The following is a 71,555-nucleotide window of genomic DNA, read 5'->3' on the forward strand; positions in this document are numbered from 1 at the left end:
TCAACAATCTTATTGATAAAGTATATAAATCATCCGAATTGATTATTACCATATATAAAACACTTTAAAACCCAATTGTTTGTTATTGATTGCTATTGATTCGAAAAGATTTCCGAATTGTTCTTTAAGACTATAGATTAATCAATAATAAAATTTTCTATTACGACTACTTCTTTATTCCCTCTCCGTTGAACTTTGCACTCAGATCATATACTGAATGCATTCCATTGGTCCGGTAGGATATCCCGGTCGAGTTAAAACTATTGATCTTGTTTCTTATACATACTGATAGCTCAATATATCAAGAGAAATCGAAACTTATGTACAAGCCTATCAACTCTACTTCCGAACCAAAGCCTCCTATTTTGCTACACCCGGATTCCTAGAATCCCTACCAGTACTATTCTGCCCCTAATCCAATATCTCCATTGATTATATTATATTATTATCAATCAGCGAATGCTATAGCAAAAAGTATCAATATATTGTTACAGTTATCTACTGTTTAACGAAAATATATCATTTCATTCTGGTTATAGAATTATCCGTAGAGGAGCTTACCGATTGATTTATCGAAAAAGTCTACTGTTTATACAATACATTTGATAATATAGTATCCAATAGAGATTCACAATTTATATCAGAATTCTGGAAGCATTTATTCGAATATTTATCGATCATTTTGAAACGATTCTTTTCATTCCACCCCAAATCTGATGGACAAACAGAGAGAATCAATGCCATGGTAAAACAATATCTTTAGGCTTTTATAAACTTCCACTAAGATAACTAATACAATTGGTTTTTACTTATAAAATTTGTGTTTAATAATATTACCTTAAAGACTATCAGCATATCCCTATTCTTTACTAATTACAGTTTTCATCTATACCTCGATATTGAACCCTCTTCATTTGTTCCCTCAAACCTATTATATCAATACAAACACAAATTCCTAAAGGCCAATGAGATTGCGGACCGATTTGATATTATCCTAACAAAATTGAAAGCTCTAACCACTCAATCCATTCAGAAATATAAAGATTACATTAATAAGATTTATATCGACACCCCTTTATACAAAAAAAGTAACAAAATATAGATTAATATTAAAAATATAAAAACCAATCATTTGATAAAGAAAAATAATAATAAATAGAATAGTCTTTATAAAATTCTAAAAGTTTATAAACAAGTCTATCTACTCCAGCTCCCTATTAGTTTTAAGATCTTTTTAGTATTTCATAATTTATTACTCCGATTACTCTATTGCTCATTTAAACTAACTGATTAAAAAGTGATCAATAAAATCGAATCCTATTGAAATCAAGGCTATATTCTAGAAAGAGATAACAAAACAAACGAGAAAACCAAATAATAGAAATTCAATAAATTACTTGATTATTATAATAAAGACAGATTTCATTACTAAATTAAATAAAAATATCATCTAGTATCTTAGCAATCTGTTGAAAACCTTTACAATCAGGAAGATACAATCATTACTTTCTACTTAGTAAATCCAGATAAGCTAGAACCATTTGTTTGGGTAGACTTCAAAAAATCTATTATTCCTAATCCCCTATTAATACTTATATCAAATACATTCCCAAATCGAGGCTGAAGTAAATCTAAAAAGCTTCAGTAATTGATTATTACTTCTAAGAAAGTTTATTTTAATCTAATAATAGAAATTAGAGTATTTTAATATTATTTTGTTTTTTAAAAGATTAATTGGTATTGCAATTGTAGACCGATTGTCTTAAACAAAGAATACTATTACAATGTTAATTACATAATCTATAGTTGTTTTGTGCTTTAGGTATAACGTGGTTTAACAGTGGCTCGGCCATATCAGTGGGTCGGCCACTTTAAAATACATATAAAATCAGCCTTTTTCAATATTCATATTTTAATTATCAATCATTATTTTGAAAAAGAAAAGAATATTAAATAATAATAAAAAATCAGTTATTCAAAGTAATATTTTTTTTTTCAAATAATTCTTTTCGATTTCAAAAAAAATCAAAATTGTCATGATTTTCGTTACAAAAAAGCTTTTTTTTATAATAACTATTTTAAAAATTCTAATTTATTGAAACTAATTAGATTTTTATAATCTATATATAATCAAATATTTAATATTAGATTTTTAGAAATTATATCAATAAATAAAGAAAGTGCACGGTTGTGCACAGACGTATTTGTATGTAAAAATGGTGGCCGACTTACTGATATGGCCGAGCCACTGTTAAACCACGTTAGTATATTAATATGTTTTATTTTCTATAAGTAGGGCTTTATTCTTCCATAGCTCTTCTACTCTTATGGTATAATATAAGTCTTTACCTGTACCTTGACAAGTAGATAGGTATTAATAGTTAATACATACCTATTAGGTACCTACCTACTATTCATCTCCCTCCCTCCTTACCAAAACCCAACCCCAACCCCAACCCAAATTTTTCAATTCCAGTCCGGTCCAGTCCAGTCCAGTCCAGGAAACCCCACTCCCCCTCCCATCCAGATCCAGGTATAGATAAATAGATAAATCGCTCCAAAACACTCAATACTCAATACGAAATCTCAAACCCAATCGATCTATTCATCTCTAGCTGCTCATCTAGCTGCTCATCCTAATTTCCGGGCGGGCGGGAGATAGAGTTCCGCGATGGGGATGTTTTTCTGTTGTGGATGTGGAGTATTTAAGTTAATAAGTCGAGTAAAAGAAAGTAGAGTAGAGTAGAGTAGCTAAGTTTATTCTCCGTGTGATCTGATCTAATCTGATGAATGGATGGATGGATTGATGTGTATTGATAATTTTGGGATAGGGATGGAGATGGGATAGGGATGGAGATGGATAGGGATGGAGAAAGTTTATATGTGATGATCTTGATTTTGGACGATGATGAAATTTAATTAGGATTTGGTTTTGATTTTGATTTTGATTTTTGGATTTGATTTGATTTGATTTGGAATGAGGAATGAAATGAGATATCTAGGAGATACCTACGCTATGATACACATACCGAGAAATATCGAATTTATCGGATAGCTAATAATACCTACGAGGTAAGATTACCTAGTATCAAGAAGCCCAAGCAACACTACCTAGGTACTGGTAATTGAATCCCATATGAAGTTTCTATTTTATTCCTTAACGTTACTCTATCGCTGTTAGCTAGGTAACCTTATGGATATCTAGGTAGTTGAGTGAGTATCCCACAAATAGAATTGAAACTAAAAATAAGGAAGAGAGAGGAAGAGGAAGAGGATTTGTTCCTTCCTGATACTAGCTAGGGATGGTGGATATTTTGGCGCGCTCTTGGAGATGGATGAGTGGGTGTTTTGATGGATTGGGTTGTTTGTTTGTTTGTTTTGTCGTCTGATCGGATCGGATTGGATTGGATCTTTAAGTATGAATGTGATGGGATGGGATGGGATGGGATGGGATGGATTAATTGAATTAAATGTACGAGTATTGAATGACCATCTTTAAGCCATCATGTTCTTGGCATGTTTGGGTGTTAGGGTGTTAGTGTTGCAGGTGTGTTACTATATTGACTGGATGATGCAATTTGAGGGTGATGGTACATCATTGTACATCAGTGAGATGTTGTTATGAGATGTGTGAAATGGAGTGACGGGTACTAGGTATACGGTACAGTAGTACGATACTATATTAGATAGGTGGGTAGAGAGACGAGACAGACAGGCAGACAGGTATCTTAGCTAGTTTTCCGATCTTCCTACTTGCTGGAATTTGCTTTTGTTTGGATATCGAATATGTTCTTGATGGAGAGGCTTTTAATTAGCACGCGAGACATTTGCGAGGAATTTGGTCGGCGCACCAGGTGAAATTAGATGGGATTGGAGGTCGCGCGATGATGAACTCTCGTGCGCATGGGGCATTTGTTTATTGATAATTAGGTATCTATCGACATCTCTCTACGGGCGATGGAAGGTTTACTTCTTTTCTGGAGAGGACACTATTGATGGATACCGGTAGGAGAGATGGAAATGACTTGGGCATCCTGACCAGCATGTTTTATGCCTTGAAGGTGTGTAATCTCTGTCGGATATATGGCATGTCTGGCACTGAAATAGCTCTGTGATTAATATACTCGAGTGCGATATGGATAGGTAGGTATGGATGGTCGTTTGAGTCGATACCCCATTTTCCCGAATGTTGGTTTCATCATGTAATAGAGTGGGCGAGTGGATGTACTAGGTACCTACTGGTCATCCTATGATTCCTGCTGGTAGAGAGAAATTGGAGGGAGGCGGATATGATTGGTTCCATCAGCCTTGTCAACGACTTGTCAAGCAGGATTGAGTATGAATGTATGTGAATATATATAAATGTGTGTGAATATATATAAATGTGTGTGAATGTATATAAATGTATATAAATGTATATAAATGTATATAAATGTATATAAATGTATATAAATGTATATGTATAATATAAAAAACAAAACTGCGACTGTGACTGCGACTACAACTCCGATTCCGAGACTCCCAAGACTGCCTCCAAGACTGCCTCCAAGACTGCCTCCCCTGCTGCCTCCCCTGCTGCCTCCCCTGCCCTGTTTGCCTTAGCTCCAAGGGAAATTCCCCCACATTATTCGGGAGATCATCTAACTTTTGCGTAGGGGGCACGGGGGAAAGGGATGTGTAAAATCATCAGATGGGCCAAGTCTTGAGTTGAGGAACACCGTCCACGCAAGTCCACCGTCCAAGCCCAACATTCCATTCCTCTCCCTTCCCATTCCAAGGGCAAATTAACGTTGAGTGGAAAAGCAAAAGAAAAGGTACTTTTTTGGATTTCTCGGAATGCCTAGTAAGGTTGCAGGATGGTCGTGGGCATGATCTGGTGATGGTCGGGTGTTTATTGATTTAATATTATCATGTCCTTCACCATGGAGGAGAGGAGGGAAGGAAAGGAAATGAGATGGAGAGGTACAAAGTATGAGGAGAAGTACAAGTAGAAGGAGAGGCGGGAGGAGAGAGAGAAAAGAAGGAATATATATATGATATTTATTACTTGCTATCTATTTTACTATTCATTGACTATATACATCTCTATTATATTCATCTCTATTACATCCATCTCTATTATATTCATCTCTATTACATCCATCTCTATTATATCCATCTCTATTATATCCATCTCTATTATATTCATCTCTATTACATCCATCTCTATTATATCCCAAATACTTGTTATTATATTTACCAAATTTATTAAAATTACGCTCATTCATCATTCATCATCCATCCATTCGTTCAAACCACGACCCATTTCACCCACCCACCCACCCACCAACCCACCAACCCACCAACCCACCAACCCACCAACCCACCAACCCACCATCCATCCACCATCCATCCACCATCCACTCATCCTCACCCACAGCCCGGTCTAGCACTGCTTTTACCATCTGCAGGTACATGATTTATTAAGTGGGCGGTCATACATTTCAAATCTGGGGGTAAATTCGATTCATTCAATCAATCATTCAACCAATCACTTCATTCACTCACTCACTCTCTCACCCATACAATTCAATTCTTCTTACATCATAATAATACCTGGGTACTTCTTACTCACTCAAACATACCTACCTAACCTAACCTCCTGACTTACTACCCATTCTACATTATCAATTTCTCCCCTCCTTTTCCCCTCTGCTCTACTCTACTCTTCTCTCCTCCCTCTCCCCTCACTTAATTCTTCTTCACTCTTTCTATCAATTCAACGGGGAAAATAATGCCCATAAGAGTAATTACTAAGTCTTCAATACATCATAGAACTACCCTTTATTACTTATGATTCGCAACTTTTGCATTTTACTCCTTTTTCCTCACTGATTATCCTCTTTGTTTCGTTTCACATCATTCCATTCATCATGTCGGAAGAAAAGATTCAATCCCCTCAACCTTCACAACCCACACAACAAAAATATTCGAGATACAGATCAGTAAGAGCCTTGCCAGCAAAACCCGATCCCGCACCTCCAAAACAAGATGTGCAACAAAATCAAAATACTTCCTTGTCGAGGACAAAAAGTATGTCCAGATATCGACGTCCAAAGGTGGCCCCCCAAAACGATCATTCGCCCCCAGTACCCTCGTTACCAGTCTCGCATGTCCAATCGACATCTCCAAATCCCGCCGCGAGAATTCCAATGACAAGGCGAACAACGGATCCAGTTGATTCTGCCATGGGCCTTCCATCAAACTATGCGCAAACGAGACGCCCCATTCCCAAGCGATCGCAAACCCACTTGGGAGCGACGGGGGAATCCCAAAATTACGATGAGCGACAGCAGAGTTATGAACCAAATTACAATAGTGACAATGGCATAAATCAACAAATCCTCCTCTCGCCATCGCATTCCCCTCCACCGGTTTCTCTCCCGGTTCAATTGAGTGATGAGGAGACGGAGAGGATCTTGGCAGAACAGAAGCGCAAGGATTTGGAGCGATTGGAAGCAACGTTGGATGCTGCTGCAAATGACTCGGTCAAGAGCCCCCCTCAGAAGTTCGCTTTTTTCAGCAGTAAAAGACGTGCTACTACAACCACCAAACCGCCCCTACCTTCTGTCCTGGATAATATTGCATCAATACAGCGTACGATAGGTGATGGTCCTCCTAGAAATGATGCCCCTGTCATCAATCCTGTTGGTATACAACAGGGTGGAGGAGGAATAGTACCGCAAACCGATGCTCCAATTTCAGCATCAAATGCGCCGGAGAGAGTAAGTCTACTATGTCTAATTTAAAAACAGAACTGACATTTTTTTTTAGAGAGTTTTAATTCGCTGTAAACAGTCATCAATCAACCTACCAGTCGACGGAGACACTACTCCCATGGATATTATAAATTCTGCTGCGAATATCATGTCGACCCATATCGATCCACACACTGCTGTATTATTGGAATCGTACACAACTCTTGGTCTAGAGCGCAAAATTCGTCGTTATGAACATATTAGAGATATTATGAATTCTTGGGATAGAGATACACAAAATTCTTTAATTGTGGAAGGTTGCGATTCTTATGATCACGAAGAAGACCTTGACGCATCATCGGTACCCACAGATGCGCCTCAAGATGTGACGGTGCAGCTTTATCATTCTCAGAAACCCGGCAAGTGGAACAAACGTTATATTACACTTCTTTCTTCGGGTCAAGTATTTGTCTCGAAAAAGTCGGGGGTGGGTATCAACGACAAAGATTCAATGAATATTTGTCATTTATCTGATTTTGATATCTATACTCCAACCGCACAACAAATTAGGAAAACACTCAAACCACCAAGGAAGAATTGTTATGCTATCAAGAGCCAACAGAAAACTGCCATGTTTTTGAGTGCAGAAAATTTCGTACACTTCTTTTGTACTGATGATCACATTGCGGCAAATGCGTGGTATTCAGCCGTTCAGAGATGGAGAAGTTGGTATTTGGTAAACAAAAAGGGTGAAGGTCAGAAGAAAGCTACCAAAACTGTCAAGACGATGAAAACAAAAATTGCGTCAGGGCCAGGAACGGGAGTTAAGGGTGTTCACACACATAGGGTAAATGTTTCGGTGGATGAAGATCCATATATGATCGGATCATTTAAACCATTACTTGACATGGACCGTTTCGATAAATCAGAAGCAGATGATTCAACCGAGGATGAAAGGCCGATGCAAATTCCTTTTCATCTACGAAATACATCTACAATAGCACCTCTTCCTCGCCTCGTACAAGAGAGACCGCCGGTAGCATACCGAGCACCACCTCAAGAAGATCAATTCGCATCGGGTGGATTATTGGGAAGAACATATTCGGTCCGTCAAAAAGCACTACAGGATCGAGAAAATAGTCTCAAAAATGGATCTTTCACAGATGGTCCAACTCTCATAAATGGCAGCGCTCAATCTCGAGCAATGTCGATGCCTACGAAAGCCAGACGTTTAGAAGTAGCTAATACAGGTCTTCAACGTAGTCCCAGTAGTAAAAAAACAAAACCATTATTGGATTTCACGCCTCAATTTGAAGAGGCACCACAGTGGAATAAAAAGGGCAAGGGTCATGGTGTAGCGGCTCCTTCAGGGTTATTATTGGTCGAGGCGGCGAATACGCCGGAGAGTGGGTTGAATGATATTCCAAAGGCAAATACAGTGTTTAGGAGAGAAACGACAACTCAAAGATCGAGAACAAGTACGAATGGAAGGGATAGGGGACATTCGGGGACTAGGGAACCATTTATTAAGGGTGGATTGGTCGAGGGTTCATTGACGGGTAGTGGAAGAGATAGGGGAAGGGTGGGGTATGAATAAGATATTGGAGACTGGAGCATGGAGAATGTAGAATGCAGAGATGGTCGAGGGATTGAATTTCTTTTGTCTGCGATGGATTTCTGGACCTTTGAGGCAGGTATGGAGGAATATGGCAATCAAAACTGGATGGAATTTCTGGCCGAATTGAGAAATTGGTTTGGGGGATATGTTTTGGCACTTTTTGCGGGTGTTTATGAATGATTAGATACCAGTGAGATGGGGGAGATACCTAGGTAGCACTTTTTGCAACTTTTTCGGCTCTGGATATTTACTCGTTGTAGGTAGTTATACCAATTTGATACGTTTGTTTGGGGTTTGAATGTTTGGGGTTTGGTGTGAAGTGTTGTGTTGTGTTGTGTGTGATTTTGTGATTGTGTTTGTATTCTCTCTCTCTCTCTGAGTGTGTTGTAATGTGTGTATGTGTGTGTGGAGATTTTTGTATGGATAATTCTTCAGGGAGAGGGGATATGAGGATATTGTAGGCGTGGGCGTGGGCGTGGGTGTGTATACAGGTATGTGAATAGGTAAGATACTTAGCTCTCTTTGTAGTTTTGCTCTTCTCTTCTCTTTCTCGTTTTAGTCTTTTCTTTTCCTTATTCTCTGTCTCTTGGTCTCTTGGGTTTTGGGTTTTGAGATGGGGGAGGAGGGAGGGGGAAAGGAGGGGGTTTATTGTATTCTTTTTAAAAGGGTTTTGGGGGGGATGGGGATGGGATTGGGAGAGGGTGAGGAGGTGAAGAATTGAGTGAAGAGGGTGGAGGATGGATAAGGATGAGGAGGGGATGGGAGAAAAGAGGGGAGAAGAAGATAAGCGGGGATTGAGGATTGCTTGTTGTTGTTGATGTTATGATGTTATGGTGAGTTGATATGATGTGATAGGATATAAAATAATATGGTACAGTATTGTTGTTGTGTGTTGAGTATAGATGAATGGATGAAGGATCTAGTGAAGTGGAAATGGAAATGGATGTTGTTGGTTTTTGTATGCGAGATTTTATATGTGGAGAGGGGAGGAGTGAGAGGGCTTGAGGGAGAAGTAGAAGAGGGGGAGAAGAGGGGAGAAGAGGGGAGAAGAGGGGGAGAGAGAGGGAGGGAAGAGAAGAGGGGAGAAGAGGGAGAAGAGGGGAGAAGAGGGAGAAGAGGGGAGAAGAGGGGAGAAGAGGGGAGAGAGAAGAGAGAGAGGAAGGGATATATATTAGATATATGTACCAACCAAATATTAAATGGGAATTATAAGATAGATAGATGATAGAGTTTTCTTTAATGGAAAAGAGAAAAGGAAATAGGAATAGTATCTATCTGATCGATAGCTATCTTTCTAGTATTCTTTTCTTTTCTTTTCTTTTTGTTTGGGGATTGGGAGGGATTGTGGGGGAAGGGAGGAAGGAAGAAAGGATGGGAGGGGGAAGGAGGAAGGGAGGAAAGATGAGAAGATACGAATCTACATTCATTTATCTATCTTATTTTTAATCTTGGATTTTTGGTTTATATATATCGTTTAGAGATAGTAGTAGTGAGAGATTATAATATCAGAAATTGAGGATTTTGTTGTATATTTGAATATTTAGTCTCTTTTACTTATTATATCTATTTTTATTATCTAGTATAGTTTGATAGAGATGTTAAGTAGTTAAGTGGCTAGTTAATTAGCTAATTGATTAGTTATAATCATATTAATTATATCAGTTATAAAATAGATTGAGCTCTAGTTATGATTTCATTTTCTTTAGGAATCTTAGTAGTATAAATTTATTTTAAGTATTTATATTAAGATTGCTAGTTACTAGGAATAGCTATGATGAGAATTATGAATTGACTTATCTACTATTCTATACCGTATAAGGAGGAGTATAGGAGGAAGTGAGAGGTTGAAAGGTGTGTATATGTTATAGCTTGTGATTATATGATATAGGTATATGTAGTAGGTCTTTTTGATGGAATAATAAGTGTTTGTTGTTGTGAGGGTTATTTTCGATTGATTGATTAATTAATCCATTTAAATCATGATATCTAATTTTTCAAATCTAATTATTTTTCCATACCTACTAATTATTATTCTCATTCCGCAAAAGCGGATATGATCATTAGTTTAAGAAAACACACCTCCCATAAAGAAAAATCCAACACACACTCGCACTCAACAATCCATCACACAATCTAAACTCCTCCCTTCTATCTAAATCCGAATACAAATCCAACCCATCAAACCCCTATCTATACAATCCCCTGTCTAGTATACTCAATCCCTCCATTCCCATTCCCATTCCCATCATCATTGACACCAACCCAAAAAATCAAATTGTTGCATATCTACAATTTAGCTCAAGAGACTAATCATCCTTTTCCTCGCTTCATTACCTAGATACCTATGCACTACCGCTTTGTTGCGTATCTGATTTTTAGCTTGTATGTACTATTACGATATGAATATGTTAATTTAGATTAGATAGAAGAACTAGAGGTTCAAAGATTCTTTGTTGCGTATCTGGGTTTTTAGTTCGAGGGACTAGAGAGGGTTTCGTCGTGGTGTGGAGGAAGGAAGGGGTGAGGGTTTGGGGATTTGATATTTAGCTTGTGTGTACTATTACATTATAAAGATAGGTATCTTTCTTATAGGGAAACGAGGGTTTGAAAATTCTTTGTTGCACATCTAGTTTTTAGTTCGGGGGACTAGAGATCTCTTTGTGGGAATGTGAAAGGGTCATGAATGTTTGTTGCTCGTCTACTTTTTTAGCCTCGATATACTTTGGATGCGGATGCATGTTCATGGTTCTTCTGATCATGTCCCCACGCGCAGATGGATGGCGAGTAACCTACTGACAATTGTTGTATATTTATGATTTTAGTTGGGAAGGCTAGAGATACTTTGAGATTGGTGCTATTGAGAAATGATCGAGATGGAGAGTTATGGGAGGCGTTGGAGGAGGAATGTGATGAGAAGTGGGATATTGTTGGTTAGTTGCTTGGTTGGTGGTTGGTGGTTGGTTATCTACCAATTGGTGCTAAATCGCTTGCGGCGGCATCGCTTTGTTTATTTGGTGTTGGATTCGGGGGCGTGGATTTTGAATCCTGAGGATGATCGCTCGTGTTGAGATGCGAATTTGATTCGAGTGGTTTGCTTTTGGGTTGATGTTGGTTGGTATTGTTGCTGGTTTGGCGTTGGTGTGGTCTTGACTCAATCATTTCCGTTGAGTTTTGCCGTTATGGTTTTGGTATTGGAGGCTATGGTGTTGTGTAACATGATTATTTTAGCTAATAATGATTCTGAAATTTGCTCAATTGGTCATACTTTTGCTCATCCGGGATCGCATTAGTAGGTAGCTTATAATAGCATAAGAACTATAAGCCCTAAAACCACCAACACGTCCCTCGGCCTCACCAATATCACTTTAGGGACATTAGGTACATTAGTTCAGGCCTCTAAGTTCAGGCACTTTAGGCATTCGAGTTAGACGAATTCAAGGCATGATGACCTAGTCTAGTACTGGATCTCGCTTACCATTAGGGTCAGTGATGCTTGCTAGGCGTGCGAGGTTAGGGGTTAGGCGGTAAGAGACGGTAGCTAGGCGGTAACAATAGGCAGGATTGGTACATGGCAACGACGCGCAATGAAGGTAACTAATTTTCCTAGTCGACAACTAAGCTGCAAATATTTTCAAAGCATGAAAATCTCATTTTAATTTATAATTAATTCACCATGGCTCGAGGACTTAAGTCATTGACTATTTGATCCACCTACGTATAATAAAAAAAGTTACAACTTATCAGTAACAGTATCATTTTTGCACATTGAGCTATCAACAAACAATGATGTGTGGTAAAACTATCATCATCAAGGCTAACGATCCCTAATAATACACCTGATTAGATGCATACGATACCTATGTACGTACAACTCTAACATAGTCATTTGATATAACTTTATTATCCTTCTATCGTATATGTGTGCGCTCCTTACCTCGACACGTTATTGATTCATTCCCCTTCCTATTCCCCTTTATCGTCTGCATGACCGTAAACATCCCAGCTGGCAGCGGCATCATCGTTAAGCCTTAACGTTTTGCCCGGCCCCATGTCCCCACTCCAGCCGTCCTGACCACACATCCCAGTGTTTTGTTTGTTTCGCATCCAATTAGCCCCCGTTAGCTTCAGCCTTAGCTTCAGCCTTAGCTTCAGCCTTAGCCTCAGCCTTCACTCTTTTAGCCTTGCTTCATGGGCTTACTAGCGAGTATATTTAGGGGCCTCGGATTTTTGTCCCTGCCAGCGTCAAGTGACCTCTAGTCAGGATTATAGATTAGATATGATCATACTAAAATTCCTGACATGCAACAAACGGCTGGTAATAAATTAACAACTGCAACTAATTTTCTAGGTGTGCAACAAAAACATCTTGATTGCGGATTTTTTGCTTGTGATTCCTGCAGGACTACAACTAATGCAAAAGCTAAGTTTTGAGGTGTGCAACAATACAATAATGCCATCTCGATGAGTGGATATTATTGGCGCCAGTATTGAATACTGTTACCATGTCTGCAGAGCTAATGGAAGAGCTAAATTTCCAGGTCCGCAACAAAATGCTCATTCTGAGAGCTAATACAAAAGCTAAGTCTTTAGATGTGCAACAGACGACTGATTCTGAGCATGGGGGTATGATTAAGTGAATTATAACTACGGCAAAATTGCAATGTGATCATTCCGGATAGCTCCGAGCTTTATTATGGATTTAGATTCATTTGATATGACAGATACGATATGAACGATTCCATGAATATGCACAAAAACATCACCACCGTATCATGAAATTAGAGCGAGTGTGTAGTCTGGTTTCATCTTTCCTGCGATACCCAAGTCTGCTTCTCCTCCTACGACGGCAGGGCCTCTTACCGTGATCTATTGTTGAAGGTTAGTTGATATGTACCCGCAAAAGAGGAGAGGAAGATAGTAAGGAGTTTTTGAAAAGGAGGAAGCATACCTGTCCAACGGAAAATGTGTCAGATGTTTGATACTCCTTGGTATCCTTCAAAAAGATCTCGACGGATGGAGGAGGCGCTCCAAAGTGCGAGTATTTCTCTGAACCATCGTCTACTCTGTAATCATATATACCAGTTTGAGAGACAGCGCCTGCCACCTTTGATGCTGTAAGGGCGTACACAATTCTTGAGCCTGTGTAAATACGGAGATCTGAGAGCATTTCGGCGCTCAAAGGTGTTGACGGTGCACCAACAGGTTCGGAAACGTAAATTAAGCGAAGTTTCCCAGGCGTTGTGCCAATGATTGGGCGAAGATGATCGTACATGCGGGAAAAGACGGTGGCAAGGGGCATAACACCATTCTGTACCAAGGATCGAGTTTGAAACCAGTGGATGACTTGATAGAGTGGGGAAGTTAAGTTATCCTTGGTTTCTGAGTGGAGTTTCGCGAGAGTGGTGGAAGAAGCAACCACAATCGTTGGGGATGTACCCTTCGTTGCTAGAACGAGATCGGGGTCTTTGATGGCAACAGATGTTAATGCGACGGAAGAATTTGAGTAAAGTGCCGAAAGAGTTAGGATCAAAGGATAGATCTTTGATAGTGGTTCCGCTGAGAGGAAAAGATCTTTAGATGTGATACGTTGAATAGTGGGTATGGAGGAGAGTTGACCGGAAACACCGGCCACCAGCACTGATTGAGTGTATTCCACGAGTTCTCCATTAGGCCAGAATGCAACGACTTTGTTAGGCTCCTTATCATTCTTGTCAACGACGGGAAGTTCGGAACCTGCATGAGCCTCCTGATCTTGAAGAATCTCTTGCCAGGTAGAAACATTCACAGCTCCGCCAGTACCCTTTGGAATTTCATTCCAGTCCATATGCTTGCTGCCATCATCCACCACCCATATCATTTGCTGCAAAGCGGGGTATGACTTTGTCACTACATCAAATGGGAAAGAACCAACAGCTGCAATGACCGTATCCGCTTTGGACTTTTGTATCAATTCTATTAAGCTTTCGGGAGATTCGTCATATGGCAGAAGTATCGCACTGAGATCGTAGAAGGCACAAGCGAACAACGTTGCTATGTATTCGATAGAGTTTGGTAAATATATGGCAACGTTAGTTCCGCCATTTTGCTTGATATGTTGACCAATCAAGTTGATCTGACGAGTAACATCGGCTGTATCAAAGTTAGTAAAGCGAAGGTATTAATTCACAATGCTGTACAAACCAAGCTTGTGAGTGATTAGTTTATCGGAACCATATATTGTAATGAGGCTGCCAATATCTCCAGTTTCTTTCCCTTCCCTATCGACAGCCCCAGTGACTGCTTTACGCCAGATGTCTCTCAAGTCACCATTGCGCCCCGGGGTCCATTTCGAATCACCAGGGTCTTTGACGTTGAGTCCTGAGTTGAGAGGTATGCCATGGGGGGAAGTGTGATTTCTGAAGACGGCAGATTGTCCTTCTTGTCTGACTGGAGATGCCTGTGATTGACGGGCTAAGAGCATAGGATGTGAATCCGGATCGCGAGATGTTATAACTGTGTACACAAAGAAGCCGATGAGAACAGTAACAATTAAGGTTGAATAAAGATCCCAATCGCTGAGAACACCTGTAATGCTCTCATCGAGATAGAGCATGAGATTATCGAACCCCATCCTGAAAGATGTTTCTAAAAAACGTATTTGTAGCTACAATAAGTTGAAGGTGTCTTCATGAGTGTGAGTATTAACAATTTATAATACTCGTTTCAAGAGAAACTCCGCGGGCGGGTATTTGGGGTTGCTTGGTGATACGACAGCTTTCTACGGGGCGGGGTGATGATATCCGGCACTAATCAATAGGACCAATCAATGGACAGGGGTTTAAAGTCGCGCTAATACCAAAGTAGAAGCGCGCCTTGAGCTTTAGCAGAATTCACGATTTCTTGATCAAAACAACTCAGGAAGAACTACCAGGAAAGGTTTTATTCCTTCGATAACCTTCTCGACAAACAACAATGCGAACGTAGATTTAATCGTCAAGTCAATTGAAATAATACTAACCATAAAAAACAGGCAAAGTTGGCTTTTTATCAGCATCAAAAGTGAGTAGCATGATCTAAACCCTCTATTTACGTTTGAATTTGACATGGTTGCTAACGGGTACACCTAGGGGCTTACCAACCTCCCAACAAAGCTTAAAGGCTTTGTATAATCCCAACGATGTCTACAATGATACGCACCCCTACTACACCAGCAACCCAACGATCATCACCAGCGTCGGCGAGAAAGTCGGGGTTTGGAGAACCACAACCATCTACACCGCAGACTGGAACTTGGAAACACCCCAAATTCGATGAGATCGCAAGACGACAGAATGTGGCCACTTTTACAGATCAAAACATGAGGCGACTTGTATGGAATGGTGTGGGATTTGTTGTGTTATGGTACTTTGGACAAACACTTTGGAGAACGTAGGTACACCAGATCCAGAATGCAATAATATGTGCTAACTGTGATCTCAGCTTCCCTGGTTATTTCTTCGGCGAAGCATTATTTCCAATCTTTGCGTCCTGGGGCTTTCGAATAATACAATTCTGCCTCGTTTTCAATATTGTTGTTGCACTTCGCCCATTCTACACGAAACGAGACAACATGGAAGATATACCTTTGACACCTGCTCAACGAAAACTTCTTGGGTTGAAACCTAGTTCAAGACCACCTACTCCAGGGTCGGAGTATGTTACTCCACCGAGATATAGGAGGACGTCAACACCCCTGAGCAGCTCGCCTGCGAATCGAAGAGGAAGCCCAGCTTCTGGAAGTCCTTCCGGGAAACGATCCGAAAGTCCACACACTCAAGACGGCCTGGAAAGCTTGATTAATCCACTGGGGCCAGTCTATTCGCCAGGTGCAAGTCCCTTGTTACAGAAGACTCTCATGAGTGGAAGTGGTAACCGAAGGTCTTCATATGGCTCAAATCCTCTTGGTCGATCTATTGGGGATCCTGGTACACCAAGTCCATTAGGTGCTGCGAAACCGTCAAGTGTTGGGTTAAATAACAAATGGCTTTACGAGAAGGGAAGGAGAAATTCAGGCAATGCCCGATTGTATACATAGATTTTAGACTTGATGGATTGTGGATATAGTTAGATACCCTTGTGGCCCGCATTACTTTGACATGAACCTGCATTATTGAAATTTTGTATTAAACATTGTCCTGATGATTGTTGGGTTGTCTCAAGACACTATTCAATTGAGTATGTGATTCAGAAAATTTCATGTTTTGTACGTGGTATCTGTGATACCTATAAATCTTCGCTAGCACGTGAAGATTGGCTCCAGTGAAGGCTATCTTATCGTCCAGTACAAAGAAGCTTCGTCAACAATCTAGAACATTTATTACATACATATCAAACAACGGCCACAATTCCAGCTCCAGATGCAAAACACAATTAAGGATGGGAGCTTCCGACTCGAAACTAGTATTTAAGAAGGGCATCTTCCGACTTTCAGAGGACAAGATCATTCCTGCCGATGACCCATATTGGGCTTCTGTGAGTTGATCGCACATCTTCAGCTGAAGTTATTACTAATTGAGCCTTGTATAGTTTTGGGAGTTGCCAGAATCCACAGAAGACATTTTCAGTCTCTTCTCCCCTGCGGATATTCGAAGAACTCGCGATACGGCGTTAGAAAACCTAGAGACTCTAATATTAGCAATAACCAGCCGACTTTTTGTTCTCCGCCATCACCCCTCATTCCCTCATCCAGAGTTTGCTCCGGAAAGAGATGCATTGAATTGTATTCGAATCCTCACACGCATTCTGCCATACGTATACGAAGCTGAAAAACTACAATCATGGGAGGAGACATTCTTTTGGGGCGTGAGGAGGAAGCGGACACGGTACACAGTCGCAGATTAATGTTGGTTGATTCAGTCACTGACTATGTTGTAGCAAGGCAGCCCTCGCCCGAGACGTAATATTTGATGAATCCCAGGAAGAACTACAGAAGCTCGAAGCTGCGGCGCAAGAATTTGAAGAGGTAAAGCCCTTGGCAGAAGAATTGATCGACACTTTGATCGATTTGTTGTTCTTTGCAGATTTCACCCTCCCCAAACCGCAGAACAGTAAGAACAAAGTATCGTATGCCATTTGGCAAAGCGGAGTAGGATGTAATACACCAGTGGGTACTAGTAAAGAATTTGAGAACAACCGCACCGAGATATTAAGATTGCTCTTGACTTTAACCAGTCAGAGTATGTACATGTCGGCAAACTTACTTCCTGTACAAGGCGTGAAAGCCATCACATATATCGCTACTTGTCCGGACAAACAGGTTGTGTTATCTGTATTGTGCTCTCTACTGAACACGGTAAGGTCACACTATCCTCATTTATAACCAAATACTAACATGTATGAAGACTTTGAAATACAACCCAGCAAAATGGCAAGTGCCATATAATGTACAAGTTTTCAAAGACCCAAAACAGATTCTAGTCACATACGCATTGCAGGTCAGTCAGCATACTATCCATTGATTTCAGAATCTGATGTTCGAACCTCGTAGTTTTTGCTTGCCATTCTCCTATATCCGATACCCGAATCCGGCCCTGCTCAAACCAAGAAAAGTAAGATATTGATATAGTTCTGCTTGTAGATTTCAATTGACATTGTTAGATTATTTCCGACACTTTCTTGGCCGTTTACATAGGCCACAAGATTTTCAATTCATTGTAGATGGTATGACAAGAATCTTGAACCAGCCTATGAATACCACGAGCTCCTATATTCCAGGAAATCAATCATACGCAAAATGTGCTTCGGAGATGATCATGTTATTCTGGGAAATCACCCAATGCAACAAACGATTCAGGTCGTTTTTGATTGATACTGATCGATCACACGATTTCGTTATTTTAATCATATTCTATTCCCTCGAATACAGACTAGATGCCTCCAAACAAGGAGTTGTACGGATGTGTATTTTCATCTTACAGACCTTAAGTGTAGAACCAAACTTTGGCAAGAATCTTAACAAGAGATTTGAGGCTCAGGATACTTTACCGCCCAGTATCAGGCTTCAGTCATTCAATGGGACATATGCCGATTTCCTCATACAAGTAGGTTTTCTTCGGAAGTTAATACTGCAACACTGACGAAGAACAGTCAATTTACAACATAATAACAACAAGTCAAGGAAAACTCACAGCCATATACCCTGCCTTGTTAGCAGTGATAAATAACATCGCTGCTTATCTGGAGAATATCAGCGCTCCCACGTCTTCAAAACTTCTGCAATTGTTTGCGTCGATGTCATCACCAGGGTTCCTTTTATCGAACGACAGTAATCATGATCTCCTTCAGTCTCTTTTGGAGAGTATGAATGCTATCATCGAGCACCAGTATCCTAGTGAGTTACCCCAGTATCATTATTTATTCTGCAAAGATAAGATACTGACTATCCATCTAGACAACCCTAATTTTGTGTATGCTATTTTGAGAAATAAGAAGAAATTTGAAGGTATAGATTCACTCCTCATATCTTGAGTGTCAACTAAATCTGGATTAGCCTTACGTCATTTTACTTTGAAAAGTGGCCAAGAAGAGATAGAAAGGAGAAACAGGCGAAAGAAAGAACGTCTAGCAGAATCAGGGGACGTAGACAGTAGGAGAGGCTCCGCTGATAGTATACGAAGCCCATCTATAAGTCATGCACGAGGGGCATCAGCGCTTAGTAATGTGCCAGAGGAGGATACGTTTGCTATTGGAGACGATGACGATGAAGATAGCGACGTTGAAGAACGTCCCACTCCAGCAGCATCACCTCCCACAGACCACCCTTCAAGGGCCTCATCGATATCCTCAAGCATTGATGACACAGTCCCTACGCAACTACGAGGAATGTCAGAAAAAGCCAGGGGGAAAATGCCTGGTATGTATTTCTGCATCTGGTCGCCGAACAGGTTACTAACTAGTAACAGCTGGCATGCCCACCTTCTCTAGGCACAATAGCACAACGAGCTTAAGTAGCTACGCAGCATTTTCATCGAGCGGTGCATTTGAACCTACGCCTCAGTGGATAGAAACATGGCTTCCAGAACTTCCACTTCATACAATCTTAACACTCATTGATCAAATCGATTCTCTCCTCTCAAATCCTAATAATCCTTCCGACACACCTTCAAATAATATCCTCCGCACCATCCAAAAGGCCGAGATAAGAGGAATCGAGACTACAGCCATTCGTATTCATTCTTTTGAGTGGACGCCATTATCGCTTGGTTGGTACGAATCCCTGCTATGGGCATTTGTATTCACATCTGAAATGCAGGTTGCGAAGGGTACAATAGGTGTTTGGAATGGCACAGCAATAAAGCTGTTTAGAGTTCAAGAAGTAGCAGCACATGGACCTACATTTAGTTCCCCGAGGGGTGCAGTTGACGCTGTGGGTAGCAATATTGTGAGTAGGCTTGGTAGCATGAATTTGAGGGGTGTGGCACAAGGTGGCACGACTTCAACCCAGTCTGGTAGCAGTGGCGGCGTTGGAGGGGGCATTGTGAGGACTGGCACCGGAGGATCTTCTAGAAACGAATCACCGTTAGGGGGTAGGAGTGCGATTATTTGATTGATCGGCGATAGATTAGCATGTTAGGTATCGTATACGGCAGAGTTTGTTGGCATACATGCATGCAATTTGGCAAATCACATGCGAGAATCTCTTCATCGTTGGCGTATAGGAAGAGGAAAAGAGACTAGGCGAGTCACATAAGATACACTGATAGCAATAAGGAACCCTTGTGCCCTTTTTTAGACATACTAGATCCTACTAAAAAGGCTGTTTCTCTTTTCTTTCTGTGGAAAAAGCGCCACATATAATGTAATACAACCTATGAATTATCTTTTAATTGACCAAAATATCAGGTTGGACCTAGTGCACATGGGTTTCTAGTGCAGATCTTGATGATCCTCAACACTCAAGATAAGCCAGAAGATCCATCTGAAGTCCACGGGTATTGTAGAAGTGTGGCTGTGCATTCTATCGGTTAGTGAACATTTCTTACTTGATTTTTCCGTGATTTAAACTTGTATTTCCTGTCCAGTCACTTCTGCTTGATCTTCACGATCGACAAATTCTAGAATATGCGTAACGGATAGAAGTGTGGCTGTGCTTGAAGATCATTTCCGAGGTCGGTACTCTAATGCATCTGATAGGCTGCACGTGGATGCCGGAAGCTTACGCCACATCTGTGGCTCAAGCTTTCCATAAGCTGAGCTCCCGAGGGTCCTTTCTGATAATGTGTGATTATTCAATTCTTGGGATATTAAAGAAAGATAACATTATCGCTTCAAGTTCGAAGGTGAGATTTGGTCACTTTTTATTCTGTGTTTCAATTTTGATGCTGGAGAAGAGTCGCTTAGAACTTCAGTTTTCTGTCTAAACAGAGAAGGAAATTGTGATTTTGTTTCTCATCTGCACGCGCGCGCAAATAAAATACACTACACACTGTACATACATCACTTGGAAGCCCGAGGAAAGTATTGGGCTAAGTAGAGGATCATGGAAACTGAGAGGAACGCGGCACTTCCTAGTGTTGCGGAGCATGCGCATGAAAGAGAAGCTACAGGGACGGGGGGAGCGGAAGAGGTGATAAAGAAATATAGAGTTCATGTGAGTACGCTTTGAATCATTTTCACCCCTTTTTATGGGAACTAGAATGGCGCATCATGTTTGAGTTGGAGATCAGCAATGGCATGTGATGAACATGGGATGGAGGGAGCTAATGTAATGAGGACTAATGGCAAAATAATAGGTTAGTTCGAAATATCTTGATCTAACAAAGAAGAAATTGGAATTGACGCGATTGCCGCACGAAAGGCGAGGGGAAGAGGAGGGGAAAAGTGGAGGGGATGCTGAGAGTGAGCAATTGAATGAAGAGGGTGTGGTAACCAAGAGGGAGATTGAGAGCTTGGTTGATTATTGGTATGCACACTCCAGATTATTGTCCATTATATATCACAGGACTGGAAACTGTGATAAAGAATGAGGAAAAGCAAAAGCTAACATATGATCATGAGCACAGGCTAGAAAACTATTCCTGGCGTACAAGGGAGAATTATTATAATTCCACATACCCGCAATATCGCACTACATTCACAATTCCGAAGTCTAACACCAGTGCTCAAGAAGGATCGAGTCAATCGCTACGCATTCATTTCATACACATACGCAGTTCTCGCGCGGATGCAGTTCCGCTGTTGTTGGTTCCAAGTTTTCCAAATAGCAATTTGAGTTTGGATGTAGAAGGGTTGAGTAAGGAGTTATGTGAGCCAGAGGTTTTGGGGGAGGATGTTCCAGGATACGGAAACGGACAGAGACGGGGACACAAACAGGCTTTTGACATTGTAATACCATCAATACCAGGTACGGGATTTAGCGATGAGATACCTGGATCTAGAGCAGATGTTATGGGGGAGACAGCTAGATTATTTGGGCAATTGATGAAAAGGTTAGGTTATGAAAATTATATTGCTTCAATGATGGGGTCTGGGCGAGAGAAGGGTGGGGAAGTGGATTATCATTTAGGCAGGGGGATTGGTGATCTGGAAGGCTGTAGAGGTGTACATTTGATTGAACCGAGATGGGGAGTTCCGACTGTGAAAGAAGGAGTTTGGGATTGGGTAAGATGGAAGGTGGCATTTTTTTTTCACGCGGGAGTTTGGGGGTATGAAGAAGGAGATTGGAAGAACTTGAGTTTGCAGATGAGGAAAAAGGAACACAAAATTCCGACGAGAATGTCGTTGTTGAGTGGGAAGAAGAGGAGAATGGGATATGGAGCCGTTACGAGTATTGGTTTGAGAGAGCCAAATGCAATAGCTTATGCGCTTTGCGATTCTCCAGTTGGCCTGTTGAGTTTTGTTGCGACAGCACTCAAGAAGAAGAATCCGATGCATCAATTGAGCAAAGAGAAAATTATTGATCTTTGTCAATTATGTTGGCTACCTGGACCTGAAGCCGCGTTACGATATCATGCGAATGCAATACAAGAAAGTGAGCAGTTAGAAGGAGAAAAGAGGAACGGCAAAAGACAAAGGGTAGCAATAACGGTATTTGATGGAGATGAAGGTTCTGTTGGATATAGTCCTCCTGCTTGGGGAATGGGCATACACGAAGTTGTCTTCGTTCAAAGAGCTAGCGGAAAGGCCGGACTTTTGGAATGGGAGAGATCGAATGTTATCTTTGAGGGTATTCGTGGCTTGGCAAAAGAAGTAATAAGATTGGATGACAAAATCCAGCTGAGAAGATTGGAAAGAGTAGTTGTTGATGGGGGATTGGAACATCTCGAATCCAGTCATGGTATGCAACTAGATGTTGAGAGTCCGGATACAATTGTTGCAGGTTAAGGTCATGATGGTGTAAACCAAACGCGAAAATCAGAAAATAGGAACACACCGACGTTGAATAGACAAGATTGCGACGATACGGTGGATATAATAGAAGACGAAAAGGACATATGGGTTGGAGTGCTAATGAGGAACGATCTGTTTTTGAGATACCAAGGGCATGTTTACTTACGCATATACAAATTTCTTTGATAAATTGATGTTCATATACGACTCGCTATCAAGCGCTGAATGCATGTGAAACCACCTATTTGAAAAGCACATTGAATGCCAAGACATTGGGCTGACCCCGAATAAATTGACGCCCGCGTTTGTTGGTAAACGGGAGAAGTGTGATCGACACGGCCTTGGGCTGACAAGGGCATTGCAGATAAATCGAAGCTTTTTTCTCCACTGTGCAGTGAAACGTGCTCGGGAAAGTATCTTGGTTGGAGGCCTTTCCTTACTGATCCTTCTCATTGTTGGAGATGTGATATCAACCAGATTGTCCAATGTGATCTGTCATGTATGGAAGGCTTGGTTTTGCTGCTCCCCCGGGACCAGCAGGGCGCCAAGAAATATTGGAGGCCTTGCGGTGCAAGTTTGTGCACCCCAAGATTGGCATAGGCGATGGCCATGGGGTGTCCTGGTGTAACTCTTGGGCGGTTTGTACCGAGGAGCGTAGGTTGTTTCATGGTTACAATATCGAGATTACCAGCAAACTCGCGTTGCTTTGTGCTAGGACGACCTTGACGTGCAAAAGTGCAGCTTTGACTGGCCCGGTCGTGTCAATATGTAGCAATTTATAACGGTGGAAGGGAAACCAATAGGGGAAAGCCAAATTCCATAAATCAATCGATAGTAAAAATACAAGAATCAATGATATTTAATAAATCCTTAAATAATCTTCAACCATAAAAGTAATTAAACATTTAATTCTCTGAATTGGGATGGAATAATGAGATTATTCGAGGGTTTGCCAGTGGTCAAGTCAATTCCGGCCTGTTTTTCCTCCTACGAAGAGGCTGGCTGGCTGATTCTTACTTCCATCTCTCAAATTTCTTGAGGAAAGGGGTAGAATGCTTCAGAGCAATCGAATGGAACATCCTCAAACAATAATGTATGACATCTTGGCCACGGTAATGCAGGCTCACATGCTAAATGATGCATGCTTCAAGATTCGATGATTTCTTATCTGATGTTTGAACTACCGGTGTACGATCTGCAACTGCGCAATAAGAAATTTACTCCGAATGTGGTACTCTTCCCGAGGGAAACGAACAGAATGGCTAGGGTAGTGAGTACGTACGTCAAGCGTACATACCAGCTTTAATGTTATCTAGAGGTCAGAGAGAAGCAAGGGATTTAACTGGTAAAATGGCTATCTACAGCGAATCTCCATCAAGAATATGGTTATAATCATCGAGGAAACCATAATTATTGGACATCACATCATCTCACCATGGCCATTAGCGAATAAAAGATGTCCAAGTTTTGGACCTCCATTTATCCTGTCAACCATAGAATAGCTGTAGTAAACGAATGTGTCAGAATTTCAATGCATCGCGGTAAATAGCCGCCATCATCTAATCGTTGATTCGAAGGTTGAAGATCTTCCAAGGACTAGAACATGTAAGAATGATTTATTTTTTACGTTCTACGATCCATCAACCGTTTTCTACAAGGAAGTGAAAACAATTTTATTTCTTTGCCTACCTAGTAGGTACCTAGTCCCGTACTTATCATGAGGCTAGAGAAAAGGTTAGTACAGCTACCACACACCACACAAACCAACAATCTTTCTAGCTGGCCCATAGGAAAACTTTAACTATTTGTTATTCCATTTCTTTTCCAATCCTTTTCCAATTCTCTTCCAATTGTACATAATATAACATACAGACTATTCACCCCCGGCTGCTCGTGTCATATCAATTTCCACTTCGTCATCCTAGTCTCCTCGTCTTCTTCGTCTTTCTCGTCCACTTTCTCTTCGCTTTCTCCTACCCCTTCTCCTTCTCCTTGTGCTCTTTCTGTTTCTTATCTTATCACACACACAGCACTTAATATTCCATATTCCATATTCCATATTGACCTGTCGAATTGTACCAACTTCTCAAGGGATTTGGTCCAACAATTATCCAATTGAGGTGTTGTGATCTGGGTTGACGGACAAAGCTAAAGATTCATCACGACCATTGTGCGTTGCTGCCAAGTGTTGATAAGACTAACAAAGACCAATCTCAAACCTCGTCATTTTTAATCTTCGAAAGCTTCTTTCCCCTTTTGCTTCGCCACATTAAACATTATACAACAAACCGTCCGAGGAGTCTATCGCAGACTTCCTTCGCGACTTCCTCGGGTCTGCGACCCTCATACAATGCATTCCGTGCAAACGGAGATTTCCAACTATTCATCAAACTCGAGTAGCTGATAATTTTAATATCTTCTGCGGAGCGCTGCCAACACTCCTTGGTTGAACTTTTCTTTCAGAACCGCAAAGATGTTCACTCTTCTGCTAGAATTATGGCAACATATTGCGGCTCTCAAGCCATCTTTTATTTCCAAAAGCCCCCATTTCAATTTCATCACTGTACATTGTAAGTTCACAGAGACACAAATAATGGAAAACTCCGCATTGTGTAACGACACTAACTTAACGTCTTGAAAAGATTTCTGGATCATTGGAATGACTCTGCTCGGTTCTCTCTGTTTATATATTCGAGGAGGAATACCTTACATAGATGCGCTATTCTTCGCAAGTGGTTGTGCAACCCAAAGTGGATTGAACACTATCAACATTAACACCCTCAACACATGGCAGCAAATTGTCCTATATTTAATACCGATATTCACGAACCCGATCACGATCAATTCCTTTGTCGTTTTCCTTCGATTATACTGGTTCGAAAAACGATTCCAGCACATTGCTGCCCAAAACAAGAGAAACCGAAGGAGCATCGCCAAATCATTCTCGAGATCGAGAACCACTGGTGCGGATACTGCAGATGCGGAGAAAGGTGTCAATGGCAGAAACATTGTTGTAATGCATGGCACGACAAGAGCAAATGTTCTGCGCGACAATCGGGATGCTATTGATGACATCCAAGCGGCAATCGAGAAAGAAAAGGCGTTAAACAAGGCAGATGCTGTCAATGGTTCTGGAAGTAGTAACATATCAAGTACGGAGACCGCGAACGATCCCAGTCCTACTTCACACCACACGCAAATTAAATTCGCCGATCAAGTAAAGAGGAGTAATGGTCTGGCCGACGAAGAGCTGCGATTACCAGTTCGTCGTAGGGATGAAGACCATATTGCCTTTTTAGAACGTCAGAGAAATCCAGAAGACAGAACTATTCTTCGAATTCCTGGACCAAGAGATGCGGACGCTGGTGTTGCTCCACAAACCGTTGAAGAGGAGGAGGAAGATCCAGTCGTAAGGACGTTATCTCGCAGAGGTTCTATGTATTCTCGACCGGAAAGCCATGGTCGTGGCACTTTGAATGGAGAGTCGCAATGGCAAGATCATTATCCCTCAAGGAAGCGTAACGTTACAATCGAAGTTCCAACACACCCTAAAGTTGAGCGGGCGGTGGATGATGTGAAAGCTGCAGGCGCTACCATGAAGGGTGTGATGAGATTCCGCAACAACAGAAACACTGAGGGCCCCGAAGCCACAGATGCTCAGGGAAATGGAAATGGCGCAGTCATGTCGAAATTGAAGTCAAGAGCTCCAACATTTCAAAGCATCAAAACAGCTCTTACTGGCGAAAAGGAGGATCCCACTCCTTATCTGAGTTGGGCACCAACCATCGGTCGTAACTCAGCCTTCGTTGATCTCACCGAGCAACAAAGAGAAGAACTCGGTGGAATCGAATACAGATCACTGAAATCTTTGGCTTTAATTTTGTCTTGCTATTTTCTAGGGTTTAGTATATTCGCCGTTGTTTGTCTATTACCTTGGATTCTTAATAGTCGTACCTACGGCTCAATAGTCGAGCAAGATGGTCAGGGCAGAGTTTGGTGGAGTATATTCACAGCTAGTTCTGCTTTCACGGATCTGGGATTTACCCTCACCCCTGACAGCATGATCTCTTTCAATACTGCTATTTGGCCACTCTTGCTGATGTCATTTCTCATTATCATCGGCAACACGGGATTTCCGATCATGCTCAGATTCATCATTTGGGTCACCACATTGTGGGTGCCCAGAAACAGTGCGGTTTGGGAGGAATTGAGATTTTTACTAGACCATCCTCGTCGATGTTTTACGCTACTTTTTCCAAGTAAGGCGACTTGGTGGCTGTTCTGGATTCTTGTAATATTGAACGGGCTCGATTTACTGTTCTTCATTATTCTTGATGTAAGTTTTCCCATCCCTCGTTGTATTGTACTTTGCTGATGGCCTATCTTAGCTTGGCAATTCTGTTGTGACTGATCTGCCAGTCAATATTCGTGTTCTCGATGGTTGGTTCCAAGCTGCTTCCACAAGAACAGCTGGGTTTGGAGTTGTCAATCTTGCGGAACTTCATCCTGCCATCCAGGTTTCTTATCTAATCATGATGTATATTTCTGTTCTCCCTATTGCCATTTCCGTTCGTCGTACGAACGTTTATGAGGAAAAGTCACTGGGTATTTACGGATCGCCAACAGAGGAAAATGAGGACGAGGGGGAGCCATCTTACGTCGGTGCCCATCTTCGAAGACAATTGTCTTTCGATTTGTGGTATATTTTCTTGGGCCTTTTCATCATTTCAATCGCTGAAGGCAGCCGCCTCCAAGGTACTGATCCGTCTATTAATATGTTTTCTGTCTTGTTTGAGATTGTTAGTGCCTACGGTACAGTTGGTCTGAGTCTAGGATATCCGGGAATCGATGCCTCTTTATCTGCCGAATTCAATGTTGTCTCGAAACTTGTCATTATTGCGATGCAAATTCGTGGGCGTCATCGTGGTCTTCCGTACGAGCTCGATCGGGCCATCTTGTTGCCAAGCGAGCATTTAGCAGAGAAGGAAGCTCTGGATGCAGCACAACGAGTTCACCGTCGGAATTCCAATGCAACAGCTGTTAGCAATGGAACAGATCTCGCAACTGTCAACACTGGCGTTCAAAGAGTCAATACGGAGCGTCCAGCTCCATCATCGAACTTCCTTAGTAGTCTTCTTCACCCAGGCCCGACTATTCCAAACAGCCACCGGAATCAAGGTACGACCCATGTTAGGCGGCACAGCATAGCAACACCAGAAAGAGGACGAAGTGCCAGTCCAAAAGCTAGTGGCGGCATCTTCTCCAAATGGAACAGCTCCGATAAACATCAGAATAATGTGGATAAGAGAATATCCGAATAATTGAGATAACTTTGGAACGGAGATGTGAATCAATTGTACAAAAAAACAGTTGTGGGATGAAAGCACTGGACTTTGTTTCTTTTTTAAAAGGAGGAGGCTCCGAAAATATGGGATACTACTACGATATCATGATACCTTAGATCGAATTTGTTTTTTGGGGCGTATGTTTTGATGATTATGGAGTTGGTATGTTGATGGGTTTATAGATACGTAGGCACGGGTAGCGTTGTCGTTATTGTGTTTGGGCATGTTGGGAAACTCAATGGAGTGTAGCGGAGCGTGGGTAAATGAACCCTTAAATTGGAGGTTCGGGATTTGGGTTAAATCATATTACATGTAACGGCATGCATAGGTGTTTCGGGAGTTTTCATGGCATATGATACATGTTAGCCTGGGCTTGTGTAGATATGAAGATGGCTTGGCTTTGAATATTATTTACAGATGATTTTGCACTTCCTTGACTTTTATTAGGCGCTTGACTGTGGGTGCGAGTCGGTGATGAAGTAGCGATGTTTTGATTGTTAGTCAACGCACTTCCCAATTTCGATCTCAATTAACACTGAGATACTTTCAGTGGTCTTTTCCTACTTTACGACTCGGCTATCATCTCGGGGCGGCTGAGTGAAGATGACACGAATAATCTTCTAGTCTCGATCGAGACATGTTCCGATCGACTAGTTCACTTCTCAAGTGCAACATTTGGCAATATAGAAGATGTCGATAACGAATTGATGTCATCTTACATTCTTCATTCCTTTACCAAGCAGCAATCGTACAATATCGATTGTGGAAACGGGAGTCCAAGAAAGATTTGTCTGGAACTCCATTGATTTACGAAGCGAATTTGAATTCCTTGAAAAGTATCTGAGGGCACTTCAAAAGGAGGTGGTTTTCGACTGGTACAATGTTTTCATGGATACTGATTGGTTGCAGGAAACTATATCGATGCTTTGGAAAGTATTAGTGAGAATGGACCGGTGACCATGCTTCCGCTGAGGGGTAGTTATGTTAGTCCTAGGGGACATCGAGCGGTGGGGTTAGAACAAGATCAGTTAGAAATCAAACGCGTAAAAGATTTGAAGCCATCGAATCAAGAGTTCTCATTTTAGAGCACGAATTGAAGATCCAACCAATCTTCAGTGATAAGCTACTGTCCCGATTAGATATATGCTTTTCACTTTGGTTACTGTGATTCGCATAGTATTGGTCAGAACTCTCGAGAGCATCACTCTAAATATCCATGTCAAAACTGACAATCAAAATTCCCATCACATTGGCTCTCTTGGAGTGGAAATCATATCCGAGAATCTTCATCAAAGCTGCTTGTGTATGGCGTTCTTTGCAATTTCTACCCAGAAACACGAGGACTTGGCCTGATTCTACACAGCAAGATCGTGCCACAAAGCGAAGCTTTTTCAAGCGACAGAGCTTTTCAGCAGCTCTTGGGCAAGCCCAGCGACACTCCTAGTCCATCGGCAGATGTAGATAGATTATAATTACATATAGTACGCAAAAAGACTAAGTCTACCCAGTCTGTCCGTGGTCATTCATGTGGTGCCAAACAAGCTTTTCACACAACCTGTTCGATCTCCACCCCCATCCTTACTATCATTTTCTATTAAGAGATTGCGTGGCTGACATTCACACGTGGTCGGGGGTGGGAGACGATTGATTTTTCTGAGGAGCAGCAGCTAGGAAGAGATTGGGAATCAATCTTCGGTTTTGAGTTTCATCGTCTTTGAATGGAGATTTGTGCACTTTTTAGTGGGTATCTAGGAGTCTGTCATAAGCAGAGGAAACGAACACATCCACCTCCTTTATTTCTATGAAATTTCAGGTGGAAAAATATATGTGGGATATACCTCTGATGACGGTTTTCTTTTCGTTATCTTTCGCAGGGTCATGGTCACCACTGCTTGCTAGTTGTGTTGAAAGGCGGAACGAACGATCTGCTCGTGACCTGCTCGTGACCTTATGGACACAGCTGGGCTGGTTTCCTATGTTTGTATATCTAGTTGTATCTGATGAGCTTCTGGCCTATATATCGAGTCACCTGCAAGATTATCATGGACTAATTTGCATAACAGGTGATAGGGGGGTGATGCGAGATGTTTGGTGGAGTAGGAGTATCAAGCGGCTATCTGGTTCAAATTTGGGAATGGGGTAGTTCCTCAAGATGGGGTACCGGTAATGATGTCGCCACAATAAGGGAATTGTGGAGGGAGATTGGTTTAACAATATAATGTTGTATCTGAATTAGATGTCCGCTGAAATGATTTCTCCAGATCGAGTGAAGAAAGCGAACAATTTCAACATTCATTCATCTTCACCCTACAAGATAAAGCATATATTAAATACGAACCATGTGATTCGTACCTAGGTCTTCATGCCAGCTCCTCGATTATACAATGAGTAATGTGATCTAGTCAACCGACGAACAAGCGAATGCATAGGGATCTCCAACCCTATTGCCATAAAGCTTTGACGAGATCCTTAGGTTATGTTAATCGATATCCCTACATCGTGCACGTCCCTGTATCGTGCACGTTTTTAAACTCACTTTATGACAACTTCAATATTTAATAATAAATATATTCAATAAGATATAAAGCTATAAGTTGTCTAAGAGTATAATAAGATATAATAAATTAGAAAAGAAGATTTAAAACTTCCTTATTTAAATCTTATAGGAATCTTGATCTGTTGGCCTCGTTTTGATTGTATAACCCCCTCCCCTTCTTTTATTATTGATTTATCTACTATTATTATATTAGAGGGCTCTATAGCTTTCTTAGATATTAGATCTATAGTATATAAACCTTTTTGAAGCTTTAAATCTCTTTTAATAGAAGATCCTATTGATTTACAAGTTCTTTTAATCTTTTTTTTAGTATCTTTTGTAAGTTGATGATCCACTTCTTTTTATACTACCTTCTCTTTAGCTTTAATCACTTTCTTTTTCTTTTTAGCTTTCTTATTAGCCTTTTTCTGTATTTTAGCTTCCTTTTCCTACTTTATAGTAAGCGTTTTCTCTAATTAAAAGATCTTAGCTTTTTCAATCTAAAAAGAGGAATATAAAAAAATACCACCAGCTTTCTTTCCTACAAGGTTTAAATACTTGAAACAAGTCCTTTTCTTTTTTTTCCATCTTTAAAGCCTTTTCTACAGCGAGCGGTATCCGCTCTATAGCAAAAACCGCTATGGAATCGGTAGCACAAGCGTGGTGGATCAAATAGATACTAATGCTCTCCAAACAGTACCAGAAATGGGACTCAAAGAGTATAAACAAATGCCTTAAGGAATTAGAACTTTTACAAGCAACTCTTCATTGTATACTAGTGATCCGCTCAGTATATAGCAATTTCGAAAGTTATTATTAATAATTTAAATACAAAAAAGCAACAATCTATTATTTATACAAAGTATTTAAATCCCTTAAGCATATTATATATTACTACAAAATCCTCACAATCTATAAAACCTAGCCTCTAGATATCAAGCTCAAATACTCACTTTATAATTAAGCAGCTCAAAAACAACTATTGAAATAACTAATAACGTGGTTTATCAGTGGGTCGGCCATATCAGTGGATCGGCCACTTTTACCTCGAATTATTATTCTATTTTCGACATGTGTTTTCTTCATAACTAAACATGGAAAGTTATTCTAAAGAAGCACATATAATCTTAGCTATTCAAGTTATCGAATCAAATAAAAAATTGACAATTCGAAAAGCAGCTCAGCTCTATAGTATACCTCGATCTACATTGGATAATAGAATTCGAGGTAAACCTAATATAGCTGAAAGTCGACCAAAAAGTTATAATTTGATTGAATTGGAAGAAGAAGTATTTATTCAATATATACTTAATATGGATAGCAGAGGATTTTCACCTAAATTAAGTATTATTGAAGATATGGCAAATTATATACTCGAAACACAAGAGACAAGGAAAATTGGAAAGCTTTGGGCTCATCGATTCGTAAAGCGTTATATAGAATTAAAAACGCGTTTTAATTGCATTTATAATTTTCAAAGAGCTCTTTGCAAAGATCCCAAGCTTATTGAAGACTGATTTCACCTAGTTTCGAATATACGGGCAAAATATGGTATTCTCGACTGCGATTTCTACAACTTCAACGAAACTGGCTTTATAATGGGTATAATATATCCCGGAATGGTAGTAACTAGTGCTAAACGAAATAGCAAAAGCAAGGCAATACAACCAGGCAATAAAGAATGGGCTACAGCGATTATATGTGGTAATGGAGAGAGGGAAACTATACCACCATTCTTAGTTGTACAAGGATAATATCATCTTTCTAATTGGTATATAGAAAGCGGTTTTCCTGCAGATTAGGCTATCAAAACTACTTCTAATGAATAAACAAATAATGAAACGGGACTAGAATGACTAAAGCATTTTGATAAGTATACAATTCATCAAATAAAGAATAAATATCGAATATTAGTATTAAATGGATACGAAAGTTACAAATCAATACCTTTTCAATTATACTGCAAGTCAAATAACATTATAACAATCAAGCTACCACTACATTCAAGTTATTTAACTCAATCATTTGATATTGGTTATTTTGATATATTGAAACAGGCATATGGTTATCAAATTGATAGATTTATTAAAGCTCACATCAATTATATCACTAAGATTGAATTCCTTATAGCTTTTAAAACTGCATATCAACAATCAATTACAGCTCAGAATATAAAAGCTGATTTTCGAAAAGCAAGTTTAATACCATTCGATCCTCAAGCTATATTCTCGAAATTGGATATTCGGATTCATACACCTACCCCTTCATCCATTAATTCAAACACTTGGATCTCTCAAATACCTTACAATCCAACTAAAGCTCTTTCACAATCAACTCTAGTGAAATCTCAAATAGCTTGCTATCAATCAAGCTCTCCTACACCTATATTTGAAACTATATTAACTCTAACTAAAGGTACAAAGAGATTAGCTCATAAGAATACACTTTTAAATACAAAGAATCGTATACTTCAAAAGACAAATAAAGCATTAAGCAAACATTAACACATTAAAAAAATTCAATTACACAATAAAGGAATACTTATTGAACAAGAGGCTGAAGATATATTATCTCAGTAAAAGGTTGATATTCAGATTCAATACAACAAGCATCAAAAAAGGGAGAATTCTAATAGAGAAGTATCTTCTAATCAATACTATAGTAAATACGAAAAGACTAAGCATAATACAAGGACTTATCAAAATAATATAATAAATCCTAGATTATTAGATTCTTCATAGTTTCAATCAATTGATTTAATCGTTGTTGAATAATATAGCTTTAGGATAATAATTCGAGGTAAAAGTGGCCGATCCACTGATATGGCCGACCCACTGATAAACCACGTTATATATATCAATCAAATTCACTAAATTTATTATTATAATAAACTTCTATAAAAACATATACCCTAGAACACTATCAGAAAAATAAAAGAAAAAAAGAAAAGGAATTGATTGATTCAGGCAAATATAAATAGAGAATAAAAGGGAATAGATTTAGAAAAGCTATATGAAAGAAAATTGAAGCACGCGGTATATTATGTTATAATAGAATGTATACAAAAGCTACCCTTACAGAATAAAACAGCTTTCAAATAAATATTATATAGAAAATCGGAAAGCGTATACAGAGGCACTTAGAGGATCGAAAATAAAGGTACATATCACGCTAAAAGTGATATCACCGATAGCATTAAGCTAATTGGGTTTATATAGGCTAATTCTATCGTGACACACCCCCGAGATTGCTGACTAGCTGGGTATAGGCAGTAATCTCCGTACTAGCCTCATTGAGTCATAAATGCGCAAATCTCTTCCTATCTCCATGTGATGCCAAATCTAGGTTCTCTTTTGATTGGATACAACTAGTATTAGGTTCTCTCTGGATACATCTAATAGGCTGAGCGGAGATAGTGGGGCAACAGAGCAGGGTCCTCACATTAGCTTCAATAGGCCAAGATCAGATGACTAATGTGGGTCTGTTGAAATACCCTCTTATAAGTGGGCCCACGGAAAACCACTACAAGAGAGTACGGTAAAGTGAAGAATTATGCCACTGCGCTATAAACGCATACCGGGCTCATAACTATCACGGAGGTAATAGCTATGTCTAATAGTCACTTTGATCAGGAGATAGGTATATAGAGTGATAATAAACTAGATTGACTTGAGGTGTGATCATAAGGATCGTACCTGCTTTATATACCCTGATCAGACGATGGAGTCGCCTAATTAGGTATATAGGGTATACAAATGAACTAAGTGAAATAGTTTTAGTAATTATGGGAATGAGTACTCCGGAGGAGTACTAGGATTAATACTGTAGGGTTATACTATACAGTGAATTCCGTAACACACCCCCCAGATCGCTCAATGCTTTGATGATTACACTGAGGGATCTGTATAACAAACAAAGGAAAATTTTTTCTGGCCGTGAGCGGTGTAAGCGTTGGTGAGCGCCTTGTTCGGGTAGTTGCTGTGATTTTATCTGCTGGGCAGGCTTATTCATCAGATAAAGGAGTGTGAGGTGTATAAAGTGTATGATTTTTTAAGAAAAGAAAAGAGTGAGTTGTATTGTTAATCAGAAAAGCTTATGAGAAAGTAACGATATTCGAGTAAGGGAATTAATCCTTCGGATTGTTGTATATCAGGAGGCTTGAGTCATTTTGATTATTATGCAATTGAGTATTTATATCAATTGATTCGATCGATCTATATATACAATGCTTTATAATGGAAATGGAATTGAATGAAATTCGATGGATTTTGAGAGAACTTAGTAGATCGATATGATTATAAAAGGAAGACAATTTCCTTTCCTTAAATTTATATTCGATAATTCCAATACATTCTTTTATTATATCTTCTTTTATTAGAGAGTCCCCGACCTCTATTGATCTTGTTGATCAATATACAACCACCTTTTTGTATACCTTACCAAAAGGTGATATTCAATTTGGTGAATCTAATATTTAGTGTTTTTCTGATTAGTTATTACCTGCAGCTAAGGTTCGATTGCTTTCCAATAAACAGTTTTCACAGACAAAACCATTTTTTGATGAATATCACCAAAATCTCGATAATAGCTTTCTGAAGAAGATTGAAGCTGTTCAAGATCGCCGGGTTGATATAAATAAAGATTGTATAATAATAATTCCTATAGATTATAGTAATCCTTTTATTGATAATAAAAAAGAATATCATTTTCCTGACCTTCCTTCTGATAACAAGAGTTCCTTATTAGAATCACCTTTCTCTTTTTCCATTAATTCCATCCTCACTTCTAGATCAAATAAAAGCCGGATATCTATTTACAAAGCTCGTAATAAGCACAAACGGAAGGGCTCAAAGCGTAATCTTAGGAATAAGAGTATGCAAAACGCTGTTCCCTGTATAAAATGTGTTCGTTCTTTTTTCTCTGATCGTTATAAGAAATATGATAAGTATTTCAAATAGAGAAATACATTTTCTTTTTAGTATTGGAAGTGCACTACACACACTTATACACCTTTCCCAGTGTATTTAAGACCTTTGGGTGTTCGACTATTGAAGCTTTGCGATCCTGAGTTTGTAGTATTTCCTGAAAAGGTATATTCTAATCTTTTTTATCTCGTTGTAATCTGCTGATATATTCTTTAGAAAATTATCCCGAATCAGAAATCGGCCTGTATTGTAATGACGATTATGTTGGCAATAACTAAAGAGAATAGCGAGTTCATCAATCTTGACTCTCTCTTATTACCAATACAGGTTATATCTCCTCCCCCTACTCGATCGTTGTGATCATCCGTTTATCCTTTCCTCGCTACAAGATCATTACTTCTCTTTTCGATTAGGAAACGAAGATCCTCTCTTGCTTCTCAATCTCCTGTGGTAAAGTGTTGGAAGGTTGATACGAGAGTTCCTGTAGCGAGTCCTAAGATTTGGTTATAGTCTGTTCGTGCTGCTTCGAAGGGTAAAGAAAGGAGGGTTGAATTTGATAGTGATCTTGATGATGAGTATAATGCTATTGGTGAAGGGGATATGGTTGACTCTGGTGACGAGCTTGCTAAGAAGAAGTGGAAGCTTGAATTGATGCAGTTCGAGATTGAATTCGCTATAAAGAAGTGTGCTTTTGAAGGAAAATATGTTATTTGATCTTATTGATTTTAATGCTTACATTTTATAGGTTTAGGAAAGATATAAAATAATTGAACTTTTGTTATAATAAATTCTTAGTTAATCCATTTACTATTATTTCTACTATAGGCAAATATGTAAAATAAAAACTCCTTTTTAAATATTCCTGATGTAGTCATATATTCTATATATCGATATATTGTAACACTTTGCCTTAGAAGAACTGCGAGAGCAGGGTATAATTTATCCTTAGAATTTATAATTACAGAATCGGGAGTAAAGCGTTTGTAGAGCACTTCTATATATTAGCTATGTATATGTAATTGTGCATATGTGTAAGCGCGTATGTGAGCGATCGCAGCTGCGATTGAATGCGATCCGTAATATTATCCTTCCTTTTGAAAAAGCTTGCCTTCAAGTTTTATAATTATCTAATCCATAGATATATCAACAATCCCAATAAGGTGTTGTTGTTTATATTGTAGTATAATATAGTAAACGGGTGTATATACAAATTTTGCTTTTTTCGCGATGGGAAGGTGCATGGGAAGTGGAGGAAATCGTTTTGTAGCCTAGCAATAGTGCAAAGCCTTTAAAGTATATAGATCGCTCGAATTTCCTTTTCTTTTTTAAATCTTTTCCGATTACTTATCTTCTTTATATCCCTTAATTAATAATCAACATGCCTTTTATACTATCAAGAAAACGCAATAGCAAAAGCAAGTTGTCGCTAGTGTAGTTGAAGTAGCAAAAGGATGTGTATATAGTGGTGAATTGGTTATTTTTCTTTTGCGTTTGCTTTGTTGATATGCTTCTTTATAGTTTGCAGTGAAGAGAGTGTTTATCTTTTTTGTTATGCGAGGTAAGCATTCTGTTGAGGAAAAGGAGGAATCGAGCTGTAGTGGGAATAGTAGTGATTCTATCGGTGAGGAGGAGGATGATGAGGAAGATAGGTTGGATAATAAAGATGTATGTAAGTGAGGCTTTCTTTTAATATCTCCAGTTTGCAATCGGCTTGTTTAATAAATGCGATTATAGATACTAAAGGCAATATATTTGAGGATAGAATCAATCTTCAATATACTCATTGGATATATCCGTTCCATCGTTTTTCGAGACAGAATTCGGAGGAAGAATATAATCCCTTGATCGATTGTATTAACAATTACAAAAAGAAGTTTACTGATAAGTTAATTGTAGTAATATATCATTTTTATAATCTCGAAAATGATAGCGAAATAGTTAAGAAAGATATTCTAGAGGCCTTATATCAAAGTCAACCTGATCGCAAATTTGATATGCCTTATTATAGAAGCGTTGGCTTTGTTAATATTGATAAATAGGGATCTCCAAGTAAGAGATCACCAAAAAAGATGGTATTACAATGGGAACAATGTATTCGGGAGGATGGTTAGGTTTGTGCTGGCTGTGTATACAGTTGTGTTTCCAGTAAGGGAAATAGTGTTTACTATCGACTTCCTGGATAATTGTTTGATCAATCTCGCTGTCTGCTTTGTTTGACTAATAAGTATAAGTGTAAGCGTTTGTTTGATAAGGATATACATAAGATGTTTCTTTAATATCGATCGGTTATTATTAAATATAATAACATAATAAAGGTAAGTTATAACTTTGCTAGCTTTTAGTAAAGTTAATTCTTGAGATAGTTTGATATGTGGGAGGAGTTAAAGAATTGTGTTTCGAAAGAAATGCTTCCTTTTACCCTTACTCGAAAAGCCGCGGAGCGTTATATAGCGGAGGTTGCAATGCAAGGAAACGAATTGGAGTAGCAGTACCAGCTTATCCTAACTCAGATGGAAGCAAAGCTTTCGGCAGTTTGTGAATAGTTGAGTGCAACTGAACATCAGCTCGATCTTGTTGTCGTGTATACTGCAACTAAGGGTCGTTTTGTCTTTCGGCTTGTGGTTGTCCTGTGTGTGCTTATCGTCGCTGTTGGCTGGGGACTTGGCTGGTATTTCGGTTTAAATTATCTAGTCTTTGTTGTTGTACTTTGCCTAACCATAACCGTTGATGCCTGTAGGGGCTTTCTTTCTAGCTTGATTTAAACCTGCCGGGCAGGGGAAAAGACTTTCTTTATTGATATTTCATCTTTGTCCAATCGCTTTCAGCCTTTTGTACGATTAGGATTTTCTTTATTATAATAATAAATTAAAGAAATTCTTTCTGTCTTTTTCATTTATACATTAATTGTTGTTTGTGAAATCATAATCATCCTTTCCATTCTTGTAGAAACGAATCCACTCCGGTAGGTGTGCAGGGGGTCCTGGCAGAGTGGGATTTCGTAGATGGAAGTCACGAAGGTGGTGCAGGGCAGTTTTTAAGTCAGAAGCGGGGTACCAGGTGAGATTGTCATCGGTGTTCAGCCACGATACTCTGTACTTAAACTGTCGGCATACTTTCTTTACAGCTAGAATACGCTCCACTTCCCATTCGGTATCACCGGTGATATTTATTGAGGACAGTGGTTCGAGGATTTGTCCAGAAAGTAAATCGTCTAACACTTTACGGAGCTTGCTAGATGGAAACACAAGGTGGACTTTCATAGTGGGCAATAAATCCAATCAAAAGGAATCTCCGGTCTGACTAATAATCTTGAATCTACCTTGAATAGAGTAATCCAGTTTTTTGAATAGTTGTTGTATTGGAAAGTCCCTTATACTGAGCTATATATAGTCTCTCATATCGAAGTCGACTGAGCGATGATACGAGTTAGCCAATTGAGATATCTTTTCTTGTGTATACAAGATATTTTCTTTTGTTCAATTGAATATTAGTTTATTACATTTAATATACTCTCTAGCATCAATTATATTCAAATCATCAACAAATGCAATGGAGTCGGGTTTCCAATCCCAGGGATTGCAGGGTAGGTAGCCATATAAGGTCTCGTACGGGGTTTGACCATCTAGTGATTCATAGGAAAGCGTGAGTTGAGTGTAGTCTATTATTGGTAGGAATTCAGATCAATCATCTTGATAATAGCTTATAAAGAGTCGCAAGTGTTATTGAAAATATTGATTATAAATCTCAGTTTGACCGTCAGTTTGCAGGTAATGAGTAATAGATAACTTGATTTGCATTTCTAAGATATTATTGAATTCTTATCAGAATTTGGATATGAATTGAGAATCACAATTAGAGATTATAGTCTCCGGGGTATTGTAATATCTGTATACATAGTATAGGTACAAGCAGGCCTAATCTCTCAAATCGATTGATTTATAATAGGGTATCGAAATAGCTTGTTTGATTAATCGATCAATAATAACAAATACATTATCGTAACCGTATTTATCCTTATTGAAATTGCAGTAGTTCATAATGATATATTGCCATACTCGTATAGAAATCGGGAGTAGGTGGAGGAGATTGGGAGTACAATCTCTTAATACAAAGTTGCACTTGTATTTGTAGCAATTCCATATATATTAGTTAATTGTATTATTTATATTCTTCCAATAGTATTGATTGGCTAAAAGAGCATAGGTCTTTTTGATACTAGAGTGTATAATGGAGACTGAATCGTGAACTTCGCGAATCAAATAGGTTCGCAGATTTTCGGTATCCGGTATGTAAAGTCGATCGTTGTAAAGCAAGAGTCCTTTCTCGAGTGTGAGATGCTTATGCGATTTGATAGTCTGAATGTATAGAGCTTTTAAACTTGGATAAGATCTATTTGCTTTAATAATATGATTTATAATATCGAAAAGCGATGTAATTGCGTGTATATCGATGTTTGCGACTATATCCGGGTCTTACTGCAGAGATTCGCGCATAATCTTTATATCCATTTAATCATTTTTTATAAACTGTTGAAGACGATTCTTCTTTTTAGTATTGTTCTATTAATCCAATTCGTCAGTGCGGCATGTAAGCATATCTGTGAGAGGATTGTTCTTTCTAGTATGGTATATGATGATGAAGTTATAATCGGTGAGTAGTTTTGTTTAGTGTACTTGTTGAGTGTTCAGCTATTTAGTAGATATAAAGTACTCAAGTACTTTATAATCAGTGTATACTTTGATCTGATACAAGGATTCGACAAGTTCGGCTTTCTAATAGTCTAGGGATTTGATGATCGCGAGCATTTCTTTATCATGAATTTCGTAGTTCAGTTTGGCGGTAATTATTATTTTTGAAAAGTAAACAACTAATAATTATTTATCACTGTGCTTCTGAGATAGTATACTAATGACTATATCATTGGATACATTGATTTTTAGTATACAAAATAGTGTATAGTTATAATACTATAGGAGAAGAATGAAGATGAGTCTGTCTTTGAATATATCAAATGCGATTTAACAGATTTTGTTGAAATGAAATTTGATATTTGCTTTTATAAGTTTGTAAAGAGGTTTTGCTATTATATTGTAATTCTTAATGAATTAATAGTAAAAGTTATAAAAATCTAAGAATGATTGGATATTCTTTATAATAGTGGGGTAAGTTCAAGTAGTGACTATTTCAATCTTTTTTGGATCGATTTGTATACTATCTGTAAAAATGATAAAACCTAAATACTTTATATATTTGATATTGAATTCGTACTTCTTGAGGTTTATCTAAAGGCTAGTAGACTCAAGTTGTTTGAGGATACACTTGATATGTTTCTTGTGTTTATCTTTGTTTTCAGAATATATAAGAATATTATTAAGATAAGTAGTACAGAAGTCATTTAAATAGTCAAATAGAATATTGTTTATATATTATTAGTAAATCACAGGGCCATTTGTTAGTCCAAAAGATAAAACTTTGTATTTGTAGGAATCATATCGAGTACGGAAGGTAGTGTATTCTTTGAAAACTGGATTCATGTGAATGTGATGGAATGTTTATCGAATGTCTAATTTGGTATATATCTTTGTATTAATAAGTCATGCAAGTGTTTCGTTAATGAGAGGTAGAGGGTACCTGTTTTTGTATGTTAAAGAATTGAGTAGTTGGAAGTTTATATAGAATCTTAAGCTTTTATTCGGTTTTTTTATGAAAAGAATTAGCGCTGCGAACAATACTTGACTAAATTCTATAAATCCTTTGGCAAGGTTTTTTATAATGTATTCTTTAATGATCTTAAATTATTTGAACAATATTTTATATAGGGGATTGTATTTGAAAGCTTTTTTACCTTTTTCTTTAAGTATAATCTTATAATTGTATAACCGGAAGAGAGGTAGGATATCGGATTTGCACTTAAAGAACACTCGGTGATATTACTAGTAAACTTTGGGGATTGGAGATTCCATCTTGATATTTGCGATAATGCGATTGAAAGTAGTGATAGTTTCTGATTTAGAATTGTTTAAAGTAGCAATTGCGGTTGAAATTCAATGATTATTGTTTTAATTAGATTTGTAAATTAAGATAATATTGTTAATCTTTGTATATATAATTATAAAGATCTTATGATTCTTGTTTCTCTTATAGATAAATTGAAATTGAATCGACTTGAGTATATAGATATTGAATATATCAAAGATACAAAACAAAAGGGATTCGTAAACAGACCGAATAGAGATTTGACCGAGAATAGGTTTCTTCTTTAAATTGACTGGAACCTGAGCTTCGATTGTATTTGAGATTATTATATTAGTCTTTTGGGAAGGGGTAATAAATATCTCAGATACAATCGGTGCTATAATTGGTTGTCTATTATCAAATCGATGGTATATCTCTTCCAATCGGGCATTCCGATTATTAGTATCTTTTTGTTTCAAGTAACTGATTCTGGGTTGTTGAAGACTGTTTTTGGTTAAAAGTATATTTTTTGATAAGGAAACAGTAGAAGGATGCTTAGGAGGTTATTCGAGGCATTGGTTAAAACAATTGACTTTAACTTGGGTCTTTATCAACCATTTGCAACCTAGGATTATACTATATGAATTCAAATCAGTGATAAAAAATGGCAAATAAGATTATTATCAAGTATTAATTATGAAATTAAGAAATGTGAAATAAGTGATAGCTTCACTTTGTATATTATTGTAGCTTTTGATTTCAATTAGTGGTTTGAGTAGTATAAAGTGGGGTTTGAATATAGAGAATAATAATAAAAGAAATATCTTGTCAATAAAGCGAAGCCATTCGCTTCGGAATCTATAAGAGATTGAGTATTGTATGAATATCCATTTTTCGAAAGTATATATAATAGGTTTATGGAATCACCTCCCATTAGTTTTGTTAAATCGAGGAATCTTATATCCCGAATCGCGCTTAGAAAGGAATTTCTATTTAAGTATGTTGATTTAAACATTAATCTTTAGCAGTACGAGCAGACTCGATAGTTTTCGCTTGCATTTCTTGATTTACATCCTTCTCGGTATTCTTTTCTATATTATAAAACTCTTCATCTTCTTTAATCTTTTGGATCTTGGTCATAACACTTATATTATCTATATGTAATATAAAACTGCAATTCATTCCTGATGTGGAGATAATAGTACTACAATTGAAATTGTTTTCTAAAAATAGAGTATTGTTTGGTTTGAAGGTTCCTGTATAGTTAGTAGGAGTGCAAGAAGGATATTGGGTGTGAAACTGAATAGATGAGTTCGAATTACTCGATAAGCGGAGAGTGCTTCTAGGGGTAGTCGACGAATCGGTGTTATTAGATAGCTTTCTAAGAGGTATCTTTTTAATTGTTCTATAACGATTGCATTCTCGAAGCGTAATTTCAAGTTCGTCAATCTTAATAAGCTTGATAGCCAGGTTTTCAACAGTGTAGCATTCGTTGATATAAAGGCTAATAGCTTGTTGAAGAAAATCGGATATTTTTTTTTTTAGATTGTAAAGAAGAGTTATCGGATTGGTGATTTCTGCCTGTGTAGCTAATAATCTAAACTTGCAATACTATACTAGAAAGTTTCCTTGTTGGGTGTTATTAGGCATAACCTAGTATTCGTATTCAGTTTGTGTATGATCGGCTTCGGCCGGGTTCTTGTAAATGGCTGCGAGCTGATCGATCAATTGCTGTTTTGTTAAGTGGGGGACTTGAGTGTATAGCGAGAATATATGTTCTTGTACCTCTTCTTTTGTTTGATTTATTATATAAAATTACTGTTGTACTTCCGAAATAAGCGAATTTTCATAAAGTTCGAATCGCTTGGTGATTAATAGTTGTTAGAGGCTTGCTTTCGGCTTTATACTATCTTTAAATTTGGATAAAAGATTGGTGGGCTTCGGAATATACAGACACTCTACTATAATGGTAGGTGAACAAGAGTAAGGTATTTGATGAATTTGTAGGTTATTCGATAGAGCAATCGGGTTTAAAAGGGATCTACTATCGGTACTCGGAAGGGATCATTACAAAGACTGACTTCGCAAGCAGGGGTTTTTCTTATTCTTCCTTTTCCCGATAATAGGAGATACCCTCTCAATAAAATCGATTAGAACATCAGAAGTCCGGACTCCGCAATTCGCAAGGGAATCTATATGATATTGCTATTGATATCTTGAAGGTTGAAATGGGTGAGTAGTACTAAGACTATACTATAACAATTCGTCTTTGAGTCTTGCGATTTCATTCCACAAGTCCTCAAAGTCTTTAAGGATCAGTACTTGTTCTTCCTATAACAAGAGAGTGTGCATCAGCATACTACTCTTGAGAGTTAATACTTTGATCAAGAAGTTGTTTCCAGGCTATTTATCCTTTCCACATCTACCAATATTTACATTAAAACCATAAAAACTATAACCATCACTCCGTTGAGATTGACTGTCATCGGCTAAAAGCGCTCGGCCAGCAAGAAAGGAAAAACAATAAAATCCCTTTGAGGTAAATAAATCGGACATAATAACAGTACTTATAACTCTATATATTGAAAGTTTATTATCTTCCATCAAATAGATTTACTCGGAATCAGCCCTCTTCCTATAAGTGATATCGAACATCCTCGATATATCCAAAAAGGTATTATAGTTATAAGATATTATTTAATCAGCCACCAGATGGCTGTACAATTGTATAATGAGTTGTAAATAATGTAACACTTTGCTTTAAAAGAATTACAAGAGTAGGATACAATTTATCCTTAGAATCTATAACTACAGAATCGGAAGTAAAGCGCTTATAGAGCACTTCTATATACTAGCTATATACACATGATCGTACATATGCGCAAGCGCGCATATAAGCGATCGCAGCTGCGATTGGGTGCGATCCGTGACATATATCTCAGTTTAATAATAATCCTTTCATTTTTATTTATTATTAATCTAATTGTTTACTAATTATTATAAAAAATTATGACTAATTACTTAACTATAAGATTAATTTCTTTAAAAAATCGAAGGATAACTAATATCTCTTTTGATATATACTCAATATCAAGTAATTCGGTTTTGATAATGAAAATAATAATAATATCTTATCTTAAAGCTTTTTATACTATTAGTTTACCGAATAATGAAATTACAAAACCTTGAAATAATCTTTATGATTCCTTGTTATCAATAAATGAGATATCTGAAAATAACAAAAGCTATGGGATCTGTTCTTGATAGTATTTAATTGAATAGTATCTTGTATTCCAGAGATATCGAATATAGTAATCAACTGCTTTCATGTAATCCGGAGATGGGTTAGTTAGAAAGTGACTGAGTTGTGATGCTGTAAATGCGATATCTGCTCTAATTGTGATTGCGGTATATAGCATTGATTCTATCTTTCTTGATAGATTTGTATAAATGTGATAATAGCAGTTTCATTATATTTCATGAATTTCATAATTGGTAATGGTATGCATGTGTTGTTATTATTGAGATTAAACTTCTTTGCAATCTTCTCAATATAGGTATTATGTGCTAATCAAAGTTTTCCCATTTTCCGATTGCGAATAATCCGGATACCCAAAACCATTCTGTATCGCCTAGATTTTTCAATTCATAGGCCGCCTTGATACCAGAGATGATACTATCAGCTGTTGATATATGCTTGTGATAATATACGATCTGTATATTGTCCATAAAGAATAGTACCAAAATAGTCTGATCTGGGTTTGTAAAAAGACAAGGTTCCTTCTTATATTGGTTTAAATCTAGATTCTTTAATATCTTACTAAAGTTCTTGAATTATAATATAGGGGAATCTTGGAGATTATATAGTGTGTGATCGAGAACTATGTACTTATTTAGTTTCTTGAATTCATTTGATAAATAGTAAACTATAGGTACATCTAATAAATCTCTATGAGTATTAACAAATACATTGACAATATCAAATTGCTTTGTTTTCAGATTGTATTTTGCTATTAGTATTATTACAATTCTAAATAATCTTTTAGCAAGTATTGCAATATAGATTGATTCAATTATATCTTTAATTTGAAGATCATTATGAACAATTAGCCTAGCTTAATATCGCATTAAGAATCTCTATTTATTGTATTTGTATATAAATATTCATTGTAATAATATAAGAGCAATTGGTATATCTTGTATATTGATTTTATATTATGTTTTGTGATTCTTTAGATTGTTGATCTCAATCTCATATTTGTATTTAAACCATTTCCCTAAAAAGTAATTCTTAAATTGATGGTAATGTTAAGGTGGTTTGGGTAATTCTGATAGATACAAGTTGGGTAGCTTTTTTAAGGCTTTATTTTCAGGTGCTTTAGGAGGGCTAGGTTTTATTTGTATGGTGGAGGCGATTATATTATGTATGGTAACAAATGAGTATTCTTCTCTTTGTATATCTATATTTGGATGGCTAGGTTAAAATGTTGAATGGAAATCTTTGATATAGGAATTACCTTTAAATAACAAGTTTGTAATAAGAGTGCCTATAAATATATAATCATTTATTAATAGATTGTTTTGTAGTCTTTTTTGTTATCGAGTTTAATAATAATGATTTATAGATATATTGATATCAGGAGTTGTATTATCAAAATCAAAGGATTGATATTCAGATAGATTGAAAGTTAAGCAAAGAATTTCGATTCTTATAATTCTTTGTCTTTTGGGTTCTCGATTAGGAAGAAATGAAAGTTGATCTTTCTTGAATTGATCGATTGTATATATCGAAGGAGATAATCTTTCCAATGATATTATTTCCTCTACGATATAGATATCTATAGTATCAGTAGAATGAGTATCTGGATCGCTTTTGTACTCCCCGCGTATGACTTGGGTAGCATTACCAGTATACTCATAATCTATACTTTCTGGTTGATTACTATGATTGCTTGGTGATATCAGAATAGAACTTGTAAACTCCTATGCCTAATCAGTGGTGGTTCGTTCTTGAATTCGGTCTTCTACCTCTAGGGCCTCTTTAGAGTGCAGAACCTTGTGCGTACTACTACTTTCAGTATTCATATATGAGCTTCCACCCCCCAGAAACACCTTCGAGTCCTGCTTGTCTTGAGATGTATCTGAAGTGTACATAGTGGTGTCAATAGAACTAGTAGTAGTGTGTATCGAAGTTATTACATTATCACCTTGATCAACAATAGTATTATCGATATCGATTATTTGCTGAATATCGAGAGCTAATGCAAATTGCTATAGCTCTTGATTCGTATATATATCGATAGTTTTATTTGTTTGATTTATTTTATATATTCTTTTCTTAAAGAAAGTAATGTTTTGAGTAATAATAATCTGCTTGAACTTGGATATCCAGATACAGTAGATTGGAGAACCTGGTATGTATTCGACGAGATATCCAATATTTACTTTAGAGTTAGTTTTGTAAATTCTCTTATTTATACCTAATTCTCTTTCCTTATCCAAAGGGTATGCCCTACACTCATATCAATATATTCTACTCCAGTTTGAACGGAGATTGATAGTTAAGTGATCCACAACTGCTGGGGCAGATAATCATAGATATTTATGAAACCAAATATCCAGCATCTCATTTAAGGATTTGAATAATTAAGCTTTAAGAGGATTAATATTATATAGATAAATAACAGTTTACACTACTTCAACTTATAAAAGATCAGATATACCTACAGAAATCCGCATCTTGATCTGTTTGGTGATTATCTTTTGTCCTACTTGTTCCGATCTTCCATTTGATTTGTATATATTTGATAAAAATAACTCAAATTCAATATCTTCAGTTTTAATCTAATTTTCGAATACAGTATTTCTTATAATACTAATGACTGAAGTATTATTATCCTATTTAATACAAACTACTGATAAACTATACTTTCTGAATATCTAAGCAAGAAAGTTCTAGATTGTATCGAATACTTTAAAATGAGTTTTTTGATATAATGGAAAGCTAAAGATCTTTCTACTAAACATGTCCTTGATTATCAGGAGCCAGGATGCTCTGGTATATATATATGGAAAGTCGAATAAATCCCATTGAATTTTGTAGAAAGGATATGGTGATCGGGATTCACTAGGAGCTTGTAATATTATTTGCTTAGTATATGTATATGAGTAATCAATACACTCAATTCTAAAGAGTCCTTTTATCTTCATATTTCTTACTGAGAAGACAAGATATTCGAGTATTTCTTTATTCAAATGTTCTGATTGTTTATACCAGAATTCTACAGAATCCTTTCGAGGTTTAAGTGGATCCCTCAATTAGCGAAATAATTGTTTGATGTTGGTATTGATTGTGGGATACATTAGAAGATTTGGATTCATAGATATCATATTTAGATTAATCAAGTAAAAGAAAAGTGATTTGTATTCTAGAAATAAGAGGTTATCTTTATAAGTATAATAAGCGATAATATAATTGTTCTTAAGATTGCTCTTTTGTAATATAGAGTTTATCCCTAAAAACCATATTCCTATATCTAAAAGCTTTATTTCCAAAATAATATTGATATAAAATCCAGGAATATATATAACATTTGAGAAAACCAGATTACCTTTTGAATCTTAAGATCTTTGAAGGATATTCTTGATTGTACAAATGCCTCGTCCAACAACCTGAATTTTTGTTATTCCTGTCTCAATATAATCTGATACTAATAAAGATGTATATTCATATTTGTCAAGAAGATTGATATTATTAACGAAGTGCATAGCACCATTACTATCAAATATAATACTATTAGAGAGTTGATAGAGTAAATCAGAAATAGTAATATAAATCCTGTGATTTGTAGAACCTTGAATAAAACAAGCTACTGTTTTCGATCCAGGATTTATTGAATCATATAATTGAAAGGTACTACCTCTTAAATTGATCCATTCCTTCTGCTCCCAGACTTTGCATATATTCGACCATTGATCTTTCTTAATCCTTCCTCGTATATCATTGCATTCCTTTTCTATCAATAAGATTGAATTCCGGAAATCACATTTTCCAATAAATGCGAATTCAACTAACCAGCATATCTTGGGATAATGACTATCACCTGCCTTTCCATTCTTTCAATCAGATTTCGACTTACAAAAGTATTTATATCAACCAGTTGCCTTTTTGGAACCTCCTCTCCAAGCATTGCCTTACTTTCCTTACAGATTATTAGAATTATGCTTAGATTCAGAATTGATTATCGAGAATATATTCTTACCCTTGAGTACTAGAGAGTCCTGATAAACTAAACTACCAAAGATATCTCCGAATTGCTTCAAAAAGTAATTGGGAATTCTAAATTGATTGTTGATCTCGATTTGAATAAATATAATGCTTACCCAAATGGGGAATATATATATTCCTATAGTTTGTAGAAAATTGATGATTGCTAAGTTATTCTTTATTTCGATATAATATGATTTTGTAATAATATAAATTTTAATTCATTTGTTATGTTATTTGATCGGATCAGTTCGATCTATGATTGCTTGCTGAAAAATGTTTCGATATTTTTGAGCAATAGCAGATTTTGCTGTTGTGATGATAGGTGCAAGCTTATCCTGTAGCTTCTGAATAATCGTTTTGAGTGGTAAAGCTTTTCCATCATTGTTGTCAAGAACACACGATCAGATCACCATATTCTCTGATGGATCGGAACAGACCGACAAGGATGGTAGGCGAGTAGGATATGGATATGTCGTATATAGAGGACAGACGGTAGTATGCGAAGGAAACGGTGGATTGCATCACAACTCTCATGTATTCGACGCGGAAGCGATCGGGGCATACCGAGGCCTCCAAGCAGCGATCAGAAATATCACCGGCATAAAACAAATGGAAATCTGTATGTGCATCGATAGCACATCGGTGATATGGGGAATGAGAGGCACAGCCTCTATCACATCGCAGTGGGCTTTCCTCAAATGTCACAAACTGATGCAAACGCACTCGATCCAGATCAAATGGTCGCCAGGCCACACAGGGATCGAAGGGAATGAGCGTGCGGATGCACTCGCTGATAAAGGGACAAGAAAATCAGCCTCAGGGCATGCGAATCGACCTACAGCAAGCGGTATCCGCTCTATAGCAAAAACTGCTATGGAATCGGCAGCACAGGCGTGGTGGATCAAACAGAAACCAATGCTCTCCAAACAGTACCAGAAATGGAATCCAAGGAGCACAAACAAATGCCCTAATGAACTAGAACTCTCACGAGCTACTCTCCACCGCATGCTAGCGATCCGCTCAGCACACGGCGATTTCGAAAGCTATCACCGACGATTTAAACACGAGGAAGCAACGATCCATTGCTCATGTGGCGCATACAAATCCCCCGAGCACATCGTGCACTGCCGCAAAGTCCTTGCGACCTACGAAACCTGGCCCCCAGATATCAGGCCCAAATACCCACCCCGCAACCGGGCGGCTCAAGAACGACTACTGAAACAGCTAATGCACACACCAGCCAAGTTCGCTGAATTTATTGCTATAACAGACTTCTACAGGAGCATATGCCCTAGAACGCTACCAGAAGAATAGGAAGAGGAAATGGAAATGGATCGATCGATCCGGGTGAATACAGATATAGAATAGGAGGCGACCGATATAGCAAGGCTATAAAGAACAAAATCGATATATGCAATACTCTGCGCTGCACTAGAATACATACAAAAGCTACCCTTACAGGATAAAGCAGCTCTCAATCAAAACATTATATAAAAGATCGGAAAGCGCGCACGGAGGCGCTCAGAGGATCGGAGACAAAAGCGCAAGCGCGCTAGCTATCGCTTGGGAGGCTACTGAGGGTATTGAGACCTCATTTTTAGGAGAGGGGGATCATGTAAATTAGAGATTATCCAGCAGTTAGCCCAACCGTAATGCCCCCTGGGAGGCTCGCCTATACGGCCCGGTTGAAAATTACTAATAATAATAATAATAATAATAATTGTTGTCAAGAATAAGTTTTATAAGGTAGGATGAGTCCACTATTTCTGTAATCTATTTATAAATATCCTAATATAATTTATGTATAATATTGTACTTGTCCTTTTGATAGCGATACTCTCCTTGAAGTACAAAGTGTTCTGCTAAGATATCTTGAAAGATATTTACTTTAGATCTTATAGACTTAAGCATTAGCTTTTTAGAGAATTGTGATAAAGTCATCTTAGTATTTCCTTCTGAGTCCTTCTATTGAGATTATTCATAAGCATTAAAATCAACGAGGTACTTTACATTATTATTCAAATCGTATTTTCTCATAAGATCGACAATCGTAATAAGCTCAAATAAATCCTTAGTAAACCAGTCTTCTTCATCAATAGAAATCAACTAGTAAAGAGTTTTTCTATCTTTCAAGGATTCTCCAGAACTGATTAGAATAATTGGAATAGTCTTGGAATCAAATGATTTAACATCTTTCCAGATATTTTTCGATATACAGAAGTATTATAGATTCAGGAACCATCTTAACCAGTATCTACAGGTAACGAGTCTGGTGACTTCTGAGGAATTGGATTTAGATATGACGAGTTTGTAAAGATGAATAGGAGAGAGTATATATGAATCAGAGTGATCAAAAGATGTATATGAATAATGAGGGCGCAGTATGAATGCCAACCGGGCTCATAACTATCACGCTAAAAGTAATATCACCGATAGCATTAAGCTAATTGGGTTTATATAGGCTAATTCTATCGTGACAGTACAAGTATACTAACTATCACTTGAAAGACTACTAAGAGTATTGAGATCCTATCCCTAGGAAAAAGAGATTATATAAATTAGAAGATTATCCCGCAGTTAGCCCAACCATAATGCCCCCTGAGAGGCTCGCCTATACAGCCCGGTTGAAAATTACTAATAATAATAATAATAATTACTAAAAAAATCAATTAATATTCAAATTTATATTTCAAATCTTCTAAATCTTTGACGTTATTTTTAATAAATATGAAGTCTTATTATATAAATTTTGAAATCATTATAATGATATTCAAATTTAAAATCGATTTTTAATTTAATAAATCAAAATGTGCATGATATAGGGACGTGCACGATGTAGGGATATCGGTTAAACAGCGTTTTTTAAATTTTGCGCTCGAGCAGGCATGGTTAGACGCTGAAATCCCCACTCTTTCTTCGTTCTAAGCCGTTAGTCGCGGGGTACTACGAGCTTGAAGAAATTTTGGCTTAGGGTCGAACACCTTAATGACGCTCATATTCAGGCTTGCGCATGGAAATGAACTATGTTTAGTGGGTATTCCTCATCCAATCAATCATGTTAAACTAATGATTCCTGCGTAAGGATGGCTGCTACTCTCATTCGTAGATATACGCAACGCAAACGAACGTTTCGATTTTTATCACCATCACAAACTTTCTTGGTTTTGAAGAACGTTGCTTTCCATCTCTAGAAATCCACCGCCACTCTCCAACACTGCTCTGCTAGGCTAGTCTTTGAAAGTGAAAACTTAGCTAGACCTATTCTAAGTGCACAGTCAATGTTAAGCCCGCATCAATGAGCAAGCCCACGCCGTTGATGTAGGTCGCGGCGGAGCTACACAGGAAGCTGATTCCTTCTGCGACTTCTCCAGCCTCGGCAGGTCTTCCAGTCGATACTGCAGCTTTGATAAAGTCCGCTGTGGGAGGAGCTCTGTTACACTCTTCTATGAACATAGGTGTTGCTACCCAGCTGGGACAGACCAGATTTACTCGTACGCCTGCCGGGCCAGCTTCAACGGCTATGATAAAGAATCAGCATTATTCCCAACGTAATTCAAAGACCTGATGATATGAAAATTTACTTACCAGAAGCCTTGGTAATTCCTAGCAACGCATGTTTAGAGGTCACATATCCAACTTTGTATGGGACGGCACCGTATGACAAAGCCGATCCGACATTGACGATCGAACCACGTCCCAAGTTTCTCTCTCTGCCTCTAGTCGCAGCAACAACTCGGGGCTCTTGAGATGCCATTTGTTTGGAAGCGGCTCGAGTGACCAGGTAGGCTCCTTTTGCATTGGTATCCATTACCTTATCATAGGTAGCCTCGACGCTATCGTTAAATGGAATGTAGGCATCGACGTCAATCTAGTGAAATAGTCTATTATTAGCAAAGATCACCACTCAGGAGCTAAATCGAATATTATGACTCTTTTTACTGCCATTTACTTACACCTGCACTGTTGACACAGTAGTCAGCTCGACCGAAGGCTTTGACGGTAGTCTCAATCAAAGACTGCACGCTTTCTGCCTCTGTTACATCTACTCCTATGGCAAGAGCTTGATATTTGGCATCTGTAGCAAGCTTTTTGCTCTCTTCGACGGCCTCTTTGATTTTGGCTTCATCGATATCCGCAAAAACAATAGCCGATGCTCCAGCTTCGGCCAAGGTGAAAGCAGTCTCTTTCCCGATTACCGACCCAGCCTGGTTGTCGTGTTAGCAAAAGCAGTCTCAAGTGATTTTGGTAGACTCACCCCGGTGATGAGTGCAACTCCTCCGTCTAGTTTGATGGCACCCATTGTAATTTTGGAAAGGGTTTCAGGTAGGTGAGGTTTGTTCCTGGTTTTCGATTTGACTTCCGTTTTACTTTTACCCTGTGTTCAAGTTTCCTGACTTTATCTGAGCTGAACTGTGCAGGCAAAATTCACTCGGTGTATCCAAGTTGGTTTGCTACTGTGCACCAGGGGTCATTTGCGGGCATATGCAGCCACCGGAATTGGTATTACTTCCGAAGAAAAAAACTAAGATTCTTACACAAGGGGTCCTAAAATGTTGACCAAATGCAGCCGTTTGAGTTGCATCAGTTGCTATAATAATGGTGAAAATCCCAAACCTGGTTAATATTTCATAACCATAACCCTCTTAAATTAAAGTTTAGTAGAGAATCCTTCATGGAAAGTTTCCTTGTGGCATTTAGTCACATAAGTACATACTATCTTGGTATGATAATCCTACTTTTTTCAAGCTACTTCAAACCACTGGATACATACCAAAATCTTTCTGCAAATTGCGCTGTCACGTTACTTATTTACAAGAGTCCAAGATCATCATATTATGGCGTCGCCATCTCAATTTTCCCCAGATATGTTCAAGCAGAATCTGGGGCCCGGAATTCATGCCTTGTCGGTTGCTATGATATTCATTCCAACTGTTGCAGTTTTGTGGAGATTCTGGGCACGTATTCTCTCTTCCGGAAATACAACAAGCCGTAGGCTTTGGTGAGATGATTGGGTAGCTCTCGCAGCATTAGTAGATCTCTTCCATCAATATCCCAAAGCGAAATTTGGACTGGCAAAGTTGTCAAAAGCCCTTCTTTATTGCATTCAACTCTCTCTGTGTATACGCAATCAACGTCCAGTAGGTACATGGATTGACGGGACACTTCCCAACTTTCGAAATTTCTAATTAATTCATTCTTCAATTGTTTGATATCAATTGTTTGATATCAATTGTTTGATATCAATACTTATAACTTGGTTGTTTCAAATCCATTGAATGAATGTAACAAGTTTGAAGATATTTAATTTTATATATCAAGAGATATTCACAAGTCCATTTTTGTAGTGTCCTGTCAATCCGTACACCCACTGGTGGTCGGACTCGATGAGCATCTTCAGGCTCTCACACTCGAACAACTCGGCATCATCTCAAAATTGGTCTTTGCTCTTTACTTCCTCTATGATACGGGCCTTATATTAGCAAAGAGCTCTGCCAGGAGTATAAAAAATGGCAGCTGACATACCTCGGGTAAACCAACAGCCCCCCAACCAACTTGATCGAAAGATCTCGAGCTCCAGTTGGGCATGCGAGCAATCAATATTGCGGCGTATTACTTCGAAATGAGGGGAAATGTCACATAATGGGACGGCGACCGATAGATATGGGGATCTAAAGAGGGTAGTGCATACGGCACAGACAATATCTTCAAGATATGTGCTGTGGAATGATAACGCCAAGAGGCATAGTGGTCTTCCGTAACTTTACGGTATATCCTTCATTCCCATGTCTAAAGCTCCAACTAAGAAACCAATTTGTTGAAATAGGTCACAGTGGGGAATGAATTGATTGAAGTTTGGGTAGAGTTTATCACATTGTGGTTTGACTAAAGAGAGCTAGAATGTGGTTGTGCCCTGCAACTACCTTACGAATTGACGCTAGTACCAATTATATAGGCCATAGCGCCAGCACTGCAAGAAAGCTTCTTTCGAGGATGGACGAGTCTTGCTTGTGGGGGACGGGCTTACATTGATGAGGTCACATACTGCATTCAGTACAAGTCAAGCTCACGCAGGTTCAAGATGCTTAATTAACATATCTTGATGTCTACACGATTTCTTCCATGAAACTTGCCGTAAAATCTTGAAATTCTTGCTGTGAGAACTTTGTCTTTTGAAGTCTGTATTTTCTAAGTCTCGGTTGTTCCAGTATTGTCCGGGCACAAAGAATTTTACGTTCACCTGGTTTCTCGCTCCTTAAAACACTCCCAGAAGAGTACTTATGGCGTCTTTTTTGGGAAAGTTTCGAACAGATCACGTAATAATTAAAATCGTGACAACCAAGACTACGGGTCGTGATCATTAGAATTAGAAAACTCATGATGTGGGGAGAAACTCTTGATAGGGGGGAGAGGAGAAGGGGAGTCTTAAAAGAGAGAGGAAAAGGGGGGGGCTCAAGGTGTCCAACAGTCCGGACTGCAGTCCGAAAATGAAGATTATCAAATCCCCCAAAACCAACATTCAAACTATTTGAGATGTTAAATTTGATTGGAATATTGAACCATTTTTAAGCTTTGAATTGCTTTTAGACGTTCAAAGCCTTGTATTTTTGGATTGCAGTCCGGACTATTGAAGCATGACATCAGATTAGGCTATGCCCTAACTTCGCCAAAGATCACGAGAAGGGCAAAGTGGTTTAGAATTTCTTAAACCTTGAAGCTGCCAGATCCGCCCAACCTTATCATGACGCTTTGGAAATTGTGGGTAAATGGGACTGCCAACCAAACGAAATCGGGAAGAGAGGACATACGAAGCGATTTGATATGGATCACAGAGTTGCAAGATGGCATACCCAAGAATCATCTTGACGGCAAAGAGATGTTGCTTCTTGCATCCTACAAGCCAAGAACTTTAGGAGCACCATACTTTTATTTTTATCTCAGTGGTCAAGATAATGCTTTTAAAAGCATGATTGGGGATATTGGGTCGATTCAATTCACGAGAGATGCAATGGAAAGAATCGAACGAAACCTTGAGGATATTATGAAGGAGACGACTGCAGCCTAAAAAGCTCTGGAGAAGATCGGATTCGTTATTAATGGCAAGTTCCTGAAGGTACCCTCGAAAGATGAGCAGCTTGTGGAAGGGGCTTTTTGGAAAGGTATTCATATCACAGATGGAGGTAACCCGGATCTCGTTCCGGATTGGGAGTTTCTTAACCACTAACATAAAACGGCTGATGATCTTTTAACCGTGGTCTGTAAATTGGAGGATGGGCTGCCTGTCAAAATCAACAATGAGGAGAGTGACGAGAAGGAGAGCAACCAAGAGGGCAGCGGCAAGCAAGGAGTTATCTTGGATTACCCTTCAGAACCCGTATGCCTGTGTGTGTAGCAAAGATTTAGGCCGTAGCGGTAGGCTCCATAGACGTGACTTGATTTCGTGTAATTCATATTCTTCCAGTTCTCTTCTATCTCTATCCAATCCTGCCTGCTGAATTACGATAAATTGATGATTGGGAAAAGAAGCATTCTGTGTATGCGCGAGAAGATGCAGAGAGCTTGATCTCCTCATCGTGATCATATATCAACGTGGGGGTAAATAGCATGTCCTCAAGCTTCTTGTCATTAGAGATCTCACTAGCTATGTTTAATACTTTATTAAATAGGAAATTATTAAAACTAGAAATCCATTACGAATCATAGAATACTATGATTTGTAGTGGAGCTTTTCATTTTAATAGAATTAGCTGAATTGAACTAGCTCACAAATTCCTCATATCTTGATTCGTTGAATGAGATCGCTTAGCTCTAAGAATACGAAAAGCTTCAAAAAATATTTATGGAATATTTATGGGATTTGGACCTGAATTAGAACATGAAATTCAACTCGTTAGTTTGACTGTAGTGAGCTAATATAGGCTGAATTGAGTATAATAGAGAGCTCTGATTGGCTAAAAGAAGGTGATTTTACTCTAGAAACTTTTCTATTAATATACAATGAAGATCAAAATTATAAGTCTATTAAATTTGTGAATTGTATATATTATATAAACTATTAAAAAGAATATCAAACGTAACTAAATGTCTCTATTTCCTTATTATGCCAGGAATACCGGATTCACGTAAATCGCGTAAGCAGACATCGCTTATCTCTCTGCATCTAGATGACTCATTGACGAGTCGTCCTCCCCGTTATTTAAATCCCTCCTTCAGCTCCTAGTCTTCCTAGCTTCTTGATCCTTAGACGCAACATAACCAGGAATTACCTACACCGTAGTCTTTAGTGTGCTGTCCCCTCAATCACTTGTGATCTTACAACTTGAGTTACTGATAGTAATCAACACTTTTTGTCGCAAGATGTCTTCTCCAAATCCCAATCTCCGCACTAGAAATCTTATCCTTCGTCCCGCCGTTCCTTCCGATGCTGCCCCCATCGTAGCCCTTTTTTCTAACCCCCTCAACAACCAAATGAACCGCACACGCCAAGCAACCCAACGGTAGAAGAATACCAACGCCGAATCGCCAATGGGATGAACTACGCGCTAGTGGGAAAGCCTACTTTCTAGTCATTACCCGACGCCCAACAACAGAGACGGGATCAGCTTCACTACCCGTGGATGACGTTATCAGCTTCGGCGGCATCAACGAAGTCTCTACGGACGCCCAGGGCAAGCGAAATTGCGGACCTGGGTGTTCTGATTGACAGCTCCGAGTGGAGGAAGGGGTACGGGCGGGAAGCTTTGCAAGCCACGTTGGACTTTGCATCCGAACGGTCGAGGCGGAGGGCGTCGGATGTGAAGAGGCGTTTTTTGAGACATTGGCGGGGAATACGCAGCTTCAAGGACTGGCTGACCGGATGGGGATAGCGAAGTGGAAGCGGGTAAAGAGTGAGGGAAATGAGGTTGAATACAGGTTCAGTAAAGAGGAGTGGGAGGAAATTAAGAATGGAAGTGCTTGAGTAGGGCCACTGAAACGGAGACTTTGACGAAAGTTGAAACAAAGTTGCTCGCGATTAATGCCGCATGAAAGCCTTTACAGAAATGCCTCTTCTTACAAGTTACCGCAGCTTTAGAAACATTAGGCAGATCAATTTGCATGCCTCATATCGTCCGTAAGAAGAAGGCAATATCGTAAAGGATAATAGTGAGGCGGATATAGTGCCGTATTGAAGTGACTACCAACTCAGAGCGCCAATATGGTCCGTACAATATACCTTGATGAACGATTGATTGGATATTGTATTAGAAATGAATGTGAACGTTTGATCAGATTTCAGGAATCCTGATTATTTGATTGATCAATAAGATCCCCGTCAAGCGGAGGCGTCCGAGTTGGTAGTCTCCTGGTTGGTCCACTGGCTAGAAAGCCTCGGTCTTTGTGATGGTCCCAAGCAATAGCAGTAAAGTTTGTAGGAAGTATCGATAACCCTTAACGCCGTTATGAAATAAAATCAACATATGATACTCCGAGATGTGAAGTACTAAGAAGCCCCTCATCTGGCCAGGCTATCTTAATTCATATATTCCAGAATCTTTTGATTTGTATCGTGTTTTAATCTCATTCCTTATGCTTTTTATGGTATAATTCAAGCGCCCTCGCTTGTTCCACAAGATCTATGTAATAAACAATCATCTTTATCCACATCTTTGGCGCAATACTCTACTTGAATAGCAAGAGATTCGTAGTCACTTAGACGGGCATAATCTCGCTTCTCGATTCTCTCCCAGATTCTTCGGCGTGCATCGCGTCCTTCCTCCGTGTCGTTTGGATTGGGGGGTGGGAATCGTTGACGTTCCTCCATGAGATCTTTGTATATTCTATTGCTCCCATGATGAGAACCGATAACGTGAGAATGAGAAAGAGAACAAGGCACACGGCGTTGACGGTATGAGCCCATGAAGGTGAGCATGTAGATACTACGCATTCAGATAGAGGAGCAGAAGTCATTGTGGGAGATGACAATGATGGAGCAGTGATTGGTGATCGGTTTGGTGATTACAGAAGTTGAGATTGATGGCGTTTCTTGTATTGTCCTGTAGATGTATAGATAGATACCGAAAATTGGACGTCAAATGAAGAAACATGCAATTTTCAACAGCATCTATACCAAAGAAATATTGCAAGATATATATATATATTTGTGCGAACGCTAGGCTGGCATGACGTATTAAGAGATCTTCGCAACCAAGTATTTTAGGCTCCAAACTCTAAACTCTGACAGTTTAAATTTTTCTAGACTAGTATAGACCTTATGATGCTTAGTATAACATGGTGATGTTACTGATTTGTGCAGATCCATGCGGGGAATCAAGACTCATAGCACCCCCCCCATCATACGTTCCGTTTTCGAATGAATGCACCTTTTGGGTTTCGAGTCTCAAAGTATCAAAAAGGCTGGATTGCAGTCCGACAACGAGAAGCTTTCCTTGCCTGAATCCGATGAAATTATTCCAATAGTATCAAGGATCGAATCCATCCCAAACATTGTATTACTTTCAAACATTGAGAGCTTCGGACTGTCGGACTGCAGTGCGGAATATTGAGACCCCACTTAGGGTTAATAGGCGATATGGTGATGGTAGACTAGAAAGGGTGGGCGAAGTATAAAGAGCAAAACACAATTTTCTATGACAAATCTCCTCTATATTCCACTATCTACATTCGAGGCAAAGTCCTTGCATAACAAAAAATTCTCCCAGGCCCTTTCGCTACGTGTGGTCTGTCCGCCCTTTTTCGGTAATTCTTCAACAACAGCTTAGGAATCAGATGCATAAAGGGTGAAGGGTAATAGACGCAACCAACTACAAACTCCCTATCCACAAGCCCCGCCACCTAATAAGCAAAACTACCTCTCCTTCTCCTGCCCTCCTGTTCTCCTCCACTTCTACTTCCCCTTTTCCTCTCCGTTCTTTTCTTACTCTTCGTTTCAGTTCCAAGAAGATCGAGGAGAGTCTCGCCTAATCCACTCAATCTCTCGAAATCTCCCGCATCTCCGTCGTATTCATATCGCTCACTACTCCTGGTTCTTTCCCTTCGTCTCCGCGAATCATAACGTCTACCTCTGCTTTCATGGCGATCCTGATCTCTGGATGAACCGTGGGATGAGCCGAGTAAGGAACGAAGGGCGAGGGCAATGGCCACCCACCAGAGGGCTTTCATTTTCGTGGTCCGATTTGTTCGGATTTATGCTTTGGAAATTTGAAAGTCTGAGGAGATGTGAGAGTTCGTTTGTCGGTCCTATGATTATCTCGAAAGCGGGAAAATTTGACAGACTTGATTTTCGATGCTTGAGGGTAACGTGTTGGCTGGTATAAGTTTTGATGCGATAACGTGCTTTCCGGAAGAAGATGTATGTTTAACAGTTGAGAAAAAGATGTGATATTGTGATGTTGGCAACGAGATGTAGATTTGCAAAGATTACAGAGTAGAAAAGAAGAAATGTAATTGTGAGATTGTATACGCTTGAGAAGGACAATGTGTAACCCACTGGGAGTCAGAGTCGAGTCGCTTCATGTTTGGGGCGTGATAGTGAATCTGTTTATCACACCACCTCATTAGGATGCATCCTTGTAGTAGATTTAGAATGGAATACAATGATACCTGGCTTGAATAATTGTGTCGTGATATCCAATACTATAAGATCACAGTGAAAGTGCTAGGGTAGGAAGATAGAAAATAATAGAATCAATAATTCTCTTTCAGATCATGTATTACTTTGCCTACCGATACAATGCTTTTCATAAAAGTACAACATGATAAAGAGTTCATGAATCATCCCTTTTCCCTCAAAGAAATCTGGCTATGCCAGAAGTATAAACGCCCTACGCCTATAACCTGCCTTTCAGGGAGGAGGTTGCTCTCAGAGCAATCTGAACCACGGAGAACTGATTTGTTGTACACGATGACTGTTACAACAACAGAAAATGAATGGTGATACACAAAAAGGAGAAATTATTTACCAGCCAATAATATTCTTCGACGAGGAAGAAGTGCAAAAAATATAAGTTGTAGAACGCGGAAAATGCAAAATTCACACCAGACCAACCTTGCAGAGCATGTTGTTACAATGGTAATATAAAGCCTCAATCCCCCAAGAAAAACATCAGTTACTGGTATCTAACCTCGCGAGCTTCCGCGGCTGCAGGAGGCGGCTCCGGATGGCGAGGATCGTACTCTTCATAATAAGCAGGATCTGTATGTCCAACGGTTGGGCGTGCTTCGTAAAGAGGTTGCCGAGAGAGAGACTCGCCCTCATATGCTGCATAAATCGTTTCATGTTCTCGGCGGGCAGGTCTATGTATGATATAAGGACCTTGAGAATCGTACTGGATATATTCATAAGCTTGTCGGAGTCGAGGCTCATCGGCGTAAACACGATAGTACTCCTGGCGTGGAGCCCTTTCATAAATGATTTCTTCTTTTGGTGTCCGCATGCGATAGATGGGCTCTTGGCGAGAATTATGGGGGTCTGGACTGCGTTCGGCATACTGTCCAGCTTGTGCGCCCGCCTTAACGTATACTGGTGACCTTGAACGTGCTCGGTCATTTTCTAATCTGACACTCTCATATCGAGCATATCTGCTCGGAGTGCGATGAGCACCATGACTTCCCTGTCTCTCATCACGATAAATTACATTGCTCGGGTATCGTCGATCAATAATTTCAGGAGAACGCTCTCGTGCAAAGGATTGCCCAGAAACAGGATCCATATAATGATCGTTCGTAGCATAAGCTCGAATTTGTCGAGCTTGAGGAGGGCGCTCTTGTGTATAGTATCCATTGTAAGATCCCTGCTCACTAGGGACATGTGTAGGTCGAGCGGACATGGCTAGACCATCATTATATACTTTTTGAAAACGCTGTTGTGGTTCTGATGATAGGGGGCGCCTCTGGCGCATACTATCGGCGCGTTCTGCTTCCCATTTCGGCTCGATGTAATCCTCTCTATGCCGCATGGGTTGCTGAACTCTTTGACTAACAGCATCGGAACGCTTTTCGGGCTGCAAGCTGCCAAGAAATCGTTCCGCTTCATTGGTCGCTTCATCTAACGGTCGCTTATGATTGGCATGCGCAATCGTATCTGTTTGCAACTCACCGTCTTCGGACCCGAGCTCAGCAGGCCCTTCACGAATAGTAATTTGTTTCCCACGTGCCTGCTGTGCCTGCTGTGCCTGCTGAGAGATCTGAGCGACGACATCGAAGATACGGGTTTGTTGAGATGTTGTGTTCTCTAATGGCCTGTACTGAGTTTCCAACGAGTTTTTTGCAACACTTCCAGTGTTGGGTGATGGTTGTTCCTGTCGATTTAGTTTATGCGATTGAGAGTTTGCGGCTCCATACTCTCGAACGGGGGTGGCTAAATCATCGTAGCTTTTGATGGTTCGTTCGTAGCGAGGTTTGTGTTCTGCATTGTTTGCTTCTCGATACCTAATATTTCTATCCAAGTAGATTGGGGATTCATCATGAGCGGTACGGCGGCTATGACTTTCTTCGGGTCTGGCATAAGATACAAAAGGTGATGTAGACTTTGTGGGTCGGCGAACATTAACAATTTCATCGTGGATTGTTTGGCCATCTTGTTCGTGACGAGATGAAACGGCGATCGATGCGGGGTTACGTGATGATTGTCGTTTTTGCGCATCGCGAGGGTGCCGTGGATCATACGGATTATTATTGTAAGTGACAGAAACCGATTCGGTATTAGGAGTTCGAGTGTCTGCAACAGTGGCATAGTATTTTTCATGATTGTCTTGCGAGGGCGCAAGGGGTACAGTTATTTCCTGACTGGCATATGGCACCTGCTGCCAAATAGACGTTTCTTGATCTAGAGGCTCGGCTTTTGGGTGCCACGATGAAGCTCGCTGAGACATCATATCTTTTTTCGGTGGTGGTGGTGTCGCAGCAATCTCTGGGAGCGCTTCTAAAAAGATCTCAAGCTTTCGAGCTTCCATTCCTGGGGCAGTTGCAAGTGAAGAAATTTTCGCCTGATCGGGAAGCTCGACCATGTCTTTTGTCCAATCTGGGAAGTGACCTATAAGGTTCGAAGGCACTCCTTCCTCGTGTATCGTGCGGAAGTGCATGGCAAGTTGTGGAAATGAAAAATGTTTCCTATCGGGCTTTGAAGAAGTAACAGAACCTGCCATGCCTAGTACACAAGCTCGGCACAAAAGCCCATTAATATTTCGGACAGGTCGCATGTCCTTATTATTGGACAATCCATCAACAATCATCGAGAGTGGTGGGTCCTGCCCAAACTTAGAGCGAAATCTTTTTAACAGGTGAAAGAGGATTGTGTGTGCCTTTATGCTACCGGGAACTTCTTTCACGCCACTTATCGAGTCCCAAATAGTCCTAGCGTCGTGACCAAGCTGCCGAAGGTGGGCTTTGTACTCCTCGGTCTTTTGTGGTAACGAAGAAGCACGAGGTTGTGCTTGCTGCGGCGCGGACGCTGTCATTTGTGAGTAATTTCCATTGGTGTAAGCTGGTGGCTGATTGTACGAGGTAGGATGCTGGGCATTGTGGGAAACATAAGATGACTGTTGGACATTGGTATCCGGTATTGGAGTAGGATACATCTGGTTAGGGGGTAAAGGCGTATAGCCTGGCTGAGTTGGTGTAGAGTAGGGACCTCCATAATTAGACTGTGGGTAGTTTTGAACACGGTCGCTGTATCCTGGAGTTATGGCAGACAATGGTTGTGCTGTATATTGGGAATAGCCTTGATTCGGATCCTGGTACATTTGTTGCGGTGCATACGGACCAGGCTGGGGGGCTACATGTTGGTCTCCATACTGGGAATGGCCATAATATGGATCCTGGTAAACATTGGGGTTCGGTGCAGCCGAGGCAAGCTGCTGATATCCAGCATAACCACTATGCGGTGGGATAGAGGGAGCGGAACCGACGTAGGGAGCGGTGGCACTTGGCCCAGGAAAATTAGGAAAGACAGTTCTAACCCGGGCAATAGGATCTGGACAAAACGGTGGATACTCTGGCCATTCTGATTTCCAATGTACTACTATGCTACCAAAACTGAGCGAAGTGGTATGCTTGGCAGCAAAATGCTGAACAACGCCCTCGAAACCATAATACTTAAAATTGTTGTCGCAGACATTGCAAAGAAAAAGGTCCTTGTTATACTGTTCAGTGTGAGGTTTTATCTTTGTATCAAACACCCATTTCATATTTTCCAAAGTTAGCTTGCGAGTGTATGGCCCCAATGGAGGATCCGATGGTGGCTCTTGGCCTGTTGCCCGCACTGCAGCATCATCCTTGGCGATCTCAGCATAGAACCGTTTTCTGACGTAGATCAGGACGTCCGCGGCAAATTTAGGACTAGATTCTTTGGTCACTTTGTCACCACCATTCCAGCCAGAACGAATTGTTTCATCGGCATATGCACCAATCCGAGCGCGGAGTGGGGCCTGGGCATCATCCCATTCTCTATCAATGGCTTCCTTGTATTCCGTTTGGCTTGGATATCCTTGAAATGGCGCTCCTCAACTACTTGGAATTGGGTAATCCGGTCATTTTCTCGTTGCTCGGCTTCTTCTCTCTGTGATAGTAATCGGGGCTTCAAAACTTCCCAGGCACCATCATTCAAAGGTTGAATTATCTGTATAGCGGCCTGGAATGAACTCATATGGGCTAGAACATTTGCTGTCAGTGGAGGATCTAACAATAAGGATCTTCGTTCAATTTCAGCCCTTCGTGTTGCTTTCAGATCGGCAACTTCCTCCTTGGTCCTTTCATGTTTTGGCTGTAAGTTTGACCGAGGTGTATATGCAGAATAAATACTCTGTGAGGGCGAGTCGTACCGCGGTACCGGAATGTTCGCCGCTATGGCCATATAATCAGTTTCCACAGTATAAATAAATGGCATGGTTAGCAAAGAGAGAACTTACGGAAAGAAGTGTGTATCGCAGGCAATGATTTGGGGATCTGGGGCAATGACTGCGTGTCAGGCGTATGGTTTGGCAATTTTGGTCCACTATTTATCAATACTTGTTGCCCTTTTGTGGGGATAAAATCAGTGTTTGAAGTAATTGCTGCAGGTATCTGTTTTGAGGGGTCATGTTGATCTGGTGTTTTGATCCGAACAGTCCCGCCATTGGCCTCCCATCTTTCCCACCGGGCTGAATCGTTACGCCGTTCTTTACCACGATCTTCCAGACCTTTGAGCCATTCTTCTATCGTTGCCGAGCCCATAGCTTTGACGGATTCAAATTCATCTTTGATTTCTTCGATATGCTTTTTGAGATAGTATTTCGTAATTTGAGTAGTTGGCGGTGGTTGGCTGTTCTGCAATGCTGTTGCTGAAATGACATGTAACTCATTGGTGAGAAATACGAATGGCAGGGCCGGCATCAGCGGTGACGGAACTGATGAAGACAGCAATACATCAATCTCCTGGGTACGAATTAGTGAGCCCCAGGTGCAAACTAAAGAAAACGTGAGACTATACTTCATAGCATGTTTCAGAAGACAAATTCCACATGATCTCACTGCAAAAGGCCAGATGGGAATGACTCCATTTTCCCCTGGACCCAGGTGCCATTGGTCTGATTGAACAATGTTGGCAATTGAATTTTTCTTGCTACAGAACTGGCAGGAATTGGAGCAACACATTCTCCACATATCAAGTTCAGTTTGTCCAACTAAAGGAACAGGCATGAGAGGCTGAAAAAAACGTCTAGAGGCTCGCCAGATGGCATCTGGCTTTAATACCTGAACAGAAGATTTGGAAAGGGGAACAATGGTGCTATCTGATGAAGGATCAAGATATTTATTGAAAGACTTGTTTACTTGTAACAAGTTACCCAAAGTTTTAGGAGCAGTGAAAGTGAAAATGTGATGCCAAATTTCAGCTGGCAGAACAGACCGATTTAAATGTAATTGGCCCTCACTTCTCCAATGGTCCTGTATCTCATCTGGCTTTAGACGTTTGCGCATTTCCTCAAGGACCTTTATGTTGTCAATGTGGCCATTTGTACAATCCTCTCTGGATTCTAAATATTTCCGCTTCCTGGAAGTTTCCGGCTGGGAGGACTGCAACATGGGACCATTAGTTTTTTCCGGAATTTGGGCTTTCGAGTTGGATTGTACGGCCAGGTTATCCAAGGAATCTTCATCTTCATCCTCAGAATCTGCGGACATCGAAACATCTGAGGCTGAGTCGTCGTTCTCAACAATCGAGATAATATGGCTATTGGATGATCCTGCGTCTGGGTGGACGTTTGACATAGTAGGCTTGGGAGATGTCGCAGTGGATGTGTCTGTAGTAGATATACCTGTACTCCCAGAAGGTATATCGCTGCCTGGAGTATCCATTCTGAACCAAGGTTAATTCCTTGGTTCGTATTTGGAATGTATCAAGTCAAAAGAGAGAATAGGAAATTAACACTTGTCAACACTTTGCGGATTCGATTTCAAATCGCAATGACCAAGATCAATATACTGATGACTATGCGACCGGATAGGGAGGAACAGAGGGTTGTCGAGAATGATATCCTATGAGAATTTGGGTCCAAAAGGAAGAATTTCAGTCTCATTCGAGACAGGAGCAAGCTATAGATAAGCTATGCGACCGTCATTTGATAGAAAGGCAGGGATAAAACTTGATGTTACCACAGAAAAGAAATGGAGGTGCAGTCGAATATCTTGAATAAAATGATGAAGTGAAAAATGAACCTTTCCTCAAATATGTTGCGCTCCTGATATTTTATCTTATGTTCTTTCAATTGTAGTGGGTGGGTGAGTGTGAGATAAGTGAAGCATACATAGAAAAGTGAGGCGGTCGATTTATGGTTGGTTGACCAGAAATCAGATTCTAGTGGCGGTCAAAAAGATGCTCCAGGCGGGCTTATATAATACACATACAATGATTGTTGAAACATGACATAACATAACGACAGCTTGAACAAGCCGAGCACAAACCAATACAATACAATACAATACTTCCAAACATTCAACCTCTCACTCCTTTTCATTTTCCCTCAAACCATTTACCTCTTATTTAACCCCACCTCTAACTATTGCCAATATGGCAACTCTCAATACATCCACGAATGGCCCTTCTATTAAATCATCATATACTGGAGTGGTCAATTCTGCTGCACCCTCCGGAGCTGCGGCGTCCAGCCCGACTTATGGACAGTGGGCTTTGTTCTCAGTCTCAGCTCCTCTTGTAAATGCTTTTCAACAAGATAGTGGTGGAAAGGAGAGTGTGCTAAAGGTACAGAGCACTGGAGGTATGTTTGCATTATTGTTGTTGACTCCAAGCAAATCGTCTAATGGTTTGAAATCCAGAGGGAGAACTCATCGACTTAATCGAGGATTTCTCGGAAGGACGAGTTCAATTCGCATTTGTCAAAGTCAAGGATCCTAATACAACACTCCCGAAATACGTACTTATTGGATGGGTCAGTCATACAATTGAAAAGAGTGTTGGAATGACAGGAGGTCCTAACATAACCTACAGTGCGGTGAGGGTGTTCCCGAAAGAACAAAAGGCTATTTCACGAGCCACCTTGCAGCAGTATCCAAGATTCTTCATGTTCGTACTCATCTATCTGATTATCTCACATCTATTCATACTTATAAATCTATCTAGGGCTACCATGTTCAAATAACAGCTCGATCAGAATCCGACTTGGCACCAGAAAGTATTGTTCAAAAAGTAGCAGATGCATCGGGCGCGAAATATTCCTCGGGCTCAGCACCACCGCCTTCCTCTGGTCCTCGTCCCCCAACAGCTTCTAAACCAGTGTTCACTCCTACACGGTCGGGCGGTGTGTCGGGTTTCAATCCATTGGCAGGTTCGAGATCAAGGACAAGTCAGAATGACAACGTAGACGGAGATGGATGGGGCGCAGATGCGCCACAAATCACCAGGACACAACTTGAAAAGGTCCAGCCCGCATATAAACCCACAAAAGTTAATATGGCAGAGCTTACCAAACAGCCAACCGCTTCAAGATCCAGTAATGACAGTGGAGCAGACAGTGGATCTGCTCCTGATGTTGTCAAAGGAGGTTATCAACCAATCGGAAAGGTAGACATTGCAGCACTACGTGCTCAAGCTAAAAGCAGTGGTGATGATCGACCAACGATAGTTAAGGGAGCATACGAACCAGTCGGCAAAGTGAATATTGCCGCGATCCGTGCCAAAGCTCAAAAGCCTGGCGACGACGGTCCCAGGGCGGTTTCACCTGCTGCGACTGGCTCACCCGCCCCAAGCAGTGATGAACCACCAAAGTCTCTTGCAGATAGGTCTGCGGCTTTCACTCAATCAGAGCGTCTCACAACTCTACCAAAACCAAAGGTCGCGAACAGGTTTGGATCCACTGCCAGCAGTTTCGCTGGAACGAAAGCCCCAACTCCAGGAAGCTTTGGAATTCAGTCGCCAGCAGCCCCGGCAGCATCTGCTCCAATCGGTGCAGCCAGTCGAACATTTGCTGACGAGGGTGGTAAGACTCCTGCTCAAATCTGGGCAGAGAAGAAAGCTCGAGAAAGAGGACTAAGTGCTGCTGGCGATGCTCCTCCCCAGAACGTAGCATCTCCCATTGCAAGCCAGCCAAGTGGAGGAGGACAGTGGAAGAGTGGATATACTGGCAAATCTTGGGCTCCAGTTGCTACAAATCCCACCGGGCAGTCTGCTACAGGCAGTATCGACCAACAGAAAACTGGCGAAGCAGAAGCGGAGCAAGTAGTCCCAGATTCTCCAGCTGGAGGTATCAATGCCATTCGGGACCGATTCAAGGGAGGACAAGCACCAATGGGTGCACCAGCAATGCCACGATCAATTACTGGAGACCGAGATCAATCTCCACCACCTCCACCTGTCAACGCCTCCAGCAGGCCTGGTGCAGTTCCAATGCCTGGACTTCCAACCCGTCCTCCACCTGTTGAGTCTGAGGAGGAGGAATACAGCAGACCAAATATTCCCGCACCTCCCCCAGTTCCTCGCAGTCCTACACCAGAACCAGAAGAGGAACCAGAACGCGAGCCATCTCCCGTTCGTATTGCTATGCCAGTAGCACGTGGACGAGAACCTGAGGAAATGGAAGCGCCGGAGGAACTTCATGACCATCCAACTCTTGAGCAGGCCATTGAACACGTTCCCCAAGAGAAAGATCTCACCGAGGAACCTGCTGGATATGACCCTGCCCGTGGCGCTGCAGCAGCTGTGGCAGCCGAAACATTTGGACACAGCGCACCTGCCGTCAATGAATCATCCGCTGCTAGCGGTAAACGCGCATTGATTCAATACGACTACGAGAAGGCTGAAGATAATGAGTTGGAATTGGTTGAAGGTGAATACGTCACCAACATTGAAATGGTCGATGATGATTGGTGGATGGGCACCAATTCAAAGGGTGAAAGTGGTCTCTTTCCAAGCAACTATGTAGAACTCGTAGAAGATGAAGAAGAGTCGGCACCAGCTCCGGCACCAGCTCCAAGCCATTACGATGAGCCAGAACCACCTGCACCTGCACATGCTCCAGCTCCAGCTCCAGCTCCAGCAGCTCCAGCAGCCGCACCTGCTCACGCTGCTGGTCCTACGGCTACTACCTTATACGACTATGAGGCTGCCGAGGATAATGAATTGAGTTTCCCAGAAGGTGCTACAATTACTGATTTGGTATGTTTCGCTTATATGTTCACCTCCTTCGCTCCCCCTTCCTTTCAACGCATTCAAGAACGATTACTAACCCAGTCAATAGGAATTCCCGGATGATGATTGGTGGTTCGGTCACTTCAAAGGACACTCTGGTCTCTTCCCAGCAAACTATGTAGAACTTGACCAATAAGTATCTACATTGGTTGGAATAAATTTAAGCGAAGCGCAAATGCACATGAAGCGATTGACGTCTTTGGGAGGAGTACTTGTGATGTAGTTGAAATTGATTCAACATTATAAAAATTCAGGAGATTTTGTAGATGAGGGTGGCATGAATGGTTTTTCTAGGCAGTTAACTACAACTAGTGAAGAAGAAGAAAAGCGAAATAACGGTGGTCTTGGTCTCTATTAAATATAAGAGAACTGAAAATTCTTTCCTCGATGTTGCTGTCTAATGTTGTGTGAATTGCATTGTACATGCTCATTTGTCTTTGTCTCTCGGTAAAGTGATCAAGTATTCTTCGTTTACCAATCCATTGAAGCTTAAGGAGGATTTCTTGCTGCTGCATTTTTGACTGCTTCTCAGATCCTTCCACGTATTTGCCATCCACGGTGGCGGTCACATTGTGCTATCCATGAGTAGCAAAGCACGAAAATGAAATTATTCAAATCACATAAATTCAGACATCACACGAAACCCAGCTATAGCGCGTCAATTATTAAATAAAAGTCATTCATTATCTTATCTTAACCAACCAACCAACCCTAAAAACTAGCTGGAAGCAGAAAGTCTGTGATCCATTTGAAAAGAGACGCAGACCTGTAAGAACATGAAAAAACTGGATATGTGAGACGAAGGAAAAATGCGTGGGAAAGCCGAATTTGTTACTTCAATCATATGAATCTATGAACAAGGCGATTTGATTGTGGAAAACGAGTTGGGACTTCGGAGGGCGTTGTATCGTTGCTAGCTTGCGGGAGGGGAAAACATTATGGGCAAGTATAAGGCCGTCGATTTATTCGATTGAATCGCGATACTGGAGATGGAGATGTGCTGAGGCGCCAGTGGATTAGGCAATTTCGAGATGGCGTTTATATGGATGGATAGTAGCGGAGAATACGTGGGTTTGGCAGCGACTTGCTCTAACAACATTCGGCACCTGTGAGGGAAGAGTTAGTGGATTGTTGTTTGATTGTGGCGAGGTGAGCAAGAGCAGAAGGGTATAGGGAATAACATACATTCAACACAGAGCTCACATCCTTCTTCCATTACGCAACAACAACAGAGGGCTGCAAAACAAGCACCGAGACAGCCTTGTCCACCCCCGGAACTCTTTGGAGGAGGTTGTTGTTGATATTGCATTTGTTGCTAAAGAGATAATTATTAGTTCAAAGTACTTTTAGATACGAGCTACATTGCATTGTATCATGCGACGGTGAAGCTATCTCGGTGTTTCTCGGCATTGCGACAGCGCTGAGGTATCGAGGAATTACAGCCATCGCATTATACAGAACAGTGTATCGAATAGAGGATGTGCGAATGAACTCACAGGTGGAGGGCCTTGTTGATAGTAGCCTTGTTGTGGTGGTGGTCCTCCATAAGCCTATGTATCACATCAAAGTCAGCTTCTTCTTCTTCCATTCCATGTGCCAAGATTATCCAAGAGATCGCAAGGAGATCGATATAATGGTGACAATAGAGGCGAAAACATACATTGGGAGGATACTGAGGTTGACCACCGTATTGGGGTTGTTGATTGTTGTAGTAACCTTGGTTCGACATTGTATTAATCTATAACGAGGAGGACAGAGTCTTTGGTCAGTATTTGTTTCGTAAACGTTGAAGCTGTGACGGAAAAAATGCGCAAACTTACGGAGAGAGGTGATTGATGCGATTGATTGATTGATAGAAAAAAACAAGTACAAGTAAACGATGCGAGTGAAAAAGTTGACGTTGAGAAAGAAGAGAGGCCAAACTTCAAAGTTAGATTAGATTGGATTCATCAATAAGAGCTAAAAATCGGTAGAACGGAGGAAGGATGTTCGTTCGAGACACTGCCAAGGAGGGAACCAATTGGGTTGTACTCGCTATAAAAATGCCTAGTACCTAATCGCTGACGAGTGATAAAAGATCGAAATAGAACATTAATACCACTGACCTATTAATTACGCCAAGTTATTTGGAATTTATTTACTTTGGAGT

At 39.7% G+C, this 71,555-nt stretch overlaps 11 protein-coding genes across 11 annotated transcripts in view; 6 read left to right on the forward strand and 5 right to left on the reverse strand.

Annotated features, from left to right (window-relative positions):
* Nucleotides 1-5,912: 5,912 nt before the first annotated feature.
* EAF02_008312 (uncharacterized protein) lies at nt 5,913-8,334 on the forward strand (the record flags this gene model as incomplete). Its single annotated transcript, XM_038904360.1, has 2 exons — nt 5,913-6,764; nt 6,814-8,334. The coding sequence occupies 2 exons, from the start codon at nt 5,913-5,915 to the stop codon at nt 8,332-8,334; spliced, it is 2,373 nt and encodes a 790-aa protein (XP_038756082.1).
* A 4,791-nt stretch (nt 8,335-13,125) lies between these two features.
* EAF02_008313 (uncharacterized protein) lies at nt 13,126-14,965 on the reverse strand (the record flags this gene model as incomplete). Its single annotated transcript, XM_038904361.1, has 3 exons — nt 13,126-13,221; nt 13,304-14,484; nt 14,536-14,965. The coding sequence occupies 3 exons, from the start codon at nt 14,963-14,965 to the stop codon at nt 13,126-13,128; spliced, it is 1,707 nt and encodes a 568-aa protein (XP_038756083.1).
* A 546-nt stretch (nt 14,966-15,511) lies between these two features.
* On the forward strand, nt 15,512-16,408 carry EAF02_008314 (uncharacterized protein; the record flags this gene model as incomplete). The annotated part of the gene is made up of 2 exons (XM_038904362.1): nt 15,512-15,762; nt 15,814-16,408. The coding sequence occupies 2 exons, from the start codon at nt 15,512-15,514 to the stop codon at nt 16,406-16,408; spliced, it is 846 nt and encodes a 281-aa protein (XP_038756084.1).
* A 341-nt stretch (nt 16,409-16,749) lies between these two features.
* On the forward strand, nt 16,750-20,201 carry EAF02_008315 (uncharacterized protein; the record flags this gene model as incomplete). Its single annotated transcript, XM_038904363.1, has 10 exons — nt 16,750-16,845; nt 16,900-17,195; nt 17,248-17,665; nt 17,715-17,807; nt 17,861-17,921; nt 17,971-18,413; nt 18,460-18,703; nt 18,764-18,814; nt 18,863-19,225; nt 19,275-20,201. The coding sequence occupies 10 exons, from the start codon at nt 16,750-16,752 to the stop codon at nt 19,916-19,918; spliced, it is 2,709 nt and encodes a 902-aa protein (XP_038756085.1). The 3' UTR covers nt 19,919-20,201.
* Nucleotides 20,202-20,628: 427 nt separating this feature from the next.
* EAF02_008316 (uncharacterized protein) lies at nt 20,629-22,899 on the forward strand. Its single transcript, XM_038904364.1, has 3 exons — nt 20,629-20,962; nt 21,105-21,274; nt 21,375-22,899. Exons 1-3 carry the CDS (start codon nt 20,852-20,854, stop codon nt 22,693-22,695), a joined length of 1,602 nt encoding a protein of 533 aa, XP_038756086.1. The 5' UTR covers nt 20,629-20,851; the 3' UTR covers nt 22,696-22,899.
* Nucleotides 22,900-25,174: 2,275 nt separating this feature from the next.
* EAF02_008317 (uncharacterized protein) lies at nt 25,175-28,022 on the forward strand (the record flags this gene model as incomplete). Its single annotated transcript, XM_038904365.1, has 3 exons — nt 25,175-25,271; nt 25,344-27,037; nt 27,090-28,022. The coding sequence occupies 3 exons, from the start codon at nt 25,175-25,177 to the stop codon at nt 28,020-28,022; spliced, it is 2,724 nt and encodes a 907-aa protein (XP_038756087.1).
* A 23,968-nt stretch (nt 28,023-51,990) lies between these two features.
* EAF02_008318 (uncharacterized protein) lies at nt 51,991-53,032 on the reverse strand (the record flags this gene model as incomplete). The annotated part of the gene is made up of 4 exons (XM_038904366.1): nt 51,991-52,250; nt 52,318-52,600; nt 52,686-52,937; nt 52,988-53,032. The coding sequence occupies 4 exons, from the start codon at nt 53,030-53,032 to the stop codon at nt 51,991-51,993; spliced, it is 840 nt and encodes a 279-aa protein (XP_038756088.1).
* Nucleotides 53,033-59,562: 6,530 nt separating this feature from the next.
* EAF02_008319 (uncharacterized protein) lies at nt 59,563-59,889 on the reverse strand (the record flags this gene model as incomplete). Its single annotated transcript, XM_038904367.1, has 1 exon — nt 59,563-59,889. One exon carries the CDS (start codon nt 59,887-59,889, stop codon nt 59,563-59,565), a length of 327 nt encoding a protein of 108 aa, XP_038756089.1.
* A 947-nt stretch (nt 59,890-60,836) lies between these two features.
* EAF02_008320 (uncharacterized protein) lies at nt 60,837-66,060 on the reverse strand (the record flags this gene model as incomplete). The annotated part of the gene is made up of 3 exons (XM_038904368.1): nt 60,837-64,187; nt 64,238-64,569; nt 64,635-66,060. 3 exons carry the CDS (start codon nt 66,058-66,060, stop codon nt 60,837-60,839), a joined length of 5,109 nt encoding a protein of 1,702 aa, XP_038756090.1.
* A 712-nt stretch (nt 66,061-66,772) lies between these two features.
* EAF02_008321 (uncharacterized protein) lies at nt 66,773-69,542 on the forward strand (the record flags this gene model as incomplete). The annotated part of the gene is made up of 5 exons (XM_038904369.1): nt 66,773-66,980; nt 67,039-67,151; nt 67,211-67,285; nt 67,343-69,373; nt 69,456-69,542. 5 exons carry the CDS (start codon nt 66,773-66,775, stop codon nt 69,540-69,542), a joined length of 2,514 nt encoding a protein of 837 aa, XP_038756091.1.
* Nucleotides 69,543-69,798: 256 nt separating this feature from the next.
* The window catches only part of EAF02_008322 (uncharacterized protein), a 1,964-nt gene continuing 207 nt past the window's right edge, over nt 69,799-71,555 (reverse strand). Inside the window, exons 1-6 of the mRNA XM_038904370.1 lie at nt 71,512-71,555; nt 71,227-71,328; nt 71,067-71,144; nt 70,903-70,956; nt 70,592-70,721; nt 69,799-70,512 (exon numbers count right to left, since the gene is read on the reverse strand). The exon at nt 71,512-71,555 is cut by the window's right edge and continues 207 nt beyond it. Coding sequence (XP_038756092.1) covers nt 70,496-70,512; nt 70,592-70,721; nt 70,903-70,956; nt 71,067-71,135 — 270 coding nt within the window. The 5' untranslated portion in view covers nt 71,136-71,144; nt 71,227-71,328; nt 71,512-71,555 and the 3' untranslated portion in view covers nt 69,799-70,495. The remainder of the gene's footprint in view (nt 70,513-70,591; nt 70,722-70,902; nt 70,957-71,066; nt 71,145-71,226; nt 71,329-71,511) is intronic.

The sequence above is a fragment of the Botrytis sinoallii genome (genome assembly GCF_014898435.1).
Source record: "Botrytis sinoallii strain Bc 23 chromosome Unknown BSIN_015, whole genome shotgun sequence".
NCBI classification, from domain to species: domain Eukaryota; kingdom Fungi; phylum Ascomycota; class Leotiomycetes; order Helotiales; family Sclerotiniaceae; genus Botrytis; species Botrytis sinoallii.

Bases quoted from the DNA above. Each gene is read 5' to 3' on its own strand.
- EAF02_008316 (XM_038904364.1), top strand. From the start codon at position 20,852: ATGGAAACTGAGAGGAACGCGGCACTTCCTAGTGTTGCGGAGCATGCG. The intron at 20,963-21,104 runs GTGAGTACGCTT...GCAAAATAATAG, and splicing joins TAAAGAAATATAGAGTTCAT to GTTAGTTCGAAATATCTTGA. The intron at 21,275-21,374 runs GTATGCACACTC...TCATGAGCACAG, and splicing joins GAGAGCTTGGTTGATTATTG to GCTAGAAAACTATTCCTGGC.